Below are 56,837 nucleotides of genomic sequence, written 5' to 3' on the forward strand. Positions count from 1 at the left end.
CATGTCAAAAATTTAATAAAACAAAACCAATAAGAAAAATGTGAAATAAAGGCATCCTGTTAGTGGTGCTTCTACTTCTGAAAGAAAAAAAAGAAGAAGAAAGAGAGTGGGATGGATATTTAAAATGTTGTTCATATTCCAAAAGGCTTCATTAAAGCATAAGATAGCATTTCCCAGAGAGAAGGAAGATCAGAACTAACACCAGGTTAAGGGTCTTTTAGAGAGGATGGTGGATGCCCAGAAACTACTGACAATTGTAAGTGACTGTAATCATTAGTGACAAAATTCAAGCATACTTAGGATAAATCCAACATCGGGAAGCAATTCAGAGGGAGATTCATTTCAAAGGACCCTATCTGCTAACTACTGTTACTATTACAAAGCAATGAATTTAGAAATCCCCCCCTAAAAAAAAAAATTATCCTAAATCAGCTTTGCTGGGAAAACAAAACGATTAACACTCCACATTGAGCAAATCTTTTAATACACATGTTAAAACTTAAATCACTTTAGAGCTTTTAAGTATGCTTTGTGATCTTCTCAATATTTGCCCACCACTGGAAAAAAAATATCAAAATGTCAAATTGAGACTGATGACAGCACCTAAATATAAAACAAATTGAAGATCAGTAAAACATGATCATGTAAACATCCAACACAAAAATGACTACCTGGCAAGAGCTCAGAATACCCATGTATCATGATTACCTATTTTATTACAAAATATGGCAGGTATTTCACAAGTAAATATACTTTTACTCTTCCTAAGAGCCATGAAACTAGAGGAGTCTTGAAAGTTTCTGCGAGTCCACAATATTTTGTCTTAAAAATTTTACCTGACATGACAGTGCTGTTTCTATGCTATAGGAGTTTAAGATTATCTCCTTTTTAAACAGTCAAAAACTGAAGTTTTCAAATAGAACACTATAAAGTAGCTGGCAGATTGGAGGCCTAAAAAAAATGCCAAAGGCCTCAAGTGAACAAATGTCTCTGCCCATTGATTCGGAGGTTTTTTTCAGTGCTTTCCCGACTGCCTTCCAGGTTTTTTCTCCAGCTGTCCTCTTCCGCTACCAGGTACGCCTCTCCCTCGACCTCCAAATACACCTGTCATTTGAAAGACAAAACTACATTTTAAAAATGAGTAATTCCATGGCAGATACCTACTCTAGGTCACTGCCATAAAGCCTGCTGTCATTGCTCTATAGCAGTGGTCTCAAACTCAAACCCTTTGCAGGGCCGCATTTTAGATTTGTAGGTATTTGAGGGCCGCAGAAAAAATAGTTAATGTCTTATTAAAGAAATGACAATTTTGCATGAGGTAAAACTCCTTATAGTTTATAAATCTTCCCCCCTCCCCTGAAGGCCTGCATGTTCCCCACTTCTTTGCAGCGTCCTCCAGCTTCCCCCCTGGCCTCCCAGTCTTAGTTTCAGCTAATTAACACAGCCCGCAGAGAGGATCACCGGTGCTGTAATGTTCCTTGCAGGCTGCCATCGGCCTCCGCAACATGTTCCCTCTGCCGCAGTCCGCCCCTCCTCTGACATCAGGAGCAGGATTGCAGCAGAGGGAACATGCTGCCGAGGACCACGGCAGCCTGCAAGGATCGCTGCAGCACCGGCAATCCTCTCTACAGGCCACGGTAATTATCTGAAGGTAAGAGTGGGAGGCCACGGGGAAGCCAGAGGACACTGCAAAGAGCGAGCAGCACTAGTAGAGGCTGTGGGCCGCAAAATAGTACCTGGCGGGCCACATGTGGCCCCCGGGCCGTGAGTTTGAGACCACTGCTCTATAGTGACACCTAAAGATGTCATTTCAAGGTGTGAAAAGAACAGTGGCAAAGATACAAACTTAGACTGTAAGCCCTCGGGAAAGCAAAATTGCTTACCTGTAACAGGTGTTCTCTGTGGATCATGGGATAATGCAAACACACTTGATAGCCTGTGTGGGCTGCCTGTCAGACATACTCTCAGTAGCTTTTGAACCAACAACAACTGAGTGTCCATTTCCTGCTCTGATTTCTGGGTAGCAGGTTTGCGAATGGCCTGGAGTACATCCTGCATAATTACATAAAGAGGGTTGCAAGAGACTCATTGAGTTTCCATGCTATTAGAGTTAGCTTCTTAGGATGGAAAAGTTTCCCATCTTGCTGAATGAGATGTGGATGCACTCCCAGAGATATAGGTGCTTCTGTGGAGAATTTCAGCAGCCATGGGTACCATGGTTGATGCACTCATTTTGGAGCTATGAGAATCATATTCACTGCATCTTGAATGACCTTGCGAAGGAGTTTGGGAATTAGTAGGAAAGGCAGAAGAGCATAAAGGAGACCTGTTGTCCATGAGAGTTGAAAAGGATCCTTTTGAAGACTGAGAGAAGTCTGGAGCAAACTTAAGAACATAAGCAGTGCCTCTGCTGGGTCAGACCAGAGGTCCATCATGCCCAACAGTCCGCTCACGTGGCGGCCCAACAGGTCCAGGACCTGTATAGTAATCCTCTATCGATACCAACGGTCTCAAACACGCGGCCCGCGAGCCACATGCAGCTCTCCAGGTGCTATTTTGCAGCCCGCGGTCTGGACGCGATGATCAACTGCTCCCTTGTTGCAGTTGATTGTTCCGGTTAAAGCTGCAGCCGGCGGCAGCTCCTCGTGCCATCCACACCAGCATTTCTCTTCCCCCTTCCCTTCCTTCTGGAGCAGCAGCGTGTCTGGCTGTCTCCCTCGCTCAGTCGATTGTTCCGTTCAAAGCCGCGGGTGGCGGCTCCTCGCGCTATCCACTCCTGCATCGGAAGCCTCTCTGACGTCACAACATCAGAGAGGCTTCTGACTCAGGCGCGGATCTCGCGAGAAGCCGCCACCTGCGGCTTTGAATGGAACAATCGACTGAGCAAGGGAGCCAGCCAGACATGCTGCTGCTCCACAAGGAAGAGAATGGAAGGGGAGAGGAAAGAGAAATGCTTCTGCTGTGTAGAAAAGGGGAATCCTAGGGAAATGCCGCTGCTGCTGCTGCACAGGGAAAGGGAGAGGGAGGGAAGGGGGAAGAGAAATGCCTCTCCTGCACAGGAAAGAGGGGAGGGAAATGTTGCTTCTGAGGCTGTTGCATAGGGAAAGGGAGGGGGAGGGAAAGGGAAAGGGGAAGGGAAATGCTTCTGCTGCATGGGGAAGGGAAATGCTGCTTCTGTTGCTGCTGCACCCAATTGGGGAAAGAGAGGGAAGGAAGGAGAAGGAAGACAAGGGAGAGGAACAAGAGATGCCAAGTTCATGGGAGGGAGGGAGGGAAGGAAAGGAGATATTAGACCATAGAGGGGGAGGGAGAGATAGATGCCAGACCAGGGGAAAGGAAGGAAGGAGGGAGGGAGAGAGAGAAGGAAAGGAGATATCGGACCATAGAGGGGGAGGGAGAGATGCCAGGGCATGGGGGGAGGGATAGAGACAGATGCCAGACCAGGGGAAAGGAAGGAAGGAGGGAGGGAGAGAAAGGAAGGAAAGAGATGTCAGACCATGGAAATAGGACAGAAGAGATATATAGTAAGGGAAGATAAGACATGGAAATGTAGATTTTGAAAAAAAGCAGAAAAATTGAATATTAAGTTAATGCCAAAGATGGATGCAAGGCAGAAAGTGAAGACGGAGAGAAAAACAGTCAAAGGACAAGAAGGCCCTGGAAAATAGTTAAAAGCACAGAAAAATAAAGTCACCAGCCAACAAAGGTAGGGAAAATGATTTTATTTTCAACTAGCTGATGCCCCGGCGTTGCACGGGTATTAAATTATAGCAATAACACTGTAAATGGATTCAAATAAAGATACTTTATAGTGGTGAATGAAATTATTTGTTTACAGCTTTATAAAAAGTACAATATTCAAATTATAATGTGAAATATTTGACAAAATGAATATAATACAACTAACACAAAACTTGATTATAAACAACAGTTTTAGTTTCACCTCCAGGAGCAAGAACATATAAATTCTTGGGTGAAGAGACCCCTAGAACATATCACCCCAGGTAGTGAGGGATCTGCATACCAAGTTTCGTTCAAATCGGTCAAGCCGTTTTTGATTTACTGTGAGAATGGCAGCTGTTTACATTTTTTTGAACATATCAATTCTTGGGTGAAGAGACCCCCAGAACATATCACCCCAGGTAGTTGGAATTACTGTGAGAATGGCAGCTTTTTACATTTTTTCCATTGACATGAATGGGTGAAATCTGATTTTCTGTTTGTAGCTCCGCCCACGTGTGCAGGTGGGCCGCGAGACCCCCAGAACATATCACCCCAGGTAGTGAGGGATCTGCATACCAAGTTTCGTTCAAATCGGTCAAGCCGTTTTTGATTTACTGTGAGAATGGCAGCTGTTTACATTTTTTCTATTGACATGAATGGGTGAAATCTGATTTTGTTTGTAGCTCCGCCCACGTGTGCAGGTGGGCCGCGAGACCCCCAGAACATATCACCCCAGGTAGTGAGGGATCTGCATACCAAGTTTCGTTCAAATCGGTCAAGCCGTTTTTGAATTACTGTGAGAATGGCAGCTTTTTACTTTTTTTCCATTGACATGAATGGGTGAAATCTGATGTTCTGTTTGTAGCTACGCCCACGTGTGCAGGTGGGCCATGAGACCCCCAGAACATATCACCCCAGGTAGTGAGGGATCTGCATACCAAGTTTCGTTCAAATCGGTCAAGCCGTTTTTGAATTACTGTGAGAATGGCAGCTTTTTACATTTTTTCCATTGACATGAATGGGTGAAATCTGATTTTATGTTTGTAGCTCCGCCCACGTGTGCAGGTGGGCTGCGAGACCCCCAGAACATATCATCCCAGGTAGTGAGGGATCTGCATACCAAGTTTCGTTCAAATCAGTCAAGCCGTTTTTGCGTGATCGCAGCACATACACACATACACACACACATACATACACACATACATACCTCCGATTTTATATATATATAGATATAGTGATTGAAATGTGTCAGTTTTGAGAAAGAAAATATATTAAACTTTAAATGTGAGAGCTGCAGAAAAAATAGAATACTTGGAGGGCCGCAGAAAAAGCACAGTTACTTACCGTAACAGGTGTTATCCAGGGACAGCAGGCAGATATTCTTAACGCATGGGTGACGTCACCGACGGAGCCCCGGTACGGACCTTTTTAACTAGAAAGTTATAGTTGGCCGCACCGCGCGTGCACCTTCCCGCCCGATGGAGGAGTGCGTGGTCCCCAGTTAGGATAAGCCAGCTAAGAAGCCAACCCGGGGAGGAGGGTGGGACGTAAGAATATCTGCCTGCTGTCCCTGGATAACACCTGTTACGGTAAGTAACTGTGCTTTATCCCAGGACAAGCAGGCAGCATATTCTTTACGCATGGGTGACCTCCAAGCTAACAAAGAGGGAGGGGGGATGGTTGGCCATTAGGAAAATAAATTCTGTAGTACAGACTGGCCCATCCCGTCTGGAGAATGCATCCAGGCAGTAGTGAGTAGTGAACGTGTGAACTGAGGACCAGGTGGCAGCCTTGCAGATTTCCTCAATGGGTGTGGAAAGGAGGAAAGTAACAGAAGCAGCCATAGCTCTAACCCTGTGGGCCGTGACAGCACCTTCCAGTGACAGACCGGCCCGAGCATAACAGAACGCGATGCAGGCTGCAAGCCAGTTGGACAGCGTCCGTTTAGAGACAGGGCGACCTAGACGGTTAGGATCGAAGGTCAGGAAGAGCTGAGGGGACTAGCGGTGGGCCCTTGTACGATCAAGATAGTAGGCCAGGGCACGCTTGCAATCCAGAGTGTGTAACGCCTGTTCCCCAGGATGTGAATGAGGTTTCGGGAAAAAGACAGGCAACACAATGGACTGGTTGAGGTGAAAAGCTGAGACCACTTTGGGAAGGAACTTAGGGTGGGTACGCAGAACCACTTTGTCATGGTGAAAAACAGTGAACGGTGGATCGGCTACCAGTGCATGCAACTCACTAACCCTCCTGGCAGAGGTGATGGCAATGAGGAAAAGCACCTTCCATGTGAGAAGTTTGAGCGAAGTTGTGGCAAGAGGCTCAAAAGGTGGTTTTATGAGGGCTGATAAAACCACATTCAGGTCCCAGACAACAGGAGGAGGTTTCAGAGGTGGTTTGACATTGAAGAGGCCTCTCATGAATCGGGAGACCAGTGGATGAGCCGTGAGAGGTTTCCCGAGGATAGGCTCATGAAACGCAGTGATGGCACTGAGGTGGACTCTGATTGAGGTAGACTTGAGGCCAGCATTGGACAGAGAGAGCAAATAGTCCAGTATCGTTTCCACCTGCAAAGAGGTGGGATCGTGATGACGCTGTAGGCACCAAGAGGAGAACCTGGTCCACTTCTGATGGTAACATTGGAGGGTGGTCGGTTTCCTGGAGGCGTCTAAAATGAGACGGACAGGCTGAGACAGATTTCCTGGGGAGGTCAGCCCGAGAGAAACCAAGCTGTCAGGTGGAGCGAAGACAGATTGGGATGCAGTAGAGACTGACGTTGTTGTGTAAGTAGAGTAGGAAACACAGGAAGAGGAATGGGCTCCCTGGAGCTGAGCTGAAGCAGGAGGGAAAACCAGTGTTGGCGAGGCCACCGAGGAGCGATGAGAATCATGGTGGCCCTGTCCCTGCGGAGTTTGGATAACGTCCGCAACATCAGAGGTAGTGGAGGAAAAGCATAGAGGAACCGATCCGTCCAGTCGAGCAGGAATGCATCTGGGGTCAGGCGATGAGGAGAGAAGAGTCTGGAACAGAACTGGGGCAGCTGATGGTTGTGAGGAGCTGCAAAGAGGTCCACCTGCGGAGTGCCCAAGCGAGCAAAAATGGAGTGGAGTGTGGAAGGGTCCAGAGTCCACTCGTGAGGTTGAAGGATGCGGCTGAGGTTGTCGGCCAGGGAGTTCTGTTCGCCCTGGATATAGACAGCCTTGAGGAAGAGATTGCGGGCCGTGGCCCAGGTCCAGATGCGGAGAGCCTCCTGACAAAGGAGGCGAGATCCGGTGCCGCCTTGCTTGTTTATGTAGTACATGGCGACTTGATTGTCTGTGCACAGGAGAAGAACCTGAGGGCAGAGAAGGTGCTGGAAGGCCTTGAGAACATAGAACATGGCTCTGAGTTCTAGGAAATTGATGTGATGCAGACGCTCCTGCGGGGTCCAGAGTCCCTGGGTGCGTAGATCTCCCAGGTGAGCACCCCATGCATAGGGGGAGGCATCCGTGGTGATGATCATGGAGTGAGGGGGTAGATGAAAAAGAAGACCCCTGGAAAGATTTGAGGAGTTCAACCACCATTGAAGAGATTGATGAAGAGACGATGTCACAGAGATGGGATGAGAAAGAAGATCTTTGGTCTGTGACCATTGGTCGGCAAGAGTCCATTGAGGTGTCCTGAGGTGGAGTCGCGCCAGAGGAAGCATATGGACCGTCGAGGCCATGTGGCCCAGGAGGACCATCATCTGACGGGCAGGGATGGAGTGATGAAGGAGCACCTGACGACAGAGGTGGAGCAGTGTCCGTTGACGGTCGGAGGGGAGAAACACCCTCATTAGTGTGGTGTCGAGAACTGCTCCAATGAATTGAAGTCGCTGTGTGGGAAGCAGATGCGACTTGGGGTAGTTGATCTCGAACCCCAGGAGATGGAGGAGAGAGATGGTGTGATGAGTGGCTTGTAGCACACGTGGAGACGTAGGTGCTTTCACCAACCAATCGTCCAAGTAGGGGAACACCTGGAGGTTGTGAGACCTGAGGAAGGCCGCCACCACAATAAGGCACTTGGTGAACACCCTGGGTGATGAAGCGAGGCCAAAAGGTAGCACTTTGTACTGATAGTGGCGGTGTTGAACCTGAAATCGCAGGAAGCGACGTGAAGTCGGATTGATTGGAATGTGAATGTAGGCCTCTTTGAGGTCCAGGTGACATAGCCAGTCGTGCTGAGAGAGAAGAGGGTAGAGCGTGGCAAGGGAGAGCATTCTGAACTTCTCCTTGACTAGACACTTGTTGAGGTCCCTGAGATCGAGAATGGGACGGAGGTCTCCTGTCTTCTTGGGAACCAGGAAGTAGCGGGAGTAGAATCCCTGACCCCTTTGTTCCGGAGGCACCTCTTCGATGGCATTGAGAAGAAGGAGGGATTGGACCTCCCTCAGGAGGAGGGGGGTTTGGGAGGAGTGAGAAGCAGACTCTACGGGAGGGTTGTCTGGTGGAAGAGTCTGGAAGTTGAGAGAGTAGCCGTGGCGGATGATGTTGAGGACCCACTGGTCCGATGTGATGACCTCCCAACGGCTGAAGAAGATGTGGAGACGGCCTCCAATTGGTTGTGGAAGAGGCAATGAAGGTGGAAGACTGGCTATGCCCTGGAGAGAAGAGTCAAAAGGGCTGAGAAGGTTTTGAAGGTGGCAGAGGCTTGGCGGGTTGGTTGGACTGAGACCGAGCCTGGGTATGGTGTTGTTGCTGACGGGGTCGCCGCGGTTGTTGCGAAGGCGGATTGAGTGGTCTGGCTGAGAACCTGCGCTGATAGGAGGATTGTGGCCTGTAAGGTCGAGCAGGTGGAGCCTTTTTCTTTGGTTTAATCAGGGTGTCCCATCTGGTCTCATGGGCCGAGAGTTTCTGGGTGGTGGAATTCAGGGACTCCCCAAAAAGTTAATCCCCAAGACAGGGAGCGTTGGCCAGACGGTCTTGGTGGTTGATGTCCAAATCCGATACTCTCAGCCAAGCCAGGCGGCGCATGGCGACAGCCATGGCAGAGGCACGAGAGGTCAGCTCGAAGGAATCGTAGATCGAGCGGACCATAAATTTTCTCAGTTGAAGGAGACTAGAAATCTGTTGTTGGAAAAGTGGAATCTTTCTCTCTGGAAGATATTTCTGAAGGGCGGACAGCTGTTGGACCAGGTGTTTCATGTAAAATGAAAAATGGAAAGTGTAGTTGTTCGCCCTGTTGGCTAGCATGGCATTCTGGTAGAGCCTCTTGCCAAACTTGTCCATAGTTTTGCCCTCTCTGCCAGGAGGGGTGGAGGCATAAACGCTGGAGCCCGGAGTCTTCTTCAAGGTGGATTCAACTAGAAGAGACTCATGGGGCAACTGAGATTTATCAAACCCCGGAATTGGGATAACTCGATAGAGGTTATCCAACTTGCGGGGAGCCCCGGGGACCGTAAGAGGGTTCTCCCAATTTTTGTAAAAATTCTCCCGTAGTATGTCATGCACGGGTAACTTGAGGAACTCCTTAGGTGGTTGTTCAAAATCCAGGGCCTCTAGAAAGGCTTGGGATTTTTTGGAGTCTGACTCAAGGGGGAGAGACAAAGCTGCTGACATCTCTCTGAGGAACTTGGAGAACGAGGATTGCTCAGGTTTGGAAGCGGTATCGGGTGCTGAGGGATCCTCGTCCGATGAGGAGATATCCTCCTTGGTACCGGGGGGGGGGGGGGGGGATTCTTCCCATAAGTCCGGGTCCCGGACCTCCGGGTGCGCATGCCGAGAAACCGGGGTGGAAGGCTCGGTATGGTGGGTCTTAGATAGAGATTTACCAGAGCGAACCGAAACGGTACCGGGAGAGGAAGATCGGTGTCGGTCCCGGTCTCGGGAAGAACGGTGCCCCGCCCGGTCCCGAGGCGGATCTGTAGTGGTATGTGAGTGAACCACAGGATGGGCATGGAGTTGTTCAGCCGAGAGAATCGGCATGGATGTGTTAATCGGTACCGATGGGGTGGATACCGGTTGTTCAGTGCGGGGCTCAGGCCGGTCTGGTACCGAAAGGAGCGGTGCAGGATAGTAGGTAACAGGTGCTGGAGTTGATGCTGCAGCTGTTCCTGTAGTTGTGTTTGGAGGATGGCCGCGATGCGGTCATCCAGGGGTGGCACCGGAACCGCTTTCTTTTGTTTCGGTTCCTTAGGTGCCGCTCCACGCCCCGGCGATGAGGAGGCCGATGACGAGGCACTCACCGAGATCGGGGCAGAGCGTTTCCGGGGCCGGCGTGAAGCTGGTAAGGTCGATGCCGCCATAGTGGCTGGCGGGCGCTCGAGGGAAGAGGAAGGCTTCTTAGCCGGCTTACCTGGCGCCAGCGGCGCCAATGTCGGATCGGGCGGTGTCGACGTGGTTGGTGTCGATTTCGACGGCACCGCCGTCGACGCAGAGGAGTCCATCGCAGACCCGGTGCCGAATAGGATGTTCTGCTGAATTTGGCGATTTTTAAGAGTCCGCTTTTTAAGAGTGGCACAGCAGGTGCAGGAGTCCGCCCGATGCTCCGGACCCAAACACTGTAAGCACCAATTGTGTGGGTCAGTGAGGGAGATCGGGCGTGCACACCGCTGGCACTTCTTAAAACCTGGCTGCGGGGGCATGAATGGGAATACGGCCTCCGCAAAATCAAACCCGGAGGCCTGTATAGTGGCAACAGGCCCCGCCGGGGCAAAGTCGAAAAAAGAAAAGAAGATCAATAAAATTTTTTTTTTTTTGCAAATTGAAATAAAAAGCAACCCGAAGGTAAGAAAGAAAATAATTAGAAAAAATTCGCGAGCGGGAAGGCAAAAAAGTTAGTTTCAACGGCCGTTGAAAAAACACGCGTCTTCTTCGCTCCGCGGAAACGAAGAAACTGGGGACCACGCTCTCCTCCGTCGGGCGGGAAGGCACTCGTGCACGCGCGGTGCGGCCAACTAGAACTTTCTAGTTAAAAAGGTCCGTACCGAGGGCTCCGTCGGTGACGTCACCCATGCGTAAAGAATATGCTGCCTGCTTGTCCTGGGATAAATATTCTACTCAGACCAAAGAGCCACAATCAGTGGTTACCCTAGACCAGGGGTGGTGAATGTTGGTCGGCCCAGCACTTCATCGTCCTCTTTACAGGGAAGGGAAGCAGGTTGGGCACCCCTGCTCTAGCTAGCAGAGCCGTGAGCCGCACTCAAGTGGCTGAGCCGCTTGCGGCTCGCGAACCATAGTTTGCCGACGATTGGTCTAGGGCAGGGGTATCAAAGTCCCTCCTCGAGGGCCGCAATCTAGTCGAGTTTTCAGGATTTCCCCAATGAATATGCATTAGATCTATTTGCATGCACTGCTTTCATTGTATGCTACTAGATCTCATGCATATTCATTGGGGAAATCCTGAAAACTTGATTGGATTGAGGCCCTCGAGGAGGGACTTTGACACCCCTGCCCTAGTAGACCAATGGTAGGCAAACCGTGGCTCTTTAGCTACTTGAGTGCGACTCACGGCTCTGCTAGCTAGAGCAGGGGTGCCCAACCTGCTTCCCTTCCCCGTAAAGAGGACGCTGAAGTGCTGGGCCGACCAACCTTCCCCACCCGACATCAATTCTGACATCAGAAAGAAAGTTCTGGGCCAGCCAAATGCTACCTGGCTGGGCCGGAACTTCCTCTCCGACGTTAGAATTGACATCTGGTGGGAAGGATGGTCGGCCCGGTGCTTCAGCGTCCTCTTTACGGGGAAGGGAAGCAGGGAGAGCTCATAACTCGGCGGCGGCCTGTTCCCCTGCAGCGGCAGTGGTCTGTTCCCCGGCAGCGGTGGCTTGGGGGAGGGCATGGAGAAAAAGAAGGGAGATGGGAGACAGAAAGAAAGAAGGGAGACAGAAAGACAGGAAGATAGACAAAGGGGGCATGGAGAGAGAAAGAAAGACAGACTTAAAGAAAGAAAGGGGGCAGGGAGAAAGAAAGAAAAAGTTGGGGGAGGGAATGAGGTCTGGAGGAGAGGAAACATACAGGAGGCTGAAAGAAGGGAAGAAATATTGGATGCACAGTCAGAAGAAGAAAGTGCAACCAGAGACTCATGAATCACCAGACAACAAAGGTAATTAAAATGATTTTATTTTCAATTTAGTGATCAAAATGTGTCCGTTTTGAGAATTTATATCTGCTGTCTATATTTTGCACTATGGCCCCCTTTTACTAAACCAAGCGCAGGGAGCCTATGAGCGTAGAGAGCAGAGCAGGGCATTCAGCGCAGCTCTCTGTGCTAAAAACCGCTATCACGGTTTAGTAAAAAGGGAGGGGGTATATTTGTCTATTTTTGTATAGTTGTTACTGAGGTGACATTGCATAAAGTCATCTGCCTTGACATCTTTGAAAACCCACGGAATAAATTATAATTAACATTTTCTCTGCGTACAGTGTGCTTTTTAAAATTTTATTGTTGGTAGATCATTTTGACTTGGTCATTTTAAAAGTAGCTCACAAACCCAAAAAGTGTGGGCATCCTGAGCTAGAGAATGACACGTCACCGATCGGGCATCTCCCTCCCTCTCCCTTACCTTCGTGGCAATTTTCTTTTTTTTTGTCTTCCACTGCCCGAGCAGGCTTTCATCAAGTCACGTGTGGCTGCCAAAACTTCTCCTCCGACACAACCAGAAACAGGAAGTTGCATCAGATGAGACGTTTTTAAGGTGGTATTATTAACCGCACTCAATTAATTGTTAGAAATAAATTCAGTCTGCATCATTGTACAGATTTCTGCAGTTTTTCCTTGTTTTTTGTTTCGCGTTTTACTGTAGACTTTGTTGGTTTTTCCCTTTGTTTGTTCTGGGCCATTTTTGGGATCAGCAGGTCCAACAACATTTAAGACACCAAAATGAGTGTTGGCCAGTGTTATTCGTATCTGGCTGAATAGCGATTTAAATTCAAACACGAATAATCCTGAGCTCTACTGTGTTAAACCCTACTGAAAAACAACTTTGATTTCTTATTTCAAATTGCTTCTTTTATTATTTATGTTAAAACTCAATGCCCATTATTCATATTCAGTACTTATTCAAATAGTAAAATATGCTATCTGAAACAATTCTAGTAATTACCTCGTCCAGGACCTCCAGCTCCACGACCTTTCTGCTGCTTCTGCTGCTGCAATCCTCCTCGACCTCTACCCTTTGACATCACTTCCTCTTTCACCATGTCTATGATCTCATCAGGGATGCGCAGGTACTTGATTGTACTACCACGAATGTAGCACTCAGGCATCCTCCAGAATTTATCACCATCCTGTTAGACAAATAGCATTTGGTCATTTTTGGTTCTAGCCAAATACACTTTTGAAACAAAGTAATTGAATTTTTCAGGCTAAAGAACTGCATTTTAAACTGGTTTTCAGATGGGGGGCCCTGGTAGTTGAAAAATGGATACTATAAAAACTGAAACATCAATACATTTTACTGTTCCATTAAAATATGTTTTTTTTAAAAACAAAGATAGGAAAGAACAGTAAAGAAAATCACTTGAGGGTCTGAATCTTTCCTGAAAGGCTACACCAACAAATTGTATGAATCTGCCATGTACCTACTAAGTCAGTAGTTTCCAACCCTTTCCTGTAGGACCACCAGTCAGTCAGGTTTTCAGTATAGTCCTAATGAATATACAAGGAGCAGATTTGCATGCCTGTCACCTCTATTATATGCAAATCTCCATCATGCGTAGTCATTAGGGCTATCCCAAAATTCTAACTGGCTGGTGATACTCCAGGACAGGGTTGGGAACCACTGTACTAAGTGATACATATTTCTGCAGGTGAATAGGTGACTCCTACATGTAAATGCCACAGATTGAGCAAAGGTTTTGGGAATGTTTCTTAGAAAAAGTTGTTTATAAATTGAGAGAATAAAATTTGTTACTTGTGTTCTTAGCTCTTTTTTCTGAAGCTCACTGTCAATGACTACTCTTATTTCTTATACAATATCTGGTGCACATTCAGGTACAGTAGGTATTTCTGTCCCTGGAGGGCTACCTTAAGCAACAGAGGGTTAAGTGACTTGCCCATGGAACCATAGTAAGATTTTAATCAGATCCCATCTGACTCTCAGTCCATGCTCTAAACATTAGAATCTTATATTAAATGAGAATCTAAGAGCAGTTATTAAGAGTTTGTGCCAAGAATGAAAGAAAAATGAACTCCATTTGTGGAAACTAAACAGAATACAAAGATTAGGTTCTTACCTTCGATAATCTTTCTGGTAGTCCCTGAAGGATTCTATACACAAGGGCTCGGATTCTGTATAGGACACCTGGGCTCAGAAGCCGACGGGCGTCCTATACAGAATCGCGCCTAAGCCTGCCTAAAACGAACCCGATTCTCTAACCGACACCCATGTTACAGACGCCAGTTAGAAAATCAGGTTGCCAATGAGCTTATTGCACCAAGGGATCTCCCTGCTGAGATAAGTTTAGCAGCAACCTGTCCTCACCCCCCGTGAAGACTACCGGCAGGAGGGATGACTAATCCCTCCTGCCGGATCCCCCCTATAGATCACTGGCAGGAGGGATGCCCAATCCCTCCTGCCGGAACCCTCCACCCCCCTCTGTAGATAGCCCAGGCCACCACCCGGACCCCCCCACATCCCACTAAAACCCTCCCTAACCCACCTGACACCCCCCGGACCCCTCCCCCTCTTAACATTTCTTGTTGGCCAGCCAGGTCCTCCCTCTGTTGGAATGACGGGCCTGCCCCTTCCCGGTGCATTGTCTAATGCACAGGAGAGGGGCCTAAGGCCCTGCCCATAGGAGGGGGCCTTAGACATCTGGGCCAACTGGAATCTTAAAAGGGGTTCTAGTGGGGGTGTGGGGCTCCGGGTGGAGGTCGCCTGGGCTATCTACGGAGGGGGGTGGTTGTCTGGTAGGAGGGATTGGGCATCCCTCCTGCTGATGAACTAAGAAGGGGAGGGGAGCTGCTGGGCAGAAGGGACTGGGCATTACTCCTGCTGCGTTTGTTCACTTGGAGGGGAAGGCAGTCGCTAAATTTATTGCGTCAAGAGATCCTTTGCCACAATAAGCTCAGCGGCTGCGTCGACTTACAATGTAGGCCAGCATTTTGCTGGCTTACATTGTACACATCTCTCGCTGGCCTAGGAAGATGCGTATGGCTGCCTAAGGCTACTTCCGGGCCATACCATGCCCATGCCTAGCCTTAGGAGAGCTTAGGTGGGCTTGCATGCCTCCCTAGGCTCCCGGAGGTACCTCTAATGCAGGTGGCCTAACTTGGGAGGTTTTTTAAAAAAACATGCATCCTGATTGGCTGATTAGACAGCGGTAGGATGCCTACTGCCGCCTACAATCGGGATACCATTTATAGAATCTGGGCCAAGGTGTCCAATCTGGGACCTGCAGAAATCCACACTTTTCTCACCATGTGCTCCTCCTATTACTGAGAGACAGACAGAGACCCTTGCAGTTACATCAAAACGCCAAGCAACTACGCAGGAGGCCCTGGGGGAATATAAGTAAGGTCTGTTCTGTGCTGCAAGAAATAATAACATAATTAATAAACAGCCAACAGTCAACACAGTGAACAGTTAGGAACAATGGAGAACAAAACTACTGTGCACAACGAACAGAAAATGCAGACGATTCATATAAGCTGAGCCTACACTGAGAAGGTAGGTCATATGGAATTCTGCAGGGACTCCCAGAAAGAAGATTATCGAAGGCAAGAACCTAATCTTCCATTCTGGATGTCCCTTCCAGATTCTATATACAAGGTGACAAAAACAATGGCATCGTCTAGGGAGTCTTCTGTCCCAGAAGAGTCTGCCCTCAATACCGAGGGCCCAAATGCAGCATCAAAATGAGCCACCACATCCACTCAGTAAAACCTGGTACAGGTATGAAGCGAAAACCATGTAGCCGCCCTGCAAATTTCATCTGGAGGAACTGCTCGAGCTTCCGCCTACGATGCAGCAACACTTCAAGTTGAGTGGGCCTTGAGAGAAACTGGTGGCTGCTTGCCACAGTCGATGTACATCAATGAAATGGCCATACAGATCCAATGGGCGCTAGAAGTCTTAGATACTGGCCTACCTCGGCGAGATTGAGCTGTCAGGACAAAGAGATGATCCAAAAGGCAAATCTCATTAGTTTTCTCCAAATAGCAGAGAAGGACTCTCTGCATGTCCAATCTGCACAAAAACTGATCCTTTTGCGTCAACCCTATGGAGCAAAAGGCAAGTAAACAAACTTTCTGTGCGACATGAAAATCAGAAACCACCTTCGGCAGAAAGTATCATTAGTGCCAACGTGAATGAGCAGCATCAGATAAGTCATCAGGCTTGATCAGTCTTGGCAATTTTACCGTAACATCTTGGATTTTTGGCACCAGGCAAACAGCATACCTCCCAGGACATCATGTCTGGTCTGCAGACAGACACTTCTGTACCCATCAGAAGGGAATCGCCAACCACCACTACCTTACAACTCCTAGTGGTCATGGATCCAGTAATTTTGGGGATTTCAAGCTTTGGTCCTTCCTCTCCCTGGGATGCTCTCAACTCCTCAACTTCCAGGGCTGCATACCAGTTCTTCAGTACAAGGGCAGGTAAAATTACAGTACCATAAGACGTAAGAACATAAGATTTGCCGCTGCTGGGTCAGACCAGTGGTCCATCGTGCCCAGCAGTCCGATCACGTGGCGGCCCTTAGGTCAAAGACCAGTGCCCTATTTGAGTCTACCTTACTTGTGTATGTTCTATTCCAGTAGAACTTATCCAACCTTGTCTTGAATCCCTGAAGGGTGCTTTCTCCTATAACAGCCTTTAAAAGAGTGTTCCAGATTTCTACCAGTCTCTGTGTAAAGAAGAACTTCCTTACGTTTGTACGGAATCTTTTTCCTTTTAACTTTAGCGAGTGCCCTCTCTTCACCTTGGAGAGAGTGAACAATCTCTCTTTCTCTACTAAGTCAATTCCCTTCAATATCTTTAATGTTTCAATCATGTCCCCTCTCAGTCTCTTCTTTTCAAGGGAGAAGAGGCCCGGTTTCTCTAGCCTCGTTGTATGGCAACTCCCCCAGTCCCTGAACCATTTTTGTCGCTCTTCTCTGGACCCTTTCGAGTAGTACTATGTCCTTTTTCATGTACGGCGACCACTGTTGGACGCAGTATTCCAGGTGAGGGCGTACCATGGCCCGGTATAACAGCATGATAACCTTTTCAGATCTGTTTGTGATCTCTTTCTTAATCATTCCTAGCATTCTGTTTTCCCTTTTCGCTGCCACCGCCACACATTGTGGACAGTTTCATTGACTTGTCTACAAGTACTCCCAAGTCTGTTTCCTGGGGGCTCTCTCCGAGTATAGCACCGGACATCCTGTTTTCGTGCATATAATTTTTGTTACCGACATGTATTACCTTGCACTTATCCACGTTGAACCTCATTTGCCATTTCGCGGCCCATTCCTTGAGCGTATTTATGTCTCTTTGTAGGTCTTCGCAATCCTTCTGTGTCCTCACTACTTTGAATAACTTTGTATCATCCACAAATTTAACCACCTTGCTCGTTGTGCCAATTTCTAGGTCGTTTATAAATATGTTGAAGAGCACAGGCCCGAGCACCGAACCCTGCGGCACTCCACTCGTGATGCTTTTCCAGTCAGAGTATTGTCCATTCACTCCCACTCTCTGTTTCCTATCCACCAACCAGTTTTTAATCCATGTGATTATATCACCCTCGATTCCATGGCTCGCAATTTTTCGAAGTAGACGTTCATGCGGAACCTTGGCGAACGTCTTCTGAAAATCTAGATATACGATGTCGACCGGGTCACCCTTGTCTATTTGTCTGTTTACTCCTTCGAAGAAGTTCAGTAAGTTTGTTAAGCAAGATCTTCCTTTGCTGAAGCTGGGCTGGCAGGTCCTCATCAGTTTGTGTCCATCAAGGTGATCGATGGTACGGTCCTTTATCAGCGCCTCTACCATATTTTCCGGTACCGAAGTCAGACTCACTGGTCTGTAGTTTCCCGGATCTCCCTTCGAACCTTTCTTGAAGATCGGTGTAACATTTGCCACTTTCCAGTCTTCCGGAATCTTTCCTGATTTGATCGACAGATTGGTTATTAGTTGGAGCAGTTCAGCTATAACCCCTTTCAGTTCCTTGAGTATCCTTGGGTGGATGCTGTCCGGTCCTGGGGATTTATTGTTTTTAAGCCTATCAATCTGTCTGCATACCTCTTCTAGACTGACCGTTGTCCTTGTCAGTTTCCCATCTTCATTTTCTGTATATTGCCTGTCAGCTTCTGGTATATTGGATATATCCTCTTCAGTAAATATACACGCAAAAAATGTGTAGTTCAGTTTGTCGGCGATGGCTTTGTCCTCTTTTAGTACTCCCTTTATTCCCTGGTCATCTAATGGCCCCACCGCTTCCTTCGCAGGTCGTTTTCCCTTAATATATCGAAAGAATAGTTTAAAGTTTGTGGCCTCCTTGGCTATTTTTTTTTTCGTAGTCTGTAATCCAAGTTTAACTGTGTTCTCTCAGCACAGCTTTTTCTTCCCCGCTGCTGGAAATCTTTGATACCTCATTAACCATTTAATCGATGTACTTCTCATTCTCACAGATGCTTCTCAGTCTTGCCATCCTCTCTCAGTTCCTTTACTTCCTTCATGAGGGATTCAAGCTGAAGACAGCTTGCACATGGAACTACTTCCTCTTCTTTGGGTAACACTTTCTGTCTGCACAGAGACAGAAGTTGTATCCTGAGTAGCAGCTCTGGTGACACGATGTTTCCCAGCCATACTGTGGTTACAGAAGGACTTATACCTGGAAGAAAAAGAAAGCAGAAAAATTGTACCAAAGCAATGCCCTTTTCTTGGTTGGCTGAAGAGCCAAAAAAGCTCCACCTTGGGCGAGTGGGTGGGAGAGAATAAACCTCAAGAGTCACCTGTGAAGTCTGATCTCTAAGAAAGTCCTCAAAGTTCAGTCACTGAAGAGCCTTGCCTGTCAGCTCTTTTTACTGCAGCTGAATGGAGAAAAATGATTTTCTGCATCTGAAAAGCTCCAAAAGGATCTACAGACTGCCAGTGGGACGACTCCGATAGAAATCTCTGCCCTCTCAGAATCTCTCCACACAACTTGGGGCAGGAAACGCAGCCTGTGCCCTGAAACCCCAAGGGGCTATTACTCAGGATGTACCCAGCTTGTACTTAAACCTTTGACAAGATCAAAAGGTAAACTAGCTCCCAGTGGGACATAGCAGGCAGGCTCTACAAGTCCACCGAAGTTTCTCTGTGAAGCAACAGTTCGGCTCCACAGAACTGCTTCCTTTCATCCAGCAAAAGACCACCACAAGGGGTCTTATGGCACCGAAGCCATAAAAACAACCTTTTAATCACAAAAAATAAGAAAGATGCAGAGGAGAAAGATTTCTGCACAGATCGCTTGCAGAAATTGAAACTACAGGGGGCTCTTATCTCTCTCTCTCTCCCAGTAATAGTAGGAGCACATGGTGAGAAAACTGTGGATTTCTGCAGGTCAAGTTTCAAGTTTATTAGGATTTTATATACCGCCTATCAAGGTTATCTAAGCGGTTTTACAATCAAGCATTTTTCCCTCTCTGTCCCGGTGGGCTCACAATCTAGCTAATGTACCTGGGGCTATGGAGGACTGAGTGACTTGCCCAGGGTCACAAGGAGTAGCGCAGGGTTTGAACCCACAACCCCAGGGTGCTGAGGCTGTAGATCCAACCACTGCGCCACACACTCCTCCATGGTCCTGGATCATGGGAATGGATCGGACACCTTTCATATAGAATCCAGAAGGGATGTACCAGAAGTCTGTTTGTGAAGGTAGCGCTTTCAACCTTCGGTTGTAGGGGTCCCACTCATCGTGCAATGGCAAAGTCCCTTGGCCAGCTGTGTGTGGCCTTGTCAAAAACTCTCACTGGAAGCTGGATATAAAATAAGGAAAAGGAGGCTTAGGTGGCTGTGATCTGGCCCCATAAGATTTTAATTTATAACAAAGGCCAGTTCATATTGGAGGTGGAAGCCCAAAATACTCGGGAGAAAATTGCTGGACCAAAAGAAAGAAAGGAAGGGCAAGATGACCATGAGATTGAGGCTACAGGACCTTTCAAGAGAACTATCTTTTTGCTTCTCTAACAAAAGGTATCAACCATATAGAATGACATGGGGACAAATTTTTCCCCGTCCCTGCGGGAACTCATTTTGCCATCCCAATGAATTATTTTCCTGTCCCTGCCACATTGCTGCAAGCTCTGTCCTCATCTTCACAAGCCTCAAACACTTTAAAATAATAAGTGTTCAAGGCTTGTATGGTTAAGAAAGAGCTTACAGGAATGGGAATGGGGAAGGGGCAGGGACAATGACAAAACTCTTGGGGATGGAGAAATTGAGTTCCTGCAGGGATGGGGATAAATTTGTCTCAGAGTCATTCTCTATCACAACCTACAAAGGCTCTGGTTTTCTCCAGACCGATATAAAAACACAAACAATATCATTCTACATCTTTTATAACATATCATAAGATCTGTCGGAGAATATTAAAACTACACAAATTTAATAAAAGGATCACATCAAATCATTAGAACATAAATGATGGTAAAAACAGTAGCATTTAGTTTTATAAAAAGCAAACTGTAAAGAACTGTCTAAGGACTGAAGAGGTTAGAGTATATTAAGAATAAATTAAGACTACTGCATACCCGTGGGAAGGAGGTAAGATCAATGTGTTACAAATACTCTATTTTGCTGTAATCTCATTTATAAAGATTATTTGTTCTATTTGTTTTCTTACACAAAGAATTCACAATACAATAAAAATTCTTTGCTAAGGAGTCTCCTAAATAGGACAAACCCTGTAATTAGGAGACAAATCTGACTTTTTTAAAATTAAGATTTTATATATAAGTAGAAACAAACACTGTGCTTGGCCGCACCTACTGGAATTTGTCTTCAAACAAAATGAAAGTTCCATGTGCTACCTTCCCCCACTTCCTTGTTTTCTTCACCAAGAACAACCCGACTCAGTGCAGCTCACAAACAGGACGTGTACAGGGCAGGTTTTCGTGCCATCTAGTGGCAATTCACTTACAATTTAAAAAATAAAATTAATGAGCATTCCAGAACCCAGCAGCAAATTTAACCATTAGTTTAGTTTAGGCATAAAAATTATGCCCAATATTTCAGTTCCATTTATGGAATTCTCATTAGTGCTAGAATATTGTGTCTGTAAATTTATAACCTACCTATGCATTTAAAACCTCAGCAGTGTAATCCAGGGCTGCTAATTTCAGCATTCACTAGGAATATCCACATTCCACCATCTTCTTCGGTCTTATTTTATTCAAAATTTTGTATACATTTTATCAAAATTGCTTGTTAATTTTCTTCTTTTGAATACAAAATTTTGGATATACGAGACAGAAGATGGTGGAATGTGGATATTCCTAGTGAATGCTGAAATTTGCAGCCCTGGGTTACACTGCTGAGGTCTTAAATGCATACATATACTAGTTTGATAATTTCTGGTTTATAATTGAGTCCAAATATTAAATTCATGGTATAAAATTGAGCCAATAACTTGCAAGTAAGTTTATAACTGCATTTTACTAATGTGCGAACTTCAGTATGCCTGGTTATCTACTGCCAACAGATGGAACCATATAGCACAGTTACCGTAACAGGTGTTATACAGGGACAGCAGGCAGATATTCTCACATGTGGGTAATGTCATCCATGAAGCCCCAGTATGGACAGCTTTAAAAGTGTATTTATCTCCATTTTAAGTTTTTAGAAACTTCGCGAATGCCTTCCCACCCAACGGAGGCTCGTGGTTCCGAAACCAAGCAGGGGAGGAGGGTTGTGAGAATATCTGCCTGCTGTCCCTGGATAACACCTGTTATGGTAAGTAATAGAGAATGACACGGTGGCGGTTTACCCGCGGCCACCGCATTTTAGCCGCGGGTCACCCGCCGAAACGGGGAACGAAAACTAGCATTCGCTGCGGCGACGGGGACAAGGCCATTCACCGCCCGTGGGGCGGTGAATGGTCTTGTCCCCGCAGTGAGGCATGAAGGATCGCGCGGTCCCCGCAGCACACACCCGCCTGCCCAATCGATCCTACTGTTTAGCCAGCTCTCTCCCTTCTCCTCACCTTAGTTTGTAGGTTTTCTTTTTCGGCGACCCGCACGCTATCAAAGAGCCGCGCACCCGCTGCTGCTCAGTTTTGATCTTCTGCTCTGACGCAACCGGAAACAGGAAGTTGCAGCAGAGCAGAAGTGCGCGGCTCTTTGGGAAAGCGTGCATGTCGCCGAAAAACAAAACCTACAAACTAAGGTGAGGAGAAGGGAGAGAGCTGGCTAAACAGTAGGATCGATTGGGCAGGCGGGTGGTGGCTGCGGGGACCGTGCGATCGCTCGTGTTCCCGGCTCAAATTGGAAGGAGGGAGTGAAAGGGAAAAGGATTCTGGGCCAAGGAGATGAAGACGGAAAGAAAAACCCACAGCAGGAAAGAAAGGGAAGGACAGGCAGGTGAGCCAGATGCTAGAAGCAAGGGGGGGGGAGGGGAAGAAAGAGGGAAAAAAGCTAGATGGGGTTGAAAAGAAGAGACACACTGGTATGGAAGAGGAAGATAGGGGAAATCTGGACACAGGAAGGTAACAGAAAGAGGGAAAATTATGGGCATAGGGACAGTGACATAAAGGGGACATGCCATGGGGATGGTATATGGCCACAGGGGGGGGCAATGACAGATACATAAGGGAGATATTAGAAATGGAGAAAATAGGAGCACAGAAGAGAGATGGTTTGTGGGGATGGGACAGGGACCGAGCTTGCAGGCTCCAGTGGCTTGCACAAATTACATTGTAACGTGCCATGAAAATAAGAGGGAGGGAGGAAGGTAGATAGATAGGCCACGCGAGAGGAGCTGAAGGGTAGTAGAAAGGAACAGATGGTAAAGGAGGGAGGGAAGGGTGGTGGTGGAAAGGAATAGGGCAGACATTGAAGGAGGGTGGAGAGGAACAGACCCCGAAAGGAAATGTGGAAGACAGAGTGGGAAGAAGACAGATGCCAGACTATGGGGGAGCGGAGGGAAGAAGATGGGTGCTAGACCAATTGGAGGGGGGGGGGGTGAAGGGAGAGGCACAGTAACAGCAAGTGGAAGACGCAGAGAGAAGACACACAGTGGATGGAAGGAATTGAATGAGAAGATGTGGAAAGCAGAAACCAGACAACAAAGGTAGAAAAAAAAATTATATTTATTTATTTATTTTTTGCTTTAGGATAAAATAGTATATTAGTTGTGCTGATAAAAATTTATAAACAAAGCCCTGCCAGCTGAACATCTCTTTCTCTAGTTCAGCAGCAGGAACTTTGATTTATAAGAAAGGAATAAGCTAAATATTACAGTACTAAGGCTTATATGGATGCAGCGGGGACGGTGACGGGGCGGTGAATGGGATGGCAGTGGCGGTGACGGGGCGGTGAAAGGGATGGCGGTGACGGTGACGGGACAGTGAAGGGAACGGCGGTGACGGTGACGGGGCAGTGAAGGGAACGGCGGTGACGGGGCGGTGAAGAGGATGGTGGGCCGGTGACGGGGACAGATTTTTCCCCGTGTCATTCTCTAGTAAGTAACTATGCTTTATCCCAGGACAAGCAGGCAGCATATTCTCACATGTGGGACTCCCCTAGCTTATTACAATGGGATGGAGGGAGTGTTGGCCATTAAGAAATAAATTTTGCAATACTAACTAAAATTTATTTTTATAGACCGGGTCTTCAACCAAAATTAGAATGGCTTAGTTTCCAGTGTTTAGCTACAAAAAAAAAAAAAAAAAAAAGTTTTCAGAGCTTTCCGAAATAAAACAAAAGGACCTAGATTTCTAAGTAAAAGTGGTAACTCATTTCAGAGCTCAGTTAGTTTGAAAATGAAAGAGGGGCTGAATTTCTTGAAAGTTCTATTTTTACCCCTAAGGGAAAGAAATGTAAGTTTTAATTTATTTGAATTCCTAGCGAGATGAGATCTTTGTACATTCCAATCTAAAGGAACCAAAGTAATAAAAATGCCAAAGAGCATTTTAAATGCAATACAAACACACTTAAATTGAAATCTAAGGTACACTGGAAGCCAATGTAATTCCTTGAGCAATGGAGTTACGTGATCGAATTTACTCTTACCAAAAATGAGCTTGGCAGCAGTGCTCTGTATCAATTGAAGTCTCTGTAGACTGACCTTTGAGAGACCCAGGTACATTGAGTTGCAATAATCCAACCTTGACATGATAATTGACTGACCATCCCATTGGGAAAAAGATTCCAGACAGTAGTGAGATGTGAATGTATGAATCGAGGACCAAGTAGCAGCTTTACAGATCTCATCTATAGAAGTGGGATGTAAGAAAGCAACTGAAGCTGCCATAGCTCGGGCTTTGTGTGCTGTTACATGACCCCCCAAGCTGCAGCCCAGCCTGAGCATAACAGATGGTAATACAGGCTGCCAACCAAGTGGAAATGGTTCTCTTGGATACAGGCTGTACCAAACTGTTAGGATCAAAGGAGATGGATAGTTGAGGTGATGTTCTATATGGCTGAGTTCGCTGTAAGTTATACGCCAAGGCTCTTTTGCAATCTAAAGTAATAATAATTTATTTTTATATACTGCCTGACCAGCAGTTCATAGCGGTTTACACAATAAAAAGCTGATTCTCCAGGGTGAGAATGAGGCTTGGGAAAGAATATTGGAAGCACAATTTGATTGATTCAGATGAAATTCAGTGACTACTTTTGGGAGGAATTTTGGATGGGTGTGAAGCACTACTTTATCATGGTGGAACACTGTAAAAGTTGGGTCCATCACCAGCACTTGAAACTCACTCACTCAACGGGCAGAAGTAATAAAGATGAGAAATACCACTTTCTAAATGAGATATTTAAGATGAGCTGAAGACATTGGTTCAAAAGGAAGCTTCATGAAACTAGAAAGAACAACATTAAGATCCCAAACCACTGGATGCGGTTGGAGAGGTGGTTTGATATTGAAAAGTCCTTTCATGAATCTGGAAACAAGAGGATGAGCAGTCAGAGGTTTACCGTTTACTTGTCCATGAAAAGCATTTATAGAACTTAGATGAACTCTAACTGAAGTGGTTTTTAAGACCCGAGTTGGATAGATGGAGATTGGAGATGATAATTCCAATACTGAAGATATATTGGATCAAGCATCATGATGAAGAGTACACTGCATAGAAAACTGTGTCCACTTCTGTTGGTAGCACTGCTGTGTAGGTGGTTTTCTGGATGCATTCAAAATGAGCCAGACAGGATCAGAAAGATCGGTGTCAGCTGAGGTCATTCCAAGAAGTGCCAAGCTGTCAGGTGCAAAGACTGAAGATTAGGGTGTAAAAGAGATCCTTGACTCTGCGAGATGAAAGATCTGCAGGGGTATTGGTTCCTTGATACTGAGCTGAAGTAGAAGGGAGAATCGTGGTTGTCTGGGCCACCGAGGGGCTATAAGGATCATGGTGGTCAGCTCTTGTTTGAGTTTGACTAGCATCTTGAGAATGAGAGGAACTGGTACAAACACAAATAAATTTGTGCGTCCAGTCCAGGAGTAAAGCATCTGCCTCCAGACATTGTGGAGAGTATTGTCTGGAGTAGAATTGAGGCAGCTTGTGCTTGTGTGGGGGGATACAAACAGGTCTATCTGAGGAGTCCCCCAAAGAAAGAATATATGACATAAGACTGTGGAGTTAAGTTTCCACTCGTGTGGCCAGAGAAATCTGCTGAGTTTGTCGGCGAGAGAATTCTTCTCTCTTTGAATATAAATCGCTTTGAGGAACAATAGCACAGTTCCAAATCTTCTTAGCTTCCTGACAAAGAATGAGAGCCTGATCTTCCTTGCTTGTTCATGTACTGTATTTTCACTCATATACCGCGCACCCGTGTAAAACGCGCACACGGGTATAGCGCGCGGGAAACTGTAATTTATGTAAATAAATTTTTATATACCGCGCACACCCCTATATCGCGCATGCCGCCCCGACTCTCCCATCGCTGCCCAACTCTCCTTTCGCCCGCCCCGACTCTCCTTTAGCCCGCCCCGACTCTCCTCTGGCCAGCCGACTCTCCTTTAGCCCGCCCCGACTCGCCTCTCTCCCTTGAAGTCCTGTCCCCACCCTGAAAGCCTGATGCCCCCCCTGACGTCCGATTCACCCCCCCGCAGGACTGCTCGCACCCCCACCCCAAAGGACCGCTCGCACCCGCACCCCGAAGGACTGCTCGCACCCCCACAGCCTCCCCAAACCCCCCATCATGTAGAAGCTGCCTACCATCATCCTGCTGCTTCCTCTGCCGGCGGTCCTGCCCCTTCTCTTAGCCCTGCGTCTACGCTGCTTCCTCTTCCGGCGGTCCCGCCCTTTCTCTGACGTCAGAGAAAGGGCGGGACCGCCGGAAGAGGAAGCAGCGTAGACGCAGGGCTAAGAGAAGGGTCAGGACCGCCGGCAGAGGAAGCAGCAGGATGACGGTAGGCAGCTTCTACATGATAGGGGTGGGTGGGGAGGCTGTGGGGGTGCGAGCGGTTCTTCGGGTGGGGGTGCGTGTTCGAGCGCGAGCAATCCTGCGGGGTAAATCGGACGTCAGGGGGGGGGGGAACTATGTAAAAAAAAAAAAAGGGGAATAACGCGCTCACAAATATAACGCACATGGTTATACTCGGTTTGTAAAAATCGTGTATAACGCACGCGTTATATGCGTGAAAATACGGTAATACATTGCCACTTGATTGTCTGTGCGTATTAGGAGGACTTGATTGGCTATAAGTGCTGAAAAGTCTTGAGAGCATTGCAAATGATCTTGAGTTCCAAGAGATTGATGTGGTATTGTTGCTCTTGGGCGGACCAGTGACCCTGTGTATGAAGACCATCCAGATGAGCTCCCCAAGCATACTTGGCAAGTCTGTGGTCAGAACTTTCTGATGTGGAGGGATTTGAAACAAGAGCCCTTTGCAAAGATTTGAAGACTTCATCTACCACTGCAGAGATTGATGAAGTGAAGATGTGACTAATCTCCTGCAATAGTGGGTCGAAAGCTTGAGACCACCGAGATGCTAGAGACCACTGAGGTGTCCTGAGATGAAGTCACAAAGGGGGTAACATGGACCGTGGACACCATGTGGCCCAATAGTATCATCATTCCCCTGGCCGAGATGGATGGAAGATGATAAACTTGGTTGCAAAGTGTTGTCTTTGTTGAGGTAGGAAAGCCATGAGTTGATTGGTGTCGAGCAGGGCCCCTATAAATTGCAGCATTTAAGAGGGCTGATGTTGAGATTTTGGAAAGTTAACTTTGAACTCCAACTGCTGAAGCAAGAGGATTGTTGACTGTGTTGCTGAGAGAACCCCTTGAGGAGAGGTATCTTGTTAGCCAATTGTCGAGATAAGGAAAAACTTGGAGATTTTCAGTCCTTAAAGCTCCTGCCCCTACTACCAGGCACTTGGTGAATACTCTGGGCAAGGATGCCAGCCAGAAAGGGCAGAACTTTGTACTGAAAGGGTTGATTTGATACTTGAAATCGGAGAAATTTCCTGTGGGCAGGATGAATTGGAATGTGGGTATAAGTTTCTTTGAGATCCAGAGAGCATATCCAATTATTCTCTTCCAGTAGACGTGGTGGAGACAAAGACTGTCTCTGAATTCAAACAAGCATGGGACATTCATGTGGATCTCTTAGGACAGTGCGTCTCAAACTTTTTTAGCTCTGGCACACTAAATAAAGCAAATGTTTTTAGTGGTACATTATAAAAAATTAAATTTGAGGTTCTATAAGCTATGTATGGGTAATTGTAACAATGGTGAAACTAAAGTAGATAGCATAGAATTTGCTAATCAATGCTATGGATGTGCTTGTTTTTGAGTGAAAATTAACTCAAAATGCGGCACGACAGTTGACAAGCAAATACGCATTCCATCAGACACTATCTGCAGTTGTTCTCTTTTTTTTTATTTAATTTCTGTCACAACTGAAAAACAAAGCTTGCAAAGATAAGAAGATCCAAATGGTAACAAAGCTTTTGTTGCTCAAGCTAGGATAACTACTGCATAAAAAATAAATAGTTTTCAAGGACCAATCACGTCAAAGAAAGATGTTTGTGTGGGAGACTGTATCCTTGCACACACACAGACGCTCATAACTGACAGATTCTTGCGTAGGTGAAATACATGTCATCTATGCTAGTGTATACTTATAAAGGGAATTTTTAAAAATAAAGTAAAATTGTGGAATCTCTCGTGGCACACCCGAAATCTTTTCACGGCACACCACTGTGCCATGGCACAGTTTAAGAAACACTGACTTAGGGAGAAGAGGAAATAGTAGATGCTGTAGATGGGTAGATTGGATGGGCCATTTGGCCTTTATCTGCCATGTTTCTATATCTTCTTGATTCTGGAGATTCACACTCATCCGAAAGAAGTGTTTTGAGTAGCCTAATGGAAATGAAATTTATAAGGCTTCCTAGTACCTTCTCCCTCTTGCAAGAAAACTTCCTGTGCCAGTTCCTCAGAAATACTAAATCTGCAATTACTGCCAGGTGGTCACCCCCTCACCAAGTGAAATTTCTCCTTCTGGCTACTCCAATAAAAGGAGCCCAGTTCCAAAATAAAAAGGACCCTTCCCAGTCTGAAGCAAGTTCAGAGTGAAACAAACAGGATTCCCTGTCATCTAACTTTGGAATGCACCTGCATTTAGATTTTTAAGGGCTACCAGCTTCCACAGCCAGAAAAACAAAGCTTTGTTTTGAGACTGCTTTAACAAAAAGGCTTTATGAAGCAGAAGCAAAAGCAAAAATTCAGGAAAGAAAGATAAACCTACTCCTCTCCCATATCTGAAGAATATTTCAAAGAATGAGAGGAGTCTTATGGAACCTGAAGAGACTCTTCCTGAATGTCAGAAATACCCTCCTCTGTGCTAACCACATCAGTAGGCATTCTTGGCAGAATAGAATCAGAGAAGAAACATGACAAAACAGCTGTTCCCCCTTCAAGACACTGTGGGGCTGACCAGCATTTAAAGTCAATTTCAAAAATGTGCTGAAATCAAATTCTCCCCAGTGGTGAGAGGCCGCCCAGTCCAGAGTTATCAGCAGTCTTTGTCTGGTATGAGGCACAGTCAGACAGCTATATGCCAACTCCCACAGTGCAAATAAAGTTTCCTGCGTTCAGCCAAGGCTTCCATGAGCAGTGAACCCAAGTTTCAGTCAGGTGTAATGGTCACTAATAAAATCAAGACCAGTGCTTAAATACTACTTAAAAATTACAAATACAATGGTTAATTCAAGCTTTCCTGGGCCTGACAATCAAGAAGTGAAACAGTATATCACCCAAACAACAACAAAAAGAGAGACCCCGAGTACTCACACCCCTTTGAAGAATAAAAGCTGAAGATTCTTCTTTTGCTTAAAAGTAAGCATCCCCTAAAGAAACATTCTTGCTCTATTCTTTCCTGCTGTCCATAAAAGAAAGAGGAGCCAAGTGAGAAAGAGAAGGGGGGCGGGGGGCAGAAACATACTGCTCCATTATATCATCCCTCTAAAATATCACTAAAATCAGACACTTCCTTTCTGAATGCACTGTCAAGACCCTCATCCATACCTTCATCACCTAGACTACTGCAACTTGCTTCTAACTGGCCTTCTGCTAAACCATCTCTCTCCCCTTCAATCTGTTCAGAACTCTGCTGCACGCCTCATATTCCACGAATGTTGCTAAGTCCACATCACCCCTCTCAAGTCACTTCATTGACTCCCTATCCATTTCCACATACAGTTCAAACTCCTCTTACTGACCTACAAGTGTATTTGCTCTTCTGCTCCTCAGTATCTCTCCTCTCTCCCTACATGCCCCCTCTCCCCCTGGGCATTCCACTCAGATAAATCTCTCTTATCTGTACCCTTCTCCTCTACAGCCAACCTCAGACTCCATCCCTTCTACCTTACTGCACTGTATGCCTGGAACAAACTGTCTGACTCGAAATGTCAAACTCCATCTCTGGCAGTATTAAAATCCACACTCAAAGCCCACTTCTTTGAAGATGTTTTCAATTCCAAACTCTAACCCACCTTTTAAGCACCAATCTGTCTTATCATTCCCTCTGTAATTCCCCCACCTGAGCACAGTGTATTGATGCACCTTCTTTTCCAGTTAGTCCCTGCCCAAAAGAGCTTACAATCTAGTCAAGAAAGACAGTCTCTTCTGTGTTTTGATGTACAGCACTGCGTTTATCTAGTAGCGCCATAGAAAGGATTAGTAGTAGTATATCCCCCGGCTCCAGAAAAATTCTTGCATTCTTTAAAAACAGAAAGGAGCACCCCTTCCTTCAACTGGATACATGTTTCCCTACTGGACCAAGAGGTTTTCTCTGAAACTAGTCCAGGAGTTGCATGGTCTACCTCTTAACATCTACCGAAGACACAAATACTGAAGACCCTTGGCTGCATGTCTTCATTCTCTGTCTCCATCTGTTGGTTCATGATCACAACCAACAAATTCTGGTCTGAAAAAGATGCCAAGGAAAAAAAAATATTCTAGTTGGTAAAATGCAACCAAACAAAGCAGTAAAATAAAAATGTCTTAAACATGTGGGTTCCCCTAATGACCTTCATCTTCCTTTTACCAGCACAAAGGTTCTATGAAGGAAGATGTACACTTTGTCTATCCACTGTCAAAATCTTGCTGTGCATCTAATATGAGAGCAGCAGGCGGACTTGCTTCTATATAGTCTGTGACTCACAGTGGTGGGAAGCAGAAGCAGAACAGATGCAGAGCTCTGTAATCAAGAGCCATTCTCCCAAATTGATGTTCTTCCTCCTTACAACATAAATGTCAGTTTGTACAGCACCATTGAGTCACACACAATGAAAAACACTTATTGATTCCTTTTAGAGTGAATCAGAAATGGTTGAATATCCATACTTAGAAATATTCCTCATCCTTCAGTAGAAGGTGAGAAAGATATAATTTTAGCAAAACACAACCCACGGTTGTATTCCAATATAATCAAGTATCGTAACCAAACCCAGATTTCACCTAGTCCTTTTGGATTTAAATGAAGCACTGTTAAATGACATAATTTGTGTCTTGTCTGCTTTTAATGTGGCAACAAGAGTCTTATGTGCTTATGTCCTTCCATCACTGCCAAGATGATCAAGCATCTTACTCCAACAGATTTATTCACATTGTTATTGGCATTAAGGAGCATTTCCAACATTAATAAACATTTCTTTTTCTGTTCATCCACTATACACAGTGTTGGTTCTCTTCAATACCTGTGTCTGAAAGACCATCCATTCATCTTCCCAGATGATGTAAAAATACAGGCAACCAAATCTTTGGAAAGGTTATACCAAAACCAAAATGATATGGAAGGCTCTACTGAAAGATTAGGTTCTTACGTGGATAATCTTTTTTCTGTTAATCTCCTCAGGAGTCCATTCGTTAGGTATTCAATCTATTTCCACAAACCGGGTTTTACAGGGGTGTGTCACTCACAACTTTCAGTACCTCCCATATTGCCATAGGAGTGGCGTGCCCCATTCAGTTCATCCCTAAGCAATTGATCTCCACTGGAATAAAATACAAAGATGGGAGGGGTATGGAGAACTTCCCCGCAGACATCATACAATTCTGTTCTGCTCTGCAACTTAGAAAAATAATTATCAACAGGAATTTATAACAGCAACAATAGTGAACCAAAGTGCTTTGATGTTAGTGCAACTAACATCAAAGGAGCCAGAGGTTAAGCAATTCACTTCCTTTTACAGGATTTATTTACACTTAGTCATCTGGCTGCCAGAAGAACCCCAGACTAGAGAATGACACGGTGAAAAAATTGGTCCCCGTCACCGCCCCGTCCCCGTCTCACCATCCCCGTCACCGCCCCGTCCCCGTCTCACCATCCCCGTCACCGCCCCGTCCCCGTCTCACCATCCTCTTCACCGCCCCGTCACCGCCACTGCCACCCCATTCACCGCCCCGTCACCGCCACTGCAATCCCATTCACTTTTCTTTATTTACGTATAAAGGAAACATTCTTTAAAACTTTAAAACTTAGTTAAATATTAGTTAATAACTATACAAAAACAAAACACGCAGAGAAAAAATTAATTAATAAAAATTCTCAAAACTGACACATTTTGATCACTAAATTTAAAATAGTTATTTTTCATACAGTTTTTCAATCACTAATCTTCCACCACCCCTGGGGCTAGCAATGCAAAAACAAACACGACATGTACTTTAAATGCTGCCGTGATTAGCATAGTGACCGCGGCTACGGCTGCAAGTCTCCCCTCCCCCCAGCGATCACGGCAGGAGGGCACCCAACCCCTCCTGTAGACCCCCCCAACGGCCCTCCCGACAATCGCAGCAGAAGGGTACCCAACCCCTCCTGCCGGTCCTCCCAATGGCCTCCCCTAAGATCGCCGGCAGGAGGGTACCCAACCCCTCCTGCTGGACCCCCCCCAACGAACCCTCCCACCCCGGAACCCCCTTAGTCTTACTTTCCAAGTTGGACCGGACGGCTCCTCACACGTATGGCCAGCAGGCTTGCCTCCGTCCAAATGAGGCGGGCCCGCCCCTACCCTGCCCAACCCACAGGATCCTAGGGCCTGATTGGTCTAGGCACCTAAAGCCACTCCCGCTATAGGAGGGGCCTTAGGTGCTTGGGCCAATCAGGCCCTAGGATCCTGTGGGTTAGGCAGGGGAGGGGAGGGGCGGGCCCGCCTCATTTGGACGGAGGCAGGCCTGCTGGCCAGACGAGCGAGGAGCTGTCCGGTCCAACTTGGAAAGTAAGACTAAGGGGGTTCCGGGGTGGGAGGGTTCGTTGGGGGGGGGGCCAGCAGGAGGGGTTGGTACCCTCCTGCCGGCGATCTTAGGGGAGGCCATTGGGAGGCAGGGGAGGGGAGGGTCGGGCCCGCCTCATTTGGACGGAGGCAGGCCTGCTGGCCAGACGAGCGAGGAGCTGTCCGGTCCAACTTGGAAAGTAAGACTAAGGGGGTTCCGGGGTGGGAGGGTTCGTTGGGGGGGGTCCAGCAGGAGGGGTTGGGTACCCTCCTGCCGGCGATCTTAGGGGAGGCCATTGGGAGGACCGGCAGGAGGGGTTGGGTACCCTTCTGCTGCGATTGGCAGGAAGGGTTGATCTGACAAATGAGGAGCACGGTGAAACACAGGTAAATAGCGGTTCCTAGAAGGGGGTACATTGGCCCGCGGGGACAAACCTGTTCACCGTTTCCGCGGTCGGTGAATGGCCTTGTCCCCGTCACCGCAGCGACTGCTAGTTTTCTTCCCCGTTTTCGGCGGTGACCCGCGGCTTAAATGCGGTGGCCGCGGGTAAACCGTCACCGTGTCATTCTCTACCCCAGACCTGTAATCTAGAAATATCCGAGGCAGAAAGCAGGCAAAACAGCATATACTGAGGGTGGGCCTTACAGACTCCTGAAAAGACTGATAGAAAAAAAGAAGAATATCCAGGTAAGAACCCAATCTTTCATTCTGTTACACCTACTTAGAAGTCCATTTGTTAGTTGACGTACCAAAGCAATGGCTGATGTCTAGGGTGGGACAGAGGAGCCTGCCCACAAGATCGAGGACCCAAAAGTGACATCCTCCCGAGCTACCACATTCACTCTGTAAAGCCTTGTAAAGGTATGAAGAGTAGACCAAGTAGCCGCTCTACAAATCTCTACGGGAGGAACTGCCCGAGACTCCACCCATGAAGATTTCACAGTCCTGGTCAAGTGAACCTTGAGAGAAACTGGCAGTTTACCATAGGCGATGTATGCTGACGAAATAGTCATGTGAATCCATCTAGGTATAGAGGCCTTAGATGCCGTCTGCCTAGATTGGACTGTCTGGTTAGCACAAACAGATGGTTGGAAAGACAAAAGTCATTGGTCTTTTCCAAGTAGTGAAGTAAAACTCTTCACACATCCATTTTCATCAATATCCTAACCTGCTTGTCTGAGCCCGTAGGTTGAGAAGAAAGCAGACAAACCTCCTGGTTGACATGAAAATCAGATACAACTTTCAGAAGAAAGGCGAGAACAGCCCAGAGAACTAAACCTACTTCCGTGATCCAGAAAAAGGGCTCTCTACAAGAGAGTTTGCAATTCCGAGATACATCTTGCCAAGATGACCTGAAAGTCTTGACCATGAGATCTAAAAAGGATGCATCTGAGTGGCTCCTATGGGGCTTTAGTGAGGCCCCTTTTGGACGGTGTTAAGATTCCATGACAGGAAAGGATGCCTTAGCAGAGGCCTTAACTGCAGCGCACCGCTTAGTAATCTGGTCACATCTGGAAGAGCTGTCAGTTAAACTTTACCACTTTGCACCCAGAAGCATGAAAGGACTGCCACTTGCACCTTGAGGGAAGCTATTGCAAGACCTTTTCCCAAGCTGGCCTGCAGAAAAAGCAGTTACTTACTATAACAGTTGTTATCCAGAGACAGCAGGCAGCTATTCTCACAAGTGGGTGACGTCATCCGACGAAGCCTCGATGCGGACGCCTCACAAGCAGACTTGCTTGAAGACACTCGAAGTTTCGAGTCGCCCGCACCGCGCAGGCGCGAGTGCCTTCCCGCCCAGCGCAGGGCGCGTCTCCTCAGTTCAGATAGCCAGCAGAGAAGCCAACCCGGGGAGGTGGGTGGGATGCGAGAATAGTTGCCTGCTGTCCCTGGATAACAACTGTTACGGTAAGTAACTGTGCTTTATCCCAGGACAAGCAGGCAGGTATTCTCACAAGTGGGTGACCTTCAAGCTAACCAAAGTGGGACGGTGGGAGAGTTGGCAACTTAGGAGAATAAATTTTGCAATACTGTTTGGCCAAACTGTCCATCCCGTCTGGAGAAAGTATCCAGACAATAGTGAGAAGTGAAGGTATGAACGGAGGACCAAATAGCAGCTCTACAAATTTCCTCAATAGGTGTAGATCTGAGGAAAGCTACAGACTTTCTGTACTGACTTTACTGTGAAGGGGTAATCCAGCCTGGGCATAGCAGAAAGAGATACAAGCCGCCATCCAATTGGAGATGGTAAGCTTAGAAATGGGATGTCCCAACTTGTTCGGATCAAAGGAGACAAAAAGTTGAGGAGCAGTTCTGTGTGGTTTGGTGCGTTCTAAATAGAAAGCCAAAGCACGTTTACAGTCCAGAGTATGAAGAGCAACTTCTCCAGGATGAGAATGAGGCTTTGGAAAAAACACTGGAACAACAATGGATTGGTTGAGATGAAATTCCAAGACCACTTTAGGAAGGAATTTCGGATGAGTGCGAAGAACTACCTTGTCATGATGGAACACTGTAAAAGGTGGATCCGCAACCAATGCTTGGAGGCCAATGAGAAACACCACTTTCCAAGTGAGATACTTCAGATGAGCCTTGTCAATTGGTTCAAATGGAGGTTTCATCAGCTGAGTAAGAACAATATTGAGGTCCCAAACCACAGGAGGCGGTTTGAGAGGAGGATTGACACTGAACAGTCCTTTCATGAATCTGGAAACCACAGGATGAGCAGAGAGGGGTTTCCCGTCAATAGGCTGATGGAAAGCAGCAATTGCACTAAGATGGACTCGTATCGATGTAGACTTGAGGCCAGAATGAGAAAGGTGCAAAAGATAGTCCAAAACTGAAGATAAGGATGAATGTTGAGGCTCCTTATGATGAGAAAAACACCAAGTAGAAAATCTAGTCCATTTTTGGTGATAGCATTGTCTATTAGTAGGCTTCCGTGAAGCTTCTAAAACATCCCTCACAGATTGAGAAATCTGGAGAGAAGCTATGTTGAGAGGAACCAAGCTGTCAGGTGTAGAGACTGCAGGTTGGGATGAAGCAGAGATCCCTGATGCTGTGTAAGCAGAGAGGGAAAAACTGGTAGAAGATATGGCTCCCTGCTGCTGAGTTGAAGTAGAAGGGAGTACCAGGGTTGTCTGGGCCACCGAGGAGCAACCAGAATCATGGTGGACTTCAGCTTGACCAGCGTCTTTTGAATGAGAGGAAATGGAGGAAACGCATATAGAAAGAGATTCGTGCAGTCCAGAAGAAAAGCATCTGCCTCGAGGCGATGAGGAGTGCACATCCTGGAGCAGAACTGAGGCAGTTTGTAGTTGTGGGGAGCTGCAAAGAGGTCTATCCGAGGCGTCCCCCACTGAGAGAAAATGTGATGAAGGGGCATGAAATGGAGAGTCCATTCGTGAGGCTGTAGAAGACGACTCAAGTTGTCCGCTAAGGCATTGTCCGTCCCCTGAATGTAGACAGCTTTGAGGAAGGTGTTGTGGCGAATTTCCCAATCCCAAACTTTCAGAGCTTCCTGACCGAGGGAGGCAGATCCCGTGCCTCCCTGTTTGTTGACATAATACATGGCAACCTGATTGTCCGTTCGAATGAGGACTACACTGTCGTGAAGAAGATGCTGAAAAGCATTGAGTGTTGAAAATCGCCTTGAGTTCCAGCAGATTGATATGACACTGACGATCCATAGTGGTCCAATAGCCTTGAGTACGGAGACCATCTAGATGAGCCCCCCAAGCGCAAGTTGAAGAATCTGTCGTGAGCACTTTCTAAGGTAGGGGTGTGTGAAAAAGTAAGCCTCTGGATAGATTGGAAGAGAGCATCCACCAGCAAAGAGACTGTCAGAGCAGGAGTGACCTGGATGTGTCGAGTCAGAGGGTCGGAAACCATTGAGATGCCAGGGTCCACTGAGGTATTCGGAGGTGAAGTCTGGCAAAAGGAGTCACGTGTACTGTGGAAGCCATGTGACCCAGAAGAACCATCATGTGTCACGCCGAGATGGATGAGCGAGAGGACACTGAATGACAAAGATGGAGAAGAGCTTCCAGACATTATTGAGGAAGGAATGCTCTGAGTTGGACTGTGTCCAGAATAGCTCCGATGAATTGAAGAGTCTGAGAAGGCTGTAGATGGGATTTTTGAAAGTTGATTTCGAATCCCAGACTTTGCAGGAACCAGATAGTCTGCTGGGTCGCTACTATGACTCCTTGAGACTTGGAATCTTTGATGAGCCAGTCGTTGAGGTATGGAAATACTTGAAGACCATGGTTCCTGAGAGCTGCGGCCACCACTACCAGGCACTTGGTGAATACTCTGGGAGACGAGGCCAGGCCGAAAGGGAGCACTCTGTATTGATAATGCAGATTTCCCACCCGAAATCTGAGGTACTGACGGGAGGCCAGATGAATGGGAATGTGTGTGTAGGCCTCCTTGAGATCCAAAGAGCATAACCAGTCGTTCTGCTCGAGGAGGGGGATAAAGAGATGCCAGGGTCAACATGCAAAATTTTTCTCTGACTAGAAATTTGTTGAGCACCTTGAGATCCAAAATAGGTCTCAGATTGCCCGTCTTCTTCGGAACAAGGAAGTAACTGGAGTAAAATCCCTTGTTCTGCTGAGCTAGAGGAACTGGCTCGATAGCTTGAAGCTGAAGCAGAGCTTGAGCTTCCTGAAGAAGAAGGGTGGTCTGGGAGGGATTGGAAGGATACTCTCTTGGAGGATGTTCTGGAGGAACTTGATGGAAATGAAGAGAGTATCCCTCCCTGATGATGGAAAGGACCCAGAGGTCGGTAGTAACAGTCGTCTTATCGGTGGTAAAAATGATGGAGACGACCTCCGATAGGGGGAAAAACGGGAAAGGGCAGAACGATGGAAGTTATGCACTGTTCTAGGCAGTCAAAAAGGCTGAGGAGCCTTGGGTACAGCAGATGGCTGAGACTTTTGCTGCTTCTGGGGTTGCTGCCTCTTGACAGGCTGACAAGTAGAAGGAGCCTGCTTTGGTGGAAAACGCCGCTGATAGATTTGAGGAGGGCGTGTAGGTCAAGAAGGAGCCGGCTTCGGCTTTGGTCTGAGAATTGATGCAAAAGACTTCTCATGGTCAGATAGTTTCTTGGTGGCTGCCTCAATGGACTCATCAAAGAGGTCATTGCCTGCACAAGGAACATTAGCCAGCCGGTCCTCCAGGTTAGGATCCATGTCGATAGTACGAAGCCAAGCAAGACGTCGCATGGCCACAGAGCAAGCAGTTACTCGAGCAGTTAACTCATAGGATGACTGGAGAAGATGCAGACGGAGTTGTGATAAGGAAGCAATGACTTCTTGGAACTCAAAGTGATTACGAGAATCCAGATAAGGCATAAACTTTGGAAGAATGGAAAGAAAGAACTCAAAATAGGTGATGAAATGAAAATTATAGTTGAGGACTCTGGAGGTCATCATCAAATTCTGATAGATGCGACGACCAAATCTGTCCATCGTTTTACCTTCCCTTCCTGAAGGGACAGTAGCATACACCTGGGAAGGATGAGATCTTTTCAAAGACGATTCAACCAGAAGGGATTGATGAGATAATTGAGTATTGTCAAAGCCTTTATGATGTACAGTCTTATACCTAGAATCCAATTTTCTTGGAACAGCTGGAATGGTATAAGGAGTTTCCAGACAGCGGACAAAGGTTTGATCCAAAAGCTTATGGAGAGGAAGATTGAGAGATTCAGCCAGAGGTTGAGGGAGATGCATGGTCTCGAGATATTCCTTGGAGAACTTTGAGCCAGTATCTAACTGAATATCCAAATCAACCGCCATCTGACGAAGGAAAGATGAAAAGGAAAGTTGATCCGCCAAAGCCGTGCCTCGAGAAGGACTCGGACGTCGAGCTTGGCCCACGACTGAGGCACGCTCTCCTTGATCCTCGAGGCCTGCTTCAAGGATCGAGGAGAGCGTGCCTCAGTCGAAGCCCCCAGAGAATGGATAGGGCTGGAGGCTGTGGAATGAAGCAGTAGAGACTGAGAAGAGGAACCTCGATGCACTCAAAGACTCTGCTCCTTGCTTTGAGTGTGAGGGTTCCCGTTGAGGCACTGGCAAAGAATCTGCTCCTTGCTGTCCGTGCCCAGATGCCAGACCAGACCCTCGCAGAGACTCTGCTCCCTGCCAAGAGTGTGCATGAGACTGAGACATAGGAGGTGGCTCGACCTTGCGGGAGACCACTGAATGCCCAGGCTGGATTTGTGAGAGAAGCTGCAGCCCCATGGTAGTAAAGAGCTGAATGAACTGCTTCTCCAACAAGGTCTGGAACGAAGCCGGCAAGGATGGATCAGCATCTCCAACGGGACCACCTGCATGGGCCTCGTGTTCCCTTGAGGCAGTGTGAGAGTGCTTTGACTTAGAAGTCTTAGGCACTTTAAGCACCACCGTGCCCTATCTGACCTGAAGAGACAGAGGAAGGCTTCGCAGCAGGTGTCGAAGACAGAGCAGGTACAAACGAGGCAGGTTTGATGAGGCTTGGAGTGGAAACTGTGGAATCCAGAAGAGCTTCGGATGAAGTCGAGGGCGAGGCACCCTTCGAAGACGAGAGTTCCATCGAAAATTCCATGCTGAAGAGCTGCTCCCACAGAATACAACGATGCTTAAAAGCACAAGACTTAAGTGTTGAGCAAGGCCGGCACGATTTCGGGAGATGTTGAGGCCCAAGACACCGTCGATGAGGGTCCGTGAGGGAAATTGCATGCTGGCACTTGGAACACTTTTTAAAACTGGTTGCAGGCCGGGACATAGGCCGAAAAAGAGCAGCCGCAAGATCGAAGCTGTGGGGCTGCAGCCGCGAGGCCTGCCCGGTCGAACGAATGGAAGAAAATATTTATTTTTTTTTTTTTTTAAAAGAAAAGAATAAAGAAAAAACAGCGATTCGTGACAAAAAGAACACAAAACCGCGGTTGTAGCGAAGGCACAAGTGGAATTACTTCACGCAGAGAGTCAAAGACGGACTTCTCGGCTCCGCGGAAAAGTAAGAACTGAGAAGATGCGCCCTGCGCTGGGCAGGAAGGCACTCGCGCATGCGCGGTGCGGGCGACTCGAAACTTCGAGTTTCTTCAAGCAAGTCTGCTTGTGAGGCGTCCGCATCGAGGCTCCGTCGGATGACGTTACCCACTTGTGAGAATACCTGTCTGCTTGTCCTGGGATAAGAAAGGATAACCGGAATGGGAGCTCAGAGCCCTTCCAGACAGTCTCTTTCACACTACTGTTGAAAAGCCTTCTAAGCTTTGGCATAGGCCACCATAGTAGAAGGTCTCTTAGCCCAGAGTTGAGTGGCAATAACCACATTTAAATATCCCTTGCAAACTAGAGCCGTGTGCTCAAGAGTCATGCTGTACAACCAGAATCTTCTGCCTTTCTTGGGCACAATGAAGTATTTGGAGTATCTATCTAAATCAGATTCATCGTCAGGGAAAGGTTCTATGGCCCGAATATCTAAGAGCCTTTGAAGCATTGCCCAGACCCTGGCCTCTTTTTCCAGCAGGCCAGCTGGAGAATCGAGGAACCACAGTACAATAAAACGATCTTGTGACCCACTCGGATAATGTCCAGCACCCATTGGTCCAAGGAGATTTTCTCCCACTCCCTTCGATACGCTGAGATCCTCTCCCCTAATGTTGGAGGCACGGCCACCAACTTGGAATCACTGGGACTTTTTGGAGGGTGGATTGAGGCGAGACGAGGTCTACTGGCATCCTGGGTTGCTAAATCGCTGTCTGTAACCTTGCAAAGATCTCTGGGTGGAGGAACTCGGGTTGTACTGGCGAGAACGGTGGAACAAAAATTTTACCTCTACTCCTGCCTTGGGGTGGTCGACAATCTGTCACACCGGCCATGAGATCATCTAGGCCCTTACCGAAAAGCATCTGTCCCTTAAAAGGAAGTCTGCTTAAGGTTTCCTTGGATGCCAAGTTACCCGCCCACTGTCAGATCCAGAGCATTCTGCGAGCGGAAACTGCATACTCCCAATATCTTGCTCATGACCCTGATAAGGTCATAGAGGGCGTCTGCCATGTAATCCATTCTTCTAGCACCAGATGGGGGCAGACACCTCCTCTGCAGAGAGTTTCTCTCTCATTCTGGTGCGACAGGCCCATGAAGCACACAAAGCTGCCACAGCCCCCGCTTTGATTTCAAGAGCTAGAGCTTTAAGCTGACTCTCTGAAACCATGTCCACCTTATGATCTTGAAGCGCAACTCCTCCCTCACTCGGGATAGCCATGCGTTTGGTGACCTGGGCCACCACAGAATTTACTTTTGGCTGATTAAACAGCTAACATCATAAGAATTGCCGCTGCTGGGTCAGACCAGTGGTCCATCATGCCCAGCAGTCCGCTCACGCGGCGGCCCTCTGATCAAAGACCAGTGCCCTGAGACTAGCCCTACCTGCGTAAGTTCTGGTTCAGCAGGAATTTGTCTAACTTTGTCTTGAATCCCTGGAGAGTGTTTTTCCCTATGACAGTCTCCGGGTGAAGAAGAACTCTCTGGGTGAAGAAGAACTTCCTTACGTTTGTACAGGATCTGTCCCCTTTCAACTTTAGAGAATGCTCTCTCGTTCTCCCTACCTTGGAGAGGGTGAACAACCTCCCCTTAGTACCTTGAATGTTTCGATCATGTCCCCTCTCAATCTCCTCTGTTCGAGGGAGAAGAGGCCCAGTTTCTCTAATCTTTCGCTGTACGGCTGCTACTCCAACCCCTTACCATCTTAGTCGCTCTTCTCTGGGTCCTTTCGAGTAGTACCGTGTCCTTCTTCATGTATGGCAAACAGTGCTGGATGCAGTACTCCAGGTGAGGGCACACAATGGCCCGGTACAGCGGCACGATAACCTTCTCCGATCTGTTCGTGATCCCCTTCATTATCATTCCTAGCATTCTGTTTGCCCTTTTTGCCGCTGCCGCACTATGTGTGGACGGCTTCATCCCTTTCCTGGGAGGTCTCGCCAAGTACCGCCCCGGACATCCTGCATTCGTGCATGAGATTTTTGTTACCGACATGCATCACTTTACACTTATCCATGTTGAACCTCATCTGCCATGTCGATGCCCATTCCTCGAGCCTGATTATGTCACGTTGCAGATCTTTGCAATCCCCCTGCGTCTTCACTACTCTGAATAACTTTGTATCGTCCGCAAATTTAATCACCTCGCTCGTCGTACCTATGTCCAGATCATTTATAAAGATGTTGAAGAGCACGGGTCCAAGCACTGAGCCCTGCGGCACTCCACTGGTGACGCTCTTCCTCTCCGAGTATTGTCCATTTACCCCCACTCTCTGTTTCCTATGCTCCAGCCAATTTTTAATCCATGTGAGTATTTCACCCTCGATTCCATGGCTCGCAATTTTCCGAAGTAGTCATTAATGCAGAACCTTGTCGAACGCCTTCTGAAAGGCCAGATATACAATGTCGACCGGGTCGCCCTTGTCTATCTGCCTGTTTACTCCCTCAAAGAAGTGCAGCAAGTGTGTCAAACAAGATCTGCCTTTGCTGAAACCATGCTGGCTGGTTCTCAAACCGTATCCGTCAAAGTTGATCAATGATGCAGTCCTTTATCAGCACATCTACCATCTTTCCCGGTACCGAGGTCAGACTCACCGGTCTGTAGTTTCCCAGGTCTTTCCTCAAACCTTTTTTGAAGATCAGCGTAACATTCACCATCTTCCAGTCCTCCGGAATCTTTCCTGATTTGATCGACAGATTGGCTATTAGTTGAAGCAGTTCAGCTATGGTCCCTTTCAGTTCCTTGATGACCCTCGGATGGATGCCATCCGGTCCCGGGGATTTATCTCTCTTAAGCCTATCAATCTGCCTGCATACCTCTTCTAGACTGACCATTAACCCTGTCAGTTTCCCGTTTTCACTTCCAGCATATAGCCTGATGGGTTCCGATATGCTGTGTATAGCCTCTTCGGTAAATTCAGACTCAAACAACGTGTTCAGTCTATCGGCTATTGCTTTGTCCTCCTTCAGCGCTCCCTTTATTCCTTGGTTATCCAACGGTCCCACCGCTTCCTTTGCGGGTTGTTTCCCTTTAATATACCAAAAGAACAGTTTAAAGTTTTTTGCCTCCTTGGCTATTTTTTCCTCGTAGTCTCTCTTGGCCCCTTTTACCGCCTTATAGCACCTGCGTTGATGCTGTTTATGCTTACTCCAGTTTTTGTCTGTTTTTTATCTTTTTCATTCCTTAAACGAGGTTTTTTTTGGTCTCTGGTCGCTTCCTTTACATCTACAGTGAGCCACGCCAGTTCCTTATTCATTTTCCTCTTTGATCCCTTGTTGATATGTGGTATATATAGATTTTGCACTTCGGTGACCGTATCCTTAAAGAGAGACCAAGCTTGCTCTAGCGTCTTTACAGTGTTCATCCTCTTCTTAATCTTCTTCCCCATCTTGCATCTCATCCTTTTGTAATTCCCTTTTCAGAAGTTTAGCGCTGTGGCCGTCGTTCTGAACCTATGTTTCGCCCCTATTTCCAGGTTGAAGCGGATCATATTGTGATCGCTGTTTCCCAGCATCCCTTCTACTTCTACATCTTGTGCCGGTCCTCGCGATCCATTTAGAATCAAGTCCAGAATTGTGTTTCCTCTTGTATTTTCCTTGACAAGTTGTTCCAGGAAGCAATCGCTTACAGTTTCCAGGAACTTGGTTTCTCTAGCACAGCCGGAGGTGCCTAGGTTCCATTCTATCCCTGGATAGTTGAAGTTGCCCATGATAACTGAGTTGCCTCCCTTGCAGTTGCGTTTAATCTCATCTGTCATTTCTCCATCAGTTTCTTCGGACTGCCCTGGGGGGTCGATAGTAGATGCCTATACTCTGGTGCCATCAGGATAAAACCTGGACATAGCTTTTGCAATCCTTAAGGACCCTTCTGTGGTCTCCCACTGCTCAGTAACTAGGGCAATATTGTCCAGATGCGCTGGAAAAATAGAGGTCTAAGCATTGGAGTCAATCATGACCATGCACTGGGAAGTGGAAGGCTGCACCTCTAGCTTCAATTCCTTAATAGCATCTGCTATAAAACGGTGGACAGAGACCGACTTAAATAGTTGGTGGACCAAAGGATCATCTTGTCAAGCACTAGAGAGGCATCTTGGCTGCCGGACCCAAACAGGAAACCAGATTCTTCCAGGATTGTTTGAGCCCTGTGATAAAAAAAAGGCATGGATTCTGATCTCCAATCCTGCCAGTCTGGCTCCGAATGATCACTGGCTTGTTTATCTGTGGAGATATCAGAAAGCAAAGATGCTCCCAGGACTAATGGCGGTACACTTTCAGGCTGCGTCACAAGTCCTGGCCCTGTTAAAAATACTCTCCACATGAGATTTACAAAATTCTGGGGATAAGTCTTGTGCAGAGGAGAAACAAACCCTGCAGGACCTCCAACTGGGCTTTTGTAGGTTCTACAGACTCCATACATCAGCACTTCACGCCTTTGCTAAATTCAGACTCTGGATGGGACATTCTACCCATTTCCCAGACCCATAGCAGTGCTCCAGCCCTGGAGGGGCATATGGGACTAAGCTTGAGGCTCCTGCCCCTCCCTCACACGCAATGCGACATGCGGTACATGGACGCTCCTACGTTGGCTAGTCAGCACAAACTTCACATGAAATGGTGTCAACCTACCCTGAGGAGTCTATCCCTGATGATTTTTGTAAAAAGAGGTTTTGAGGCAGATAGAGACATCAGAAAAGAAAATTGTTTAAAATGCAAGATGACCGCTGACAGAAAAATCACACCAAAAACGGCCCATGGAGACTTTTTGGAAAAATAAAAAACGCTGGAATAGGGGTTTTGGAATGGGGGATGTGAGCCCTGACCCCAGAAACCCTCAAAGTTATTGGACCCCCCCTGATTTTCCCATAGGAAATAATATGGCTGTACTTACAGTTCTGTGAACATGCCTGCCTATTTTCCTTGCAGCTGGAGGGAATGGAAAGGAATTTCTCCCTCAGAAATTTCAAATAAATGACTCAGGCTACCACTCGGACTGACCCCATCCGAGACCTCCACCCCACTGAACCACAGACCATGACTGGGGGGGGGGGGGGGAAAGAGGCACAAATACGCAACCAGCTTCCTAATTCCCAAGGGTTCTTCCTCAGGGCAAAGCTGGCTCAGAAAGCGAGCTGACTCCCAGGGAAAAGGACCCTGAGCCCTGAAGTGGCACATAGCAGGTTGGCTCCACAGGTCCACCCAAAGGTTTGCCCTGCGAGCTGCAGTCCGGCTCCACAAAACCTGTGTCCTTTCCCAGGTAGAGAATCCCCAAATATTTAATTTAATGTGATGTGATGTCTTATATACCGTTAAATCTCCTAAAGGATTCAAAGCAGTTTACAAAACAAATTGACTTAAAAAATGGTCAAAAATCTAATCAGGTACTTTGAATTTCCCTCTCTGTCCCAACGGGCTCACAATCTAACTATAGTACCTATGAAAGAAATAATTATTTACATTTACCTAGTTAAAGAGAAGGAAGAGCAAAAAGATAATATAATAAATTAATATTATAGGTGTGTAGAACCCCAGAGAAAAATCCTGAAAATAAAAGCAGGAAAAAAATGGCAAAATTAAACAAGCCCAACAAAAATAAAATTATAAACCCCAGTCAGCCATTATCACTACCCTCAATCAGCTTCTAATTCCATGTCCCCAATCGAGTCAGGCCAGCCCGGGCCACTACCACAAAAGCAACTCCTCTGCTTCAGTTCTCCTGTTCATGAAAGGCTGGAATCAAATGCTGCAGATCCACCAGCCCACTCCGAAATGACATAATAAAGAGATGTGAACCATCCTCCCATGGGACTCCAGAAGAAGTCATGGGCTGGGAGCTGGATGCAAGCGGAGGCTCTGGGCTGAAAGCTGGGTGTAACAGGCATTCTCCATGCCATTAGGGCAGAGCCGCTGCAGCACCAGTCATGCTGGCTCATTTTAGATAGTTTGTTAGATGACCACTTTTTGGATTGTAGATCACACATCTGAGTCCCTCCGTGTTACTGTTGAACCAGCTGATAGAATCCCCAGGAAGAGCAGTAGTTAGGAGAAATGAAAGAAAATATGTGGTCTCAGGGCTCCAAAACCTCAGAAAAAAATTCATTTATAATTAAAAATAAGAATTAGGCAGAGCAGATCAGAAACACCTCTGCACAGTTCTTTTGCAGAAGGAAAAACTGAAGAGGATATTTCACTTCACTGGCAATATGAGAGGTGCTAAAAGTTATGAGTGATATACTTCTGCAAAACCTGGTTCACAGGAATGGATTGAATACCTAACGTATGGATTCCTGAGTAGATGAAACAGAATTATGATTTACAAAACAGCTGTACAGAATATTGTCCCTTTCTATACTTTAATAAAAAGATTTAAATACAAAATCTTAAATGTTTGAAGCTTATACAGACAGAGCTCATGGGGACAAACATTGGGTCTCTGTCATTCTCTAGAGCCATTATCTATCCATATCAAATCTGGTTGTGGTGATGGAAAGAAATATTGTCTCTTCAATTATATTATCATCTGAATTAAAGTTACAATATCAAGACAGGACATAATTTATTTACCTTTCACAATTATAAATTATTCAAAATACTGATCATTTGAACTGGAGTTTATGAATAAAAGGAGTCTTGCTAAACCCTACCCCCCCAAAAAAAAAAAATAATGAAATGACTAGTCTTTTTATTCTTTCATATAGAACCAAACTATAATGTACAAAATTTTACACTTTGTTTTATAGTAAAACCTACTCTGGATGTGCATATGACTTCTCGTAGATTGATATTCATCCAGTTGTCGCAGCTCACTAAGTGCCCGTTATATGTTTCCCCATTTTTCAGCTCCACTAACTAGAAAGAAAATACAAATTCAGTTTATGAAAATAGATCAAGAAATAGGAAATTAATTTTAGTTACAAGATATTTTATACTGCCTGTTTTAACTTCTGGGGCTTGAAATGTAACTGATAATCACTAATGACAAACAGTGTATATTGTTCTGCCTTGCATCACATAGTGGTGTATGAAAAAAATGTCACACCCTGTAAATGAAAACTATGGGCTAGATTCATGAACCTGCCCGATCAGGACCAATTGGTGTCCGATCTGGGCAGGTCCGATAGATTCTCCAAACTGCAATATGCAGATGGGGGCCATCGGAGGAACGCCCCCATCTGCCTGCCCAGATCGCTCTATAGTGATCCCAGCGCATGTGCAGACCATCTGTAGATAGTCTGCGCATGAGCTGGACTTCTGGGCCGGCAGATTTTTTTTTTTTTTTAACTTTTTTGGAGCCCGTGGTTTTAACTCCCTTAAGCCCGTGGGTTAAAACCACGGGCTTGCACTGCGGTGAAGAGTGGGAGAGTCAGGGCAGGCAGCGTTCGTAACAGGCAGGAGATCAGGGCAGCGGGAGAGTCGGGGCTGCAGGAGAAAAGACAGCTCCTTAGCCAGGGGAAGCAGGTGATTGGGGCAGGCAGGAGAGTCAGGGTTGCAGGAGGCATTTGGGGCAGCAGGAGATCGGGGCTGAGAGGGCACAGAGCAGGGCAGCAGAAGACAAGGCAGTCTGAAAGGGCTTGAGCGACTGGTCCTCAGCAGTCGCTTGTTTGTGATCGGCCAGCCCAATCGGTGTTGCAGGGTTTTGGTTAGTGAATCGCGTCCCTGCCTACTTTTCATGCCGTTGCCCTCATTTTCAAGCGCGGATCAGAGGATGGTCGGCAAAGACGTAGTGAATCGGGCCGGAGGGAAATCAGGTTGCAAACCAATTGGTACACAATCTGTTTGCTTTGTGAATCTAGCCCTATATACCATGTTTCTGGGCAGCAGCTACCACCTAAACACAACTAGACTCATAGGTGCATCACATACAATACTATTTAATAGAATAAAAACAAAAGATCCCATGATCAAAAGACAGGCAATTGAGAATCTTCTATGCAAATTCCATCACTTTAGAATTTTATAAAAATAAACACAAAGTCACTTACCATAGGGTGATTCTGAGCAGTTTTCAGTAATGACAATGGAAGCTGGAACCAAAGAATAAATATTAATTTGTAATCTTATCACATTAAAAAAAACCTTTACAATTACATCTGTATAGTACATCAGTTCTGAGATGAAATATGTGCAGCCAACAAAGTAGAAAAACACACCATACATTAAACTTTCTATTAGGACACTCAAGTCCAGATCAGACCCAATCACTATGCTACCTATGTCTGAAGGCTTCAAATCAATAGCAGAGGGGAGCCCAAGAAAGGAGAAACAACCAGTTACATGCAAGCAAATTTTGTTTAAGGAGGACTGGACTTGGCTATCTATCAGCAACTGCCTGTATCAGGGGCCATCAGATTCTTTGATGGATGTTAAATAACCACATCTTCAGAATAAGTCATCCTTTTGCATACTTGTACTTCCTTAAATCAAGGTCCTCAGGCTTTCAGTCACTATCCTCCATCAACAAGCAGTGGGTCTTCTCCTCTACCCAGAGGAAGAGAAATATTGATGGAGGATAGTGGCTGAAAGCCTGAAGACCTTGATTTAAGGAAGTACAAGTATGCAAAAGGATGACTTATTCTGAAGATGTAGTTATTTAACATCCATCGAAGAATCTGATGGCCCCTAATAAAGGCAGTTGCTGATAGATGGCCAAGTCCAGCACTCCTTAAATAAAATTTGCTTGCGTGCAACTGTTTGTTTCTCCTTCCTTGGACCACTTCTGCTACCAATTTTATTTGTTTGTTCTACAAAAGTTACACTCTAGTTCTTTTGCCTGAATGCTTTTGAAAGCTGTATATTTATTCAACAACAAAAAATGATCTATTTTAAAGAATATAGCTTTATAGAAAATTTTGTTTTCTCCTTTTCCTAACTATACCACTAAAAAAAAAGAACATGTCACACCAAGTAACATATTGAACACTTCCACTGAATCACTGGGGAACCTATATATTTTGTTTCAATACCAACATTTTTTGTTTCCTTTACTTCACAGGTAAGTCCCATATTTAATTTGTTTTCAATCCTGTTTTCCCCAAAGAGCTCAGAACAGCCTACAAGTTAAACCTACATAATACACAGTTACAGGTTATGATTTGCCATAATTACAGTACACGTTTACAATACAAGTTTTTATCCTAATTTGACATACTAGGGGGTCTAATATCAACATTACAATTTGCCATAGTTATCCTTACAGTGCAAGTTTTCCCAATATAAATTTTATCCTAACTTGACACACACTAGGGATCTAATATCAATACACATAATATACAATTTACAGGTTAAACTTGCCATAGCTGCAGTGCAAGATTTTTCAATACACGTTTTTATCCTAATGTGACACGTCCCAAGATACTAATATACATTTATTTGTAATCCATCAGGCACAGGCACAGTCAAGGTGAAGAGGTATGTTTTTTTTCTCCTTTCCTAAAGTTGAGGAGACCATCAAGGGATCTGATATGCAGGGGCAGTTGGTGCCAGTAGCTCAGTATGATGTGGGAGTAGGAACATCATTTGGAGGTTTGTAGTTGAAGGGGGCGTTTTGAGACATATTTCATCCTGGGAGAGGAGGGACCTGCTCAGCACGTATGGAGGAAACTTGGCCATCATGTAGCCCGGCACCATGTTGTACAAGGATTTGAATGCTAGCATCAAACCAGTGAAGACACGTTTGACTATGGGTAGCCAGTGAGCCGATGATAAGAGTCTGGGAGACAGGGTTGCGGGAACAGAGGTTTTTTTAAAAAAGTCCGATTGCTGCATGTGATGTATATTCTTTGCCTTGAGACCGTTGAATAGCACATTGCAGTAATCCATGCAGGAGAGTACTACGGCATACAATAGTTGTGTGAAGTCAGACTCAGAAAAGTAGTTCCTTATTTTTCAGTTGTCGCAGATAATAAAATGAGGAAGATACCACCTGAGAGATATGGTTGGAAAGAGATAGATAGCAGTCAAGGATTATTCCTAGGCTACACGCTTGATCTTTTGCAGTTATGGTAGTTCAGTCCCGGTGTAGCGAGGGACGGGCAGTTATAGTGTTCTTTGCAGATCCAAAGGCGTTCTGTTTTGGAGGCGTTTAGTTGCCAAACATCCTGTTTTTGATTTCTGAGAGGCAGTTTAGGAATTTTGTGATCTGGGCATCATGGGTCTCTCCTAGTGGTAGGTATAGTTAGATGTCATCTGCAAAGGAGTGAATCTGTATTTGGTATTTGCAGACTGTCTAGGTCAGGTCTATAGAGATTAAATAGGAAGATAGAGCCCCCTGAGGAACACCGTATTTGATCGGTTTTGATAGCACATCGTTGAGCATACATAATCCAACTGTGCCTATTTTGAAAGAGCATGAAATTTCTAAAGAAACGTTGTCATTTAACATGTAATCACTTCTGCCATCAGTTTTCTTTTGGAAGATGCAATGACCTAGTGATTACAGGAACAAACCAGAAGACCATGGTTCTGTCACTACCACCTCATCACCTCAGACAAGACACTTAAGGAAATATTAACTTTCCATGTAATATTAACTTTTCACTAAGCAGATTCTATCAGATTTTAAAAACAAAAACCACTCTTTTCTGTATTAAAAAAAAGTGTACACCTTAGAATTTTCAGTCATATGTATGTAGGAGCAAATGTCACACCCACAGCTTCCAAGGTTCAAGAGGGAGATCCGAGGCCAGTCCTGACCATAATGCATTATGGGACCTGCATCACTGATTTCAATTGATAGAAATAAAATTTACAAATGGCACACTACTTTAGGGTACAAGCTCAAAATCCTGCCCTCGTGAACTAGGTAACTTAGCATCTGACTCCCACTTCCTCCTCCTCCCTTCACAAACACCTCTTCCAACAGGAAATAAAGTTATATGGACACAAGATCACAAGTAATCTTAACCATACCTAGCAGACGATTCTATAAAACCTCACTTCTGTAGGTAAGCACTACCATATTCTGGAATTCACAAATACCGGTATATGGTTATAGTTGTCCTTAAGGATGAACCATCCCAAACAGCAAAGCTTTTCAGACCATGGGTATGGTATAAGTCTGGAGAAATGTATTTTATTAAAAAAAGGATAGTATAAAATATTAGTACTTTTCTTTGGTGCCTTTGAAAGTCTAAGACAGACTGAAGATATGCTCTCTTAGGCTTCTGTGGTCTAACATCATGACTATGGTTTTGTCCAGGTCTCACCACCTCTTGTAGAGAATGATAGTGTGACAGAATTCAGCACTGCTCCTGTCCCTGGAGATAATCGTAGGAAATCATCCCATGTTATTCTTTAGCATCTATCTCAATCTCAGTCCTTCTACAACATTCTTCAATGAGGGTCAGTGGTTGTGCCCATTCATACGCCGATTCTTCCCTCTCTACTTAAAGAATGACATGGGTATGATTTCTCACGGGGACGGGAAAGGTGATGAGTTCTGGTCACCGTATCGTTCTCTAGGTAGAACCGACATTTCAGCCATCATCATGCTGTGGCTTTCTTCAACCACATCATGATGGCTGAAACGTTGGTTCTACCTACCCAGAGGCAGTAAGACCCGGACAACAGCAACAAATAGATTGAAGATAATTTTCAAAGTAATTTGCCCAGGTAACAAAGCAATTCTCTGCACTGAAACTACCCTACACTCAGTGGCTAAAAGCATGCACGTTTCACTTTCACACAAACTCGGGGTGTTACAAATACCAGAAGGGTGAAAAGGAAAGTAGGTACAGCGTATGCAGAAACGTGTATGTTCCTACTAAAAAGGCCAGCTGATATTTCTCCTTCTAGACTTGCCTCTCATGAAAATACTGATCAGGAACAATACACGGGCACTAACACTCTTAATCAGCGAATGAAGGGACTCAAAAGATTACGACAGTCAAACTCTGGCGGTTCACAACTACAAGTTCCAGCAGGCCTCAATCCCTCTTATCCCCACCATTAAATAAGGAATAATTAAGTAGAGAGAGAAGGGGAAAATAGTAAGCTTGTACACATAAAGCCAAACATTCAGAACTATTAAGAAACTCCTGAACATTCCTTGCAAAATTTGAGCGCACAGGCTATGACGTCATTTCCCTAGCAGAAAATGAGCATTAAAAAAATCCTCTAAATTTTGTACGCAGCACCCCCATCCCGTATAGAAACCGGATTTACCATTATAGTATTATCCCTCCCGCCTCCGGTCACTGTGCGTATGTATGTGCCTATATAAAATTACAGGCCGTCTCCCACGGCATCCAAAAATTCTAAGCCAACGTCGTCGCTTCGGCAACCGGCGCCCTATTACTAAAAAAAAACCCTCACAACTCCACCCTCAAATGAGAGAAACAGGCGCAAAGTCTCCAATAGGACAAATGGGAGAGGCGTTCGCGCCACTCTCCTAACCAATAGTGAAGTAGAACAGGCGTGGCTTTGAACTGGGAAATACGAAGGAGGCTGAACAGGTCGAGGCAAAAGGACGGAAACCGATAAAGTTCAATCGTGGAAGAAACGCGTTTCATATTTTTTTTTCTCAATCATTTCGAACTTCTATTTAGTTTTACTATTACACGAAAAATATTTCCTTCAAGTAACTTTATAGAGCTCAAAAGACTAGCGAATTTAGGAACGGGGATGGGATTTGATATATTGTCTTTCTGTAGGGTCCTTTACCAAATGGTTCCAGAAAAAGGAGGACGGATTAAGACATACACGGGTTTTACTTCCCTTGAAAGCAATGGAAGAAATACAGTACCTAGATGTCTCAACCCGTCTTCCCTTTTCTGTAGTTAGAATCAAAGCGGTTTATATAGTATAAATCGGCTACTACACTAACCAGGCAAGAGCAGTTTCCTAATGAAATATTAATAGTCTCGATTCTCACCTGATTCTAACTTTGAAAAACATTTACTACTTTATCCAGTTTTAAGGACAATCCTGTTTTTTTCCGTGTTTGCAGGAGTGAGGTACAATTAAAATACGAATACAACAATATCATTTGAAACTGAACCACAAAAATTCCATCCATAGGATTTACAATGTATCATAAAGCAAATCTATATGTTTACAATCGGATGTTGTATGTTCCACATAACTAAACGCATGGACAGATTTCAACCAAACTTGGCATACATATTACTACTTACTATCTAGGGACAAACACTGTGAGGGTGACATGTAAAAATTATTGAAAAAGTCAAATTTTAGTGTCTTCGGGCTTACTGAGATGAATGCTCAGCATAACCCTGATACCCATGGAGAGATTTCAACCAAACTTGGTACACATATGACTTACTACCTGGGGACAAATACTGGGGGGGGGGGGGGGGGGGGGTGGGGGGAAGAAAGGGGTGACATCAGAAACAACAGATATTAATGTCTAATCCATAGGGGGTAATTTGTATTGTGTTTGGCATACCCAATCATCTATGGTTGGGGACAGTGGTGCAATAAGGAGGGCGACGCCCTGGGTGCCATCTTTGCAAGGGACACTGGTACCTGCGCCTCTCCTCTATCCCCTGCATATCTCTTTAAATGTTTACCAGCATGAGCAGCATCTTCCACTTGCTGCTCGCGCTGGCTTCGGCTCTCTTCTGACATCACTTCCTGGTTGCGGGACCAGGATGTGATGTCAGAAGGGAGCCGAGGCCAATGTGAGCAGCAGATGAAAGATGCTGCTCACGCCAGCGAACATTTCAAGAGGTACACAGGGGGCAGTGGGTACACAAGCGGTGAGGAAGAGTGGAGGAGGGGTGCACATCATGGCGATGCCAGGCACCACCATCCCATGTGTCAACCTCCTTTGCTACACCTCTGGTTAGGGATAGCCTTGAAAATTACCCTGAAAATATGTAGGACTTCTCAAGAGGGCTCCAGGTTTAGCACTTTTTTCACAATTAAAAATAAAAAATACAAAAAGAAACCCATGCATTGACTTTGTACATTTGTCTTTGGGGCTCTATTACTAAGCTATATTAGATGCTAACAAACACCTAACACAGCTTAAAATGGCATAGTACGAGTGAGCTGAAGGAAGCTATTAGAGTCAAAAGGAAAGAAGGATTCGACTGAAAATAATTGTAAACAGCACAAGGAATGGCAAGTCAAATGCAAGGCGCTAATAAGAAAGGCAAAGATAGACCTTGAAAAGAAGATTAAGCTGTAAGCAAAAACACACAGTAAAAACTTTTTTAGTTAGGTGCCGTCAACTTTTGCTCTAGTCATAGCGACTTGAATTACAGATCTAAACAGAGATCAGTTTTGTGCTAATCTGGTAAGGTCTTTCCGCATCATCCCCATGGATGTCCTGCCATTTGATTACAGGTCACCCTCTTTGGCTGGTTCTTTCAATCTTCCCAAACATAAAACTTTTTTAGGTATATTAAAAACAAGAAGCTGGAAAGAGAATCTGTTGATCTGCTAGATGACCAATAGATAAAAGGAGCTCTCAGGGAAGACAAGGCTATAGCAGAGAGATTTAATGAATTATTTGCTTCAATCTTCACTGAGGAAGATGTGGGGGAGTTACTATGCCAGAAATGGTATTCAATTCTGATGAATAAGAGAAACTCAAACAAATCTCTATAACACTGTAAAATGTAATGGGTCAATTTAACAAACTGAACAATAGCATATCACCTGGACCAGATGATATACATCCCAGAGTGCTGACAGAATAAAAAAAAATGAACTTGCCGAGCTATTGTTAGTAATTTGTAATATTTCTCCAAAATACAGCATAGTACCAGAAGACTGGGTGTCCAATGTGATGCTGATTTTGAAAAAGGGTTCCAGGTGTGATCTGGGAAATTATAGACTGGTGAGTCAGATGTCAGTGCTGGGCAAAATGGTAGAGATTATTTAAAGAACAAAATGACAGAACATATACAGTACATAAGCATGGATTAATGAGAGAAAGCCAACATGGATTTAGTCAGGGGAAATCTTGCCTCACCAATCTATTGCATTTCTTTGAAAAGATGAATGAATATGTGGATAAAGGTGAGCTAGTTGATACTGTAAGTCATTTGACAAAGTACCTCATGAAAGACTTTTGAGGAAATTAGAGCCATGGGATAGGAGGTAATGTCCTATTATGGATTATGAACTGGTTGAAAGATAAAAAACAAAGAATAGGGGCTCCTTTTACAAAGGTGTGCTAGGGCCTTAACGTGTGCAATAGCATGCGTTAAATTCCCGAGTGTGCTACAGTAATTTTGTGTATGCGCTAAAAACCCAAGCGCACCTTCGTAAAAAGAGCCCTAGGTTTAAATGGTTAATATTCTCAATGGAGATGGGTAAATAGTGAGTCTGTACTGGGACTGCTGCTATTTAACATATTTATCAATGATCTAGAGATGGGAATAACTAGTGAGATAATTAAATTTGCTGATGACACAAAGTTGTTAAATCACAAGAGGTTTGTGAAAAATTTCAAGGGGACCTTGTGAGACTGGGCTTCAAAATAACAGATGATGTTTAATGTGAGCAATTGCAAAGTGATGCATGTGGGAAAGAAGAACCCAAACCATAGCTTCCTGATGAAGGGTTCCATATTAGGAGTCATTGCCCAGGAAAAGGATCTACTGTAGGTGTCATCGTTGGGGAAATGTTGAAGCTCTCAGCTGTAGCGGCTAAGAAAGCAAATACAATGTTAGGAATTATCAGGAAAGGAATGGAAAACAAAGATGAAAATATTATAATGCCCTTGTATCACTCTATGGTACAGCCGCACCTTAAATACTGTGTGCAATTCTGATCACCGTATCTAAAGATGTAGCAGAATTAGAAAAGGTATAGAGAAGAGCAACAAAAATGATAAAAGGGATGGGATGACTTCCCTAGGTGGAAAGGCTAAAGAGGCTAGGACTCTTCAGCTTGGAGAAGAGACAGCTCAGGGGTGCATGATCAGACAAGTTGATTGTTCTATCTGTGCTCATATAACCCTATGCAACATATTGCGGTCCACAAAGATATAATAATTCAGAGAATATGAAAAGTGCACTGTAGAAAAGTGAGTGTAGTCCATACCTTTGGTGTTTATCCATCTCACACCCATCCTGTACATTTAGGGCCAAATTCTGTAAAGGACATCTAACTTTAGACATCCACAATGTAGACATCCATTGACTCAGGTGTCCAAATAAAGTGGATAATAAGTCCAATTAATGACTTTAACAAGCATTAATTGGAACTTAGACGTCCAAACACTGGACACGATTCTCAAAATAGACGTCCAGAATTTTGTGAATGCCTATTGGAAATAGTCATGCATAAAAATAGGTGTAAGTGTGGCGTAGGCGTGGCTTCGATATGGGCGTCCATTTAGAGAATCGAATGTCGCTCAGCGCCCGAACGCATCTACCTAATACAAAACCAGGTCTACTTTTACGCATGAGCTGGGCACTTGCTAGGTAGACGCGAGTTAGGTGGACGTCACTTAGGCATGCCATAGGCATCCATTTATGGATGAATGGGCCTTTTATTTTTGGGATATAGAGGACTCCAGTTTGATATTAAGCTCAAAATATGTTTAATATTGCATTATTCAAGCAAAGCACATGAAAAAATATATATATAGCGTCAATCCTCTAGCCCAGGGGTAAGCAATTCCAGTCCTCGAGAGCCACAGCCAGGTTTTCTGGATATTCACAATGAATATGTATGAGATGGATTTGCATGTACTTCCTCCTTTGAGATGCAAGTCTATCTCATGCATATTCATTGTGGATATCCTGAAAACCTGACCTGGCTGCGGCTCTCGAGGACCGGAATTGCCTACCCCTGCTCTATCCAATTCTCTGGTTACCCAGCCAAAGAAATTGATTAGATTTGTCTGACAAGACCTACCTCTAGTGAATCCATTGCATACTAAACCTAATTTCCCAAAGGTTAAGAAAAGCAAAAGAGATACATTACTGATAATGGCTGTGCTTCAGAGCAAGTGGACGTGTCTGATGCACAATCTTGACATCATTGTGACATCATTAGTATGCACCTAGATGGCAGACTGCCACTAAAAAATAATAGGAACCCCTATTTTACCAAAAACTCCAGTGGCTCAGTGGTTAAAAGTACCGCTTCTATCTTCTGCAGGTCATGGAGTTCAAATCCACACAACCCCCTAGTATCTTTTTTTTTTTTAGATATATAATTTTCAATCATTACATTAACATAATGAACAAAGAAAAAGACAATTCTTTACAATTTTACAGTAAGGACTCCTTTTACTAAGGTGCATTAGGGCCTTAACGCGTGGAATAGCATGTGCTAAACCTTAATGCCA

The 56,837-nt window shown here is 45.6% G+C and overlaps 1 protein-coding gene across 1 annotated transcript; it reads right to left on the reverse strand.

Annotated features, from left to right (window-relative positions):
• Positions 1-466: 466 nt before the first annotated feature.
• On the reverse strand, positions 467-51,887 carry LSM4 (LSM4 homolog, U6 small nuclear RNA and mRNA degradation associated). The gene is made up of 5 exons (XM_033953621.1): positions 51,728-51,887; positions 47,548-47,589; positions 46,316-46,414; positions 12,785-12,968; positions 467-1,104 (listed from the first exon to the last, which is right to left on the reverse strand). Exons 1-5 carry the CDS (start codon positions 51,728-51,730, stop codon positions 1,016-1,018), a joined length of 417 nt encoding a protein of 138 aa, XP_033809512.1. The 5' UTR covers positions 51,731-51,887; the 3' UTR covers positions 467-1,015.
• Between the last annotated feature and the right edge of the window lie 4,950 nt (positions 51,888-56,837).

Source organism: Geotrypetes seraphini, chromosome 8 (assembly GCF_902459505.1).
Source record: "Geotrypetes seraphini chromosome 8, aGeoSer1.1, whole genome shotgun sequence".
NCBI lineage: Eukaryota > Metazoa > Chordata > Amphibia > Gymnophiona > Dermophiidae > Geotrypetes > Geotrypetes seraphini.

Coding starts and splice junctions, on each gene's coding strand:
- LSM4 (XM_033953621.1), bottom strand. Junction 12,969..46,315: donor AAGTCATATGCACATCCAGA/GTAGGTTTTACT, acceptor TTTGTCTAACAG/GATGGTGATAAATTCTGGAG. Junction 1,105..12,784: donor AGCTGGAGGTCCTGGACGAG/GTAATTACTAGA, acceptor TTCAAATGACAG/GTGTATTTGGAGGTCGAGGG.